We start from the raw sequence: 53515 nt of genomic DNA, 5'->3' as shown, positions 1-53515 counted from the left end.
TGGAAGGTATCACCAAATAGCCAGTGAGGGACAGCTTCAATGCTTCCAAGTTGTAGCAACTGGGAATAAATCTAGGACAATTATGTGTGCCAGCATTTGTGTGGACATAAATTTTCAGCTCGTTTAGGTGTTATGTGGTAAGAATATGCCCAGTTTTGCAGGGTACCGCCAAACCGTCTTCCAAAGTGGCTGCACCATTCCGTGCTCCCACCTGCAGGGGTGAAAGGCTTTTCCTGTGCTCTTTGCTATTTGTTTCTGGAGCTCTTATTTGGTGAGGTGTCTAGTAAGGTTTTTGGCCCATTTTTAAAATTTGTTTGTTTTTTCTGTTATTATTGAGTTTGAAGAATGTGTACCTTGGAAAAAGTCTTTCTTTGATATGGCTTTCGGATGATCACTTTTGTGGTCTGTCTTCTTTGACACCTTTAGAGGAGCAGAAGTTCCCATCACGGTGAAGTCCGCTTACAGCTCTCTTGCAGGTCCTGGCTCTGCTGTTGTAGCCAGCATCATCACCTGCCCCTGGTGCCCTAGGTTTCCTCCTGATGTCATCTGGGACTTTGGCAGCTCTGCATTTTACCCAGGTCTGTGACCCTTTTTGAACTGACTGTGGGGGTAGGGCCTGTGTCCAGGGTCCTTTCAGGGGACACTGCTTTTAACCACAGGGCAACCTCCCTGCTGCCTCAGAAATGGAGTAAAGCAGGTCCTTTCCTACAGGCTGACCTATGGCAGACAATATTTACAATCCTGAAAATCTCTTCATTTTGAATGAGTGCATCCATCCTGGAGGTTCTGCCCCAGGCCATGTAAGCCACAAGGGATGAACCTGTATTTCTGAGCCTCAGTTTCTACATCTGTCAGGTGGGTTCATCCATTCCTCCACTGGACAGTTGTATGGTGAGTGGGTGTGACATTCAGGCCACCATTCCACATAGTGGGGACAGAGCTATGAATGAGACTCTCAAAGACCCTGTCACCAAAACCTCAGCACTCCACGAAGCTGAGGCAGGAGGATCATCGGTTTGAGCTCAACCTGGGAAACTTGGTGACACAGCAAGACCCTGTCTCAAAAAAAAAAGAATGAAACTGAGAAGGGGTGGCAGTCCAGGGAGGAGGCCCTGGGCCCAATTCCTGGTAATTCAGTAAGTGCCAGCCCTTCATTGCTGTCACCACTGCCGTCCTCATCATTTCTGCTGTTGTTTTGTCACTGTTGTTATTCCAGGGAGAGGCGTGAGCAGGCTCCGTGAGCAGGCTCCGTGAGCAGGCTCCGGGAGATGTGTTTTTCAGGAGCAGAAGAAAGCATGACATTTCCTTGGGGCTTGCATGAGACAAGGACAAAGTCATTTTGAATCTCAGAGTCTGTAAATAATGTTCCTGCAACTAGGACAAAACACCCAACATTCATGACTTAAAGGACAGGTGTAAGTCAGCTCAAAGTTTCAGGGGTCTCAATCCATGGTTGTTATAGTCAGGGATAGTGCAGAATCAGGACATGGAGTTTATAATATTATTTTATAATGATCACCGGGAGTTAACACAAGAAAATGCAGGAAATCTATCTGCAACACCAAAGACATAGAATAGTCAAGGGCCTAAATCCCACAGCAATGTCCCACATGAGTCTAGATGAAGACCCAGAGCTCATGACAATGCCTCCCATGAGTCCAACTGGAGATCCAGAGCCCACAAGGGCTCACGACATTCTCTTTTGTGGATCCATGCTGGGAAGGCCTAGTGGATCCAGAAAGCAGCGGAAGCCTTCTAATCCATGCCGGTGGGGTGAAGGAGCTGTTCTGGTAGGTTGAGGATTCTATGCTGTAGCCAGGAGGCCACACTCATAACAAAGGTCAGGGCTGTCCTGAAAAGCTCCAAAGCCATCGTCAGCGACACGGTGGCCCCAAGCTCCTACAATGACAAACACAGTCGGGTACGTGCCAGGAATCCTGCGCGACAAGTTCATCCTGAAGACCAAGCCACACACATCTTCCCCTCTGGAGCCAGGCCCCCTGCACAGACAGGCACCTGGGGCACCTGGGGAGGGATTGACCCAGCCCCTGCCACCTGCTCATCACCAGCCCTCTTCATCCAGTCAGCTTGACTAATGGCTCAGATTAGCAGCCACAGAGGCCCTCGAAAAGTGGGATGCTTGCCTTTTGTTTCTGTTGCAGTGGGACTCCACTGCAGAATTTTAATTTAACAAGGGGCTTGAGCTGATTTAGGTTTATCCTGAGATTTCCTGGGTGTGTTACAATGAGAGTTTAATAAACTACACATGCAGAACTGTGTTGCTGAAGCTGGTGTGTGGCGGTGCCCACATTTTTCACCCTCTCAGTTGACGTAGCAAGGGTTTCATCTGACCCAGCATCTCGGTGCCTGTCCACAACACCCACAGCATAAACCAAGCGCTCTGCAAAGTAACACTGATGTGCTTTCAGCATGCATTTATTGAGGGTTTACTGTACACAAACCACGTTCAGATAGCTTGTGCAGCATTCACGAAGCATGTTCCAAGAAGCCTTTGCTCTACAAGGTGGTTTTTTAAAGGAGGAAATGTTTATTTAGCTCACAGTTTGTAGAATTTCAGCCCATAATTGACTGACTTCAAGACAGTGGAGTTCGTGGCCAAGGTGCAACAGCCTCTGGCAGCTGAAGACGCAGAAGCAATTAGAGAGAGAACAGAGAGAGAGAGAGACAGAGACAGAGACAGAAACAGAGAGACAGACAGAGACAGAGAGAGACAGACAGACAGAGACAGAGAGACAGAGAGAGAGAGAGAGAGAGAGAGAACACATGCTCAGAGCTCCACAAGGCACTCTAAAGAAACAAGAACCCTGTCAAAACGTGGTGGCAGAGGAAGCCACGCACCGACACCCTCTCCTTTAATGGCAGCTGTGTGCACACCCAGCCCAACATTTGTTTATCAATTAGAAACAAACAGCAAATAAAGGATGAACAGAGAAGGAAAGTGGGGTAGGTCTTTTGCAAATGGGAAGGAGTCCATGAGATCAAGGGCTCACGGAGGGAGGAAAGGAAAGGAAGGAGAATTCAGATAGTGTCTCAGGAAGGAACCAAACAACCACACACCACACCTTCCCTCCCCCCGGGCCCAGCCTTGGGTGAGGCTTCAGCCTTCTCTGTGGAGCTGATTCCCCCAAGTCCCTCCTGTAGGCCGAGCTGTCGGTGTGTCTTTTCATGACTGGCTATTTACTTGGCATAAGGCCCTCAGAGTTCGTCCAGGCCATAGCATCTCTCAGAATTCTTTCACTTTGACAAGCTGGATCCTGTTCCAAAAGCCCATCACACTTGGAAGCTCCCATCATTGGGATACTGGGTGGGGGGACTGTTGCTATGGATACGGGCACACACTATGCTTTAAGTGAGTGTCCTTCTGAGCCTCTAGTCCTCTCTTTGGTCCTCTGGCCCACTAGTGCTTCTTCCAGCAGTTTGTGAGCTTGCATTTCCTGTCAGTGTGTTCTGTCACACACGAGGCTACCAAACAAGGCCAGAACAGTTGCTTAGTCATTTCTTGTTTATTATTATTATTATTGTTTTGCTTAGTCATTTTTATACCACAGGCTCCATGAGGAAGATATCAGCCAATGCGCATTGACCTGACCCAGGCTAGGGGCTCAGGGCCGCCTTCATCCTCTGCTCTTCCCTTGGCTGCTCACAGTGGAAAGCTATCTCCCCCACCTTCTCGGGTCCACAGAGGCCAGGGAGGTCCCTGTCATCTAGAGCTCTGGCTTAAGCTCAAGTCCCTGCCTCTCCAATAGGGAGGGCAGCCACCCGGGGCCAGGAGCATCGGGAGCCCAGGGAGACCCGAGGCAGGAAGAGTGACCCACTTCAGGACCCGGAACAGCTCTCACCGAGCTGAGAGGAGGCTGCCCTTCCCCTCCTCAAGTCTCCTCCCACAGGAGCTGAATCCACCTGGGCACTGGAGTCCCCTCCAGGTGAGGGGGCAACAAGAAAAGACCTGAAGTCCTGAGCTTTCCACCACCAGGTGAGAAGGCCATTGGCTGTCCTGGGTGAGCACAGGGAACATCAGAAGGTAAAAAGCTCTTTGTGGAAGGCAGACTAGGCACAGACTGAGTGCTTAGAGACATTATCTGGGTTAACCTGCAAGAGCAGTAATTCATTCTCTCTCTCTCTCTCTCTCTCTCTCTCTCTCTCTCTGTCTCTCTCTCTCTCTCTCTCTCTCTCTCTCTCTCTCTCTCTCTCTCTCTCTGTCTCTCTCTCTTTCCCTCTCTCTCCTTCCTCCTGGTCTGGTCTCTTGATGGCTTCCTTAATGTCATGCAATTAGTAATAGAGAAATACCACCTTACTCATATCTGTCTGACCTCAAAACTTTTGCTTTTGACTCTATATTCTACCAGTCCAAAGAGGGTGATCCTGTGGTATTTGCTATTATCTAGCAAAATTCACAGCTGTACTGCTGGGTAGGTCAAGGGGCTTTCGGGGGCCTGAGCAGAGCTTTTCTACTGCCACCAGCCTGCAGCTGCAACCAGGTCCCCCCCCCCCGTGTGTCTGCTGTCCTGGAGTGAGGCCTGTTTGGGAAAGTGGCTGTGGGGTGGAGTGCAGTTAGAAACCGCACAAGACCTCTGCAAGCCACTAGTCTAGCTCTCTGTGAGAGCAGCCCTGGGCCTCATTCAGTATAAAAGGATTCAGACTCAGTTCTGGGCAACCCTTGGACCCAGCCCTTAATGACGGCTCCCGGTCATCCCACTTCATACAGCAGAGGGATTGCCCAAGTCAAGGTGCATGTGGTGGTCCCCACTACTGAAGGAGGATGCAACTGGGGTCAAGGAGCTGCCCAAGGCACAGGGTGAGAAGGCACCATGGCCCAAAACCTCCAGGGAGCAGTGACTGCTCTCTGTCATGACCACGACTCTCTCATCTAGCACGGCTACCGGCAGCTCAGAGACGCCAGGGCTCTAAGAATATTCCAGCTCCAAGCTTCAGATGCTGCTGTGCTCTTTGTGTGTGTGCTAAGAGGTCAGTTTTAAAGACAGATTTTCCAGGAGATCTCACTGAGTCTGAACACAGCAGTGGGGCAGGGGCAGGGACAGCAGAGAGCTCCTGGAGGAAGAGCATGGATAGGGAGAAAGATGCCCACCTGGAGGAAGGGAGTCGCAGCCACTGGCACCCAGCGAGGGAGAAGCAGCTGTGGGAGGAGAGCACAGAATCCTCTGGAAGACCTGGGCGGTGTCAGCGCAATTCTGCTGCCTACAGGCCTGGCTGAGGTGGCAGTGGGCTCCCAGAAAAGTGCCAAGGGTGGCACTAGACCAGGATGGTGTTTGCCCATGAGGTCTTCAACTGGGACAGACACCCCGCCCCTGCCAGGACTGAGCCTGTGGGAGCCCAGGGCAGAGCCACCAGCTCTGGGTCTTTGGGTCTGTTTTTGCACATGGCAGGGAGCATGGGCCTGTGCCCCTCCCTCTTCCTATACCTGTCCTGACTTTGGACAGTCGCCTCCACTCTCTGGACCACTGCCACTTTCCTGGGCCAGAAAGACGAGAGAGTGGTGACAAAGCCCCTGCGAAAACTGAGTGGAATTGGGTACAAACCCCACAGAAGGACAAAGGAGACACCTCAGCATGGTCTGCAGAGAACTCAACGTCCCCATGGCTCTGCACGGGCTGAGCCTCGATGTCACCCTCATCCTCATCCTCTTCTCTGCTTGTTCAAGAGTCCCAGGCCACAGAGCACAGGCTCCTGGTGCTTCCTGGTTCCGCCTCGTCCTGGGTTTGCTCCAGCTCCACGGTGCTGCTTCCATGGCCTTGCAGTTCTGCCCTCTGGGACTCCCAGCCCCACCCCAGGTCCTTGTTGTGAGCCATGTTCCTTCTGGGGTAGAATCCAGCAGCCCTGCACCACCTGGACTTCTAGGATTACGCAGAATTCGGCTTCAGTTTGAAAAACTCTGTTTCCCACAGTGGACCCCAGATCTGCTGGTGTGGATGCACCCCCACTGCTGCGTGGCACTGCACATCCTTCTCCTCAGAGTCAGTGAGACCAGGCGTGAGCACCCTCAGCTCAGGACAGACACGCAGCAGTGCTCAGGACATTGCAGAAAGGCCCAGAGTGTCTGGAGTTCATTAGATCAGTGTGAGACCCTGACTGTGCCTCCCTGCACCCAGAGAGCAAGTCCATTCCCCCCAGAGGCACTGCTACCTGCCCAGGCTTCTGTCCACAGTCCTCACATGGATCCACTGGTCTTTGTCAGAACGTGGTTATGGTACAGGGTGGTAATGGACTCCGGGATCAGAAGGCCAATGGGCCTGCTCCCTGGGCTTTATGACACCTCAGAGAGCAGAATGGACCACTGATGAGACCTGGCCCACTGCTGAGGGTGAACTACCTGGCTTCTGCTAAAAAGTGAAGGCCACCTCCAGGACAGTGGGCTTGCAGCAAGGCGATCTGTTGTGAAAGCAGTGAGGTGCTGGAAGCCATGATGCTCTGCTCCCGCGGGAGGAGGTTGGTGAGGTGAGCACCCAAGTGTGACTGGGTCGCTGTCCTTCCACATTTCAGAGACAAGAGAGACCTGCCTGAGACTACTGTTGACAAAGCACCTCATGACAGTCAGACAGGAGACATAAGGCCTCTTAAGAGAAAGGAAAGGGCAAGGGCAGGAGGGGATGGAGAGGGAGTGGGAGCTCAGCCCCAACCATTTTAGAAACGTAGGATGTCCATGGCCAGTGTGTCCAGGGGCCAGGGACCAGAATGTGCTGGCTGAGGTTTTACCTCCTCAGCCTGGAGCTGTTCAGGAGAGAAAGGCCAGGAGGGACAGGGACGCTGCCTTCCCTTGATGTGGCCATGGGGTATTGTACAAAGCTGTGATCATTCTGAGAGATGGGTGAAAGAATCTGTCTAGGAGAAAAGGAGTCAGGAGGGCTTTACCGGGGGAAGAAGGGAACCAAGACCCAAAAATCCATGCGCACAAGGACCTGACAGAAAATGGTACAGGTTTCCAGAGCCGTCAAAGACAAAGACACTGTCAAAGACAGTGCCCCCTCTGTGGACAGTGCTCTGTCCTCCACCTTTGTCCTGCACCATCTCTGCTCCAGTCCCTTTAGAAATGACCTGCATGCCCACTTCACACCCTCACTGCCCCTACTTCCTGCAGGAAGTCAGTTCTCTCTGGAACCTGCGTCTGTCAGCCTCAGATTCCCAGAGCCTCACACAGAGTGGGAGCCCAAGAAATGAATTCACACAGATGCAAAAATCCTCAATAAAATATTGGCAAATAGGATCCAGCAAATCATCAAGAAGATTATACACCATGACCAAGTGGGATTCATCCCAGGAATGCAAGGATGGTTCAACATATGCAAATCAATAAACGTAATCCACCATATCAATAAAGCCAAAAATAAGAATCACATGATCATTTCTATAGATGCAGAAAAAGCCTTCGATAAGGCCCAACATTTATTCATGATAAAAACTTTACAGAAAATTGGAATAAATTGTCTTTACTTCAATATAATAAAGGCCGTTTATGACAAACCAACAGCCTGCATCATACTAAATGGCCAAAAATTGAAAGCCTTTACTTTAAAATTGGGCACAAGACAAGGATGTCCTTTATCACCACTCCTATTTAATATACTACTGGAAGTACTAGCCAGAGCAATTAGGCAAGAAAGAGAAATAAAAGGGGTAAAGATAGGAAAAGAAGAAGTTAAATTATCATTGTTTGCAGATGACATGATACTCTACATAGAAGACCCCCTAAACTCCATTGAAAGACTCTTAGATACAATAAATAAATTCAGTAACGTGGCTGGATACAAAATCAATACTCAGAAATCAATAGCATTCCTATACAGGAACAACAAAATCACAGAGAGGGAAATAAGAGAAACTGGACTATTCACATTAGCAAGCAAAAAAATGAAATATTTAGGAATTACTCTTATGAAAGAAGTGAAAGACTTATACAGTGAAAATTATAATACACTGAAAAAGGAAATTTAAGATGATCTCAGAAAATGGAAAGACATCCCTTGCTCATGGGTAGGAAGAACAAACATTGTGAAGATGGCCATTCTCCCAAAACTGTCGTACAGATTCAATGCAATCCCAATAGAAATACCATCAACATACCTTATAGATCTAGAGAAATCACTCCTAAATTTCATCTGGAACCAGAAGAGACCTAGAATAGCAAAGGCAATTCTAAGCAGCAAAGACAAAGCAGGAGGCATCACAATCCCTGACTTGAAGTTATACTACAAAGCAACAGTAGTAAAATCAACATGGTATTGGAATCAAAACAGAACCGAAGATCAATGGAATAGATTAGAAGATACAACCACAACTACAAACACACTCAACCACCTTATCTTTGATAAAGGAGCCAAGCAGGTTCACTGGAAGAACGACAGTCTCTTTAATAAATGGTGCTGGAAAAACTGGCTCTCCATTTGCCGAAAACTAAAGCTAGACCCATGTCTATCACCATGTACTAAATTAAAATCTAAATGGGTCAAAGATCTGAATATTAAAACAGAAACACTAAATCTATTGGAAGACAAATTGGGTAGAAACCTTGAAGACATAGGAGTAGGTAGAGAATTCATGAACAGGACTCAAACCGCACAGGAAATACTTCACAGAATCAATAACTGGGACCACTTCTTATTAAAAAGTTTCTGCACGTCAAAAGAAATCTCCAGCATAGTGAAAAGAAAACCCACAAACTGGGAAAAGATTTTAGTGAACTCTCTCTCAGACAAGGGACTCTTGTCTAAAACATATAAAGAATTAAAAAAACTCAGACCTCCAAAATTCAAAGATCCAATCCAAAAATGGGCATCTGAGATGAATACGCAATTCTCAGATGAAGAAATGCAAATGGCAAATAAATACATGAAAAAATGCTCATCATCATTGGTCATTAGAGAAATGCAAATTAAAACCACACTGAGATACCATCTCACTCCTGAAAGAATGGCCAGGATCAAGAAAACCAACAACAACGAATGCTGGAGAGGCTGTGGGGAAAAAGGAACTCTCCTGCACTGTTGGTGGGAGTGTAGACTGGTACAGCCTTTGTGGAGGTCTCTCTGGAGATTTCTCAAAAAGTTGGGATTGGAAATCCCATTTATTCCAGCTATTCCACTTCTAGGCATATTCCCAGAAGAACTGAAAGCATCATACCACAGTGATATATGTGCACCTATGTTTATAGCAGCACAATTTGTAATCGCCAGATCTTGGAAACAACCCAAGTGTCCATCAACTGAGGAATGGATAAAAAAGTTGTGGTATTTCTATACAATGGAGTATTATTCAGCTATAAAGAAGGATCACATTGACATATTTATCAATAAATGGGCGCAGCTTGAGACCATACTCATAAGTGAAATAAATCAATCTCGCATGTGTGAATACCGAATAGTTTCCCTAATGTAAGTAATGATTCAAATATATAAAAATATGTGGTAATCATGATTCCCCATTATGTGGCCTTGAAGTCTTATAAAGTTTTCACTCATTAATTAGAAAGGCTTTATTCTGGGCTTCTTGATATGGAAATATTTGAAGCTGTAGTATATGAAGTTTTATCCAAATATTTCAAGGAAAAAGACAGACACTATGGTAACTACTATTAAGTCGGGTTATATGGTGGTGAAGTACTAGGTTGCTGAAACAGTCATGCTTTGACCTCTATTGTTATATTGTTATGTCCTGTTTTATCTCAATCTCTCCCTTATTCTTGAAAAAAATTATTTAGTTATTTCTTATGTTTGTTTTAATTAAGGGGAAAAATTTAAAAAAATTAGCAGGATATATAATAGTAACTTTTTTTGATTTCCTATTGACTTGTTTTGAAGTCCTGTAATACTCCCACGATCTTGTTTTGACTGATTATACTCTGTTCCATTCTGTATGATAGTATCAATTTGAGGGTATAGGCAACTACTTTGAAGGCAATAAGCTTCACCAAGATGCCCATTCTGGTTTGACTATTGTCTCGTTTGGAAGTCCTGTAATGTTTACAATGCCTAAGTTTTATTGGTCTTGTTCTCTACTGTTTTGTCCAACTTTATAATATCTAATGAGATAGACAATTCTTTTTAAGGAAACAAGAGACAACGTTGATAACCATTGTTGATAACCTTGTACTCTGTTCTACACCATGTGCTATGTCTATCCTTGGTTTTGACTGACAGCTTTGTTTTGCCATATTTGACTGTATTCTCTCCCCCCCAAAAAAGTAATAAGAACTAAGGAGTAATAAAATCCAAAATGTGTAAATTTTGTTGTAAAAAAGAGAGGGGAAAAAAAAGAGCTCTAACGGATATAATAGCAAGTGTGTTTAGGGGTGTTAAATAGCTGACTATATTAATGTTTTTGGTTGGATCATTGAACACAACTGTTTGCAGTCTCACTGTTTGAATGTCCACTTTGTATTCTTTGATACTGTGATTTGAGTAACTATTTTCAAGATGATAATATGTAATCTATTAACAGGTGATTTCTTACCGTTATGTTTTTTTTTTTTGTAGTTCTGTATTACGTGTACCCTTACACCGCTTTGTTTTGTTTTGCGTTTTTCTCTTTTTCCTCTTAAATAAAATAAAAAAAATAAAAGAAGTGTCATAGGTGAGTTCTGTGGATGACACCACAAGCTTCGAGGACTCTAGTTGGATCATTCGCCACCTTACACTGGACTTTAGGTGAGGGAGACTGCTGGTTTCTGCTGGGAGAGCGACTCTCTAGAGGGGTGGACTTAGCCCAGCACTGAAGTCAGGCTAAGCAAGACAGCTTCCTCCTGTGTGGTCTTGGGTAGAGGTCCAAGCCCCACACCTGCCATGGAACAGAACAAAGGACACAGCTGAGACCCCAGCATTGAACAGGCAGCTCAGGAGCTCACAAGGTCGGAGTGAATAGCCATCAGCCCTGGAGATTTCCTCTGTGAGCTCAGTGTCCTCCCCTCACCTCCCTCCCCTTCCAACCCTCCCCAATCCTTCCCTTTTTCCTCCTCTTCCCCCTCCTTGTCTTTCCTTTCTTTCTCCCTATCACCCTCCCTCCCTCTGTTTCTGTCTCTGTCTGTCTCTCCTCCATCCTCATTTGGCTACCAGAGTGCTACTAGCCCCATAGAATGAGTTTGGAAGTGTTCCTTCTACTTAGTTTTTGCAATCATTGTAGAAGGTGTAGTATTAATTAATTATCCTTTGAATGTTTCATAAAATTCTGTCATGATGCCACCTGGTTCTAGGCTTTGCTTTATTGGCATTTTAAAAAATTACTACTTCCATGTCTTTCTGTGTTTTTTGTTTTCAGGAATTTAATGTCCTCTTGGTTATCATACTTGCTGGCATATAGCTGCTCTTGGAAGTCCGTCCCGATCCTTTTCTTTTCTGACTTATCCATCATACTGTCTTGTGCACACTGTAGCCTACATTGGGATTTCCTTTCCTGGAAGCCCTGGACTGGGTGCTTCCTGTACTTATGGCTCCTGACTGGTCACTGTTCCTCTGGCTTTCAGACAAAAGTGCTGGGAAGTTGGAGCATGTGTACACACAGGTATTCGTGTGGGCACACACACAGGAGTATCTATGCATTTGTGCATATGTGCATGTATACACCCATATGTATACTCCCATGAATACTCATATGTGTACACAAAAATGAATGCAAACATGTACATTGCTCACACCCTTCCTACTACTTCTGGTCAGTACCGTGAGTATAACCTAGCTTTACTCCTTCAATGGGAATTCCTCTTACCTTGTCTTCAGTGTATTTAATTATTTTCTAAGGTTCAAAATGCACAGACACTAACTAAAGTATTTTAAAACCATATCACTCTGAAAAACTTATTAACTGATGCTCAGGGTCTGTTTTCAACTCTTTTTCTTTCACATTAACATATCTCAAAGTGTAAAAAATCTTAGAAGCTCAATTGTTCAAGTTTTGAAAAAAATCATCAACCCAGCCTCATTGAAATACTGGACATTTGTTTAATCCCAGAAGTCTCTAACCAGGACTTTTCTCTCAAGTTCTCCACTGCGGGCTATCAACGTTCTTATTTTTTCACCATAAATTATTAACTTTTTCTTCTGGAATTTCAGAGAAACAGAATCTAAAGCATATTCTCTTTGTAATCTTTGATTACTCTGACATCCATGAAATGCCCTCAGAGGGCTGTGATTATTGCTAGCTTGTCCCTTTTTATTTTTAGGCTCTTTAATTTCTCACGGGACTGTATTCCTCACCTGTTCATGAATACATGGGTAGTTTGTATTTTCGGTAGTTATTAATAATGCTGTGGCCATTTGGGGTATAATATTTTAGCTTTTTTCTCTTGAGCAAAAACCTTGGAGGAACAGTACTGGGTCAAAAAGCAAACATACATTTCCCATGCTAAGGAAAATGTATTTCAAATCATGTGAGCGGCTTCACGATCTCATCAGCACCATGACAGCTTTACAGATTCTCAGACACAGTTGCTGACATGCAGTGTTATGTGTTTTAACTTTAGGCATTCAGATGTCTCTGTCACGGTGTCACCTTATGGTTTTAATTTCCATCTAATTGACATCCAGCAGTTTTCATGTCCTCCTGGCCCAAACAAGTTTCAGTGTTTTGCCGGAGACCCAGGTCCCTCTCTTCTGCACAGCATTTAATACTAATTTATTGACTAAATTTGTCCATGATGAAATACACAAAACACAGGATTTGTGCTCCCGGTGGATTTCAGTGGCTGGAGGACACAGGTCTTTGCTGAGTAGCCCACATGTCTCTGGCTCCCAGATACTTCCCACCTCCCAGGTAGACACACGGACCCCTCTGAACCCCAGCTCCCTCTTCCCACAGCTGCCAGCGCAGGCAGTAACCTGGCTGTATTCCCTGTGAGTTTAATAGCCGAGGGTCCCTCATAGGTGGATCAGAGAGCAGCCCTTGTCAGTATGTGTGTGGCCATCTCCCCCACACTGTCCACTGTAAACCACACTGCTGGGAGCTCCTCACAGAGCTGTCTGTGTCTCTGCTGTCGGCAGCCAGCCCCACAGAGCTGTCTGTGTCTCTGCTGTCAGCAGCCAGGCCCAGGCCTGCACCCAGACCTCTCCCATGCCCCAGTACCAAAGCTCCCTCCTGAGGTTCTCGGCCCAGCAGTTTTGATGCCCACGACTGTTGAACTGAAGCCTGGAGCTACCTCTTGCTCCTCTACAGACCCCAGCCCAAAGGACGGGTCTCACACTGGGGATGCACTGGTCACCACGTGTACCCCACTGCACTGAGGGTGGGGGCTGGCAGCAGGTAAGCCTTCCTCCTCAGCCTTTCTACTGCTGTCTCTGCAGAGCAGCAGCAAGAGCTTCCTCTCCATCGCCTCTCAAACCCACAGGGACCAGGCAGAGTCTCTCAGGTCCAAGCTTCAGCTTGAGCTTGCTTATCTCCTGTGTCTCATGGTGTGGGCAGGCAGCCCATGCACTCAAAGGATGCACGCCTGGGAGAAGGCCTGGGAGGAGGAGCTGGCTTAGGACAAAAACAGCTCCTGCCGTGCTGGGCTGCAGGCTGGGCTTCCCTTCCTTGGCCTCTCCTGCTCCGAACAGGAGCTGAGTCCACCCAAATGCTATCCTCCCCTCCAGGCAAAGGCACAAGAAGAAAGGATCTGTGCCCTGTGTTCTCCCTCCATCAGCGGAGGACACCAGATGCTGCCCTTTTGTGGGTAAGAGCTCAGGACATCCACCCCCAGGCTTACCAGGTACTGTGTCTGCTGCAGGGACATTCACTAATGTCACCCCCAGAAAACCCGAGGAAGGCATAGTAGAGTTGTGCCTCCAAATTATGTATTGATAATGATTCCTAGTTCATTCAAGGAGCTTCCTGAATACCATGCCATTTGGAAGAGAACAATGTCCTGTCCGACATCACGACCATTGCTTTCTTTCAAATCTTTCTTATTTTTTCATTTATTTATTTACTTACTGATTTATTGGTCTTTTTTGAGACAGAGTTTTTCTATGCCTCACTTAGTAACCCAGGCTGGCCTTGACCTCATGGCAATCTTCCTGCCTCAGGCTCCCAAGTGCTGGGATGTCAGGACTGGGCTACCTCGCTGGGCTGGACTGTTGTTTTTAATCACGGTGTTCTGCACTTCCAGAGAGAGAGGCCATGGAGCAGCCGCTGTCACATGGGACCGATTTGCTCTAAGGGGAAACCAGTCTCTCGGAAGAGGAAAGGGGACTTAGTTGGCTTAACTGGCTTTCTGAGACCCACTGACACTTTGCCGAAGTCTCCAGACACAGGTTCTCTATGTGACTGTGTCGCCGGCTCCTGGCTCCCAGCGCCCTGTTTTCTTCACAGACAACCTCATTTAGCAAGCTGTGGGGCTGAGTGGAATTAAAGCCTTACAGTCTCTGAAATCCTTTTACTGACCGCAAGGGAAATTCTAGGCTTTGTGTAGGACAACTAAATTCTGTAAATCTCTGGAGCTCAAGCTTTGTCCTCACAAGGGTGCCCTCTCCTTCACCAGGAAGCTTTGGTCCTAGGTGGGGACGAGGAACCCAATGCAGAAGCAGGGGACCCTGAGCAGCCTGTCCCAGGCAAAGGCTGGAAAACATCACTTCCCAGCTCCCCCGTGGCATGGAGACTGGTTCCACTTCACCCCTTGGCTCCTTTCTACTGGGTGGCATGTGGAAGGCAGCTCATGGCTCATTCTGGAGATGAGTCAGCCTCTATGTAGTCTAGTTCTGGGGCTCAGGGCGTCCACCTGACACTTACTGGTCCTTCTGCAGACCATCCAGGGAATCTCAGTGCTCTGAGTCATCAGTGGAGCTCAGTAACCCTGAAAAGGGTTTGTGGTAAGGATTGAGTGGAGATGATCTGGGAGAAAGCAGATCACGGGCTGGAAGGGAAGCAAAGCCCATGTGTACTCAGGTGAGGAGTGTTCCATGGTCCCCACACCTAAGGGGGTGTCATGGGCTACTGCATAAACTCTGAGGGAAGCTCTACCTGAGGAGCCAGAAACTCACCAGATAAAGACTCTTGTTTCAGATTACTGCCAAGAGCCAAGACCAGTTTACTTTTTGATGAGTGTTATTAGCTCATGTGTGCAATGCACAGCAATCACAGGCATCGCGGGAGCTGGAGTTGCAGAGGACCCGTCTGAGTTCTTCCTGCATCCCCTCGTCTCACCTTTCCCCCTCCTCCCTCCACCTCCAGATATAATTTCTTGAGAAGCCCACACTCGCTCAGCGCTAACAACTTTCTCACCCATGAGGACTGGTGCCCAGCTGAGGCAGAGCCCTCTATAGGGACAAAAGGTGGGTGGGTCCACCTGCCCACTCCAGTGCTGACTGGAACTTTGAGAAAGGCCTCAAGTTTGGCCACCGGCTGTGTGGCCTGGACTAGTGGCACACTGGCAGCGTTAGGGTGAGTCTAACTGGACTTGGACCAGTCTGACTGTAGGGAGTCTGCACGGGGAGAGGTCTCTACCAGTTAGGGGTTGTCTTCAGAGGGGCACATTCTAATTAGTGCCCGGAAACAGGGGCTGCCAGCTCCGAGCCTCGGCTTCCCAGGGTGTACAAATAAAACAGTACACAGCAACTCGGAGTCCCAGGTCTCAACCAGCTCAAGGCCCCTCTGCCTCCTCACAACCCTGAGATCAAACATCTGATGGCTCCAGATCTGCTGTCTCAGGCCACATCTTCTTCACCCCTAGAAAAAAAGTCCTAACGTGAAATCAGGTGACTCCCTCAGGCTCCCCCTCACAGAAGACAGAGGGCCCAACTCCAAACCCTGTCTCTGCTGACAGCGATGCCCAGAGCAGGCTCCATCATCAGAAAATGTGGCAAAATGTCACATTCTTGTCACTTTTCCCAAGTCAACATTTAAACCACAAAGTTAAAACTGTACCAGAACTCAAGAGAAAAAGGCAGCAAGATACGGGCAGAGGATGGAGACTGTGACCCCAAGGGAGCCTCACCTGCCTCCCAGTTTGTGGTCATTGGCTCTGTGTCCCAGAAAGTGATTTACTGCTCTGAACCTAATTCTTCTGCAAGGCAGGAGTGACAATACTACCTTCTTGAGGTTTGGTATGAATTTAAACAACCAAACATGGAAAGTATTAGCACAGAGAAGAGCTCAATGCTTTGGATTCGTTACTAGGATGTCTACAGCGATTGCGGCTCACTTTGTATTTAAAATGCTTTCACATGTAATGGTGAGAAAGGAAGTGTTAGCATTAGTCAGAGTTCTGTTCTTGGTTCCCTCTGTACCATGACTTTGAAAGAGTCACTTTTCCTTCTGATCATCCATCACCTTAGTAAAACTTTAGCATATTTTAGTGGCCTTTGTGGGAAGTGAGGAGGCAAAAGAAAGAGAGAGCAGGTGGAGGGAAGAGACTTATTCCCTCTTTTCCCTCAGAAGAGTGAAGCCGGGGTCCTCCAGTCACCAGGGCTCTTAGTGTTATAGTTTGAAGGTGAAATGGTCACATCCTTGAGTTGGTCCGGCAGAGATGGAACAGTCTGAACTTTCCCCTCAGTGTGCGAAGTGTGATCAGCTGTTGAGAGACTGGAATGCTCGACTCATGGGGTGCAGTGGAAGAGCTAGGGTGTTGTCTGGAGGAGGGGTTGAAATGCAAGCACTGGGAAATGACAGAGCAGGCTCTATGGGACTTTGAGGGACAGAGTCCGCTTGGCAGACCACTAGGACTTCTGTTCCCTTCCTGAAGTGTTTTCCTGCCCCATGCTTGACTGCCTCTCCCAGCTCAGGCACCACAGCCTCTAGTGTCTTAGCATAGTGGCTGTCAACCCTCTGTCTCGCTGAGGGAGTGCAGGCCTGGTTTTCCGTGCCGAGGGTGCCCTGGATGATATTTGCCTGCTCTCCTCTCCCCAGGGCTCAGAGAAGGAAGAGCTCCTAGCTCCTCAGCCTGGAGAAGGAGGACATGGTGCCATGGAGTTGGTCCAGCACTGAAGCAGTCCAGAGGGCAGATTCCCCATCTTTGCACTTGGGGTTCTGTGAAATGCCCCATCTGATCTCCACATCTGCCCATTGGAATAGAGCAGGTAATAGATAGGTTTTCCAGCAGGTTCCTGATGCTGATCAGGCTCGAAAACTATGGAAGCTTTCACTATTAGATTCCATACCTTGCCTCACAACAGTAAATTTCTATGGGTGCTGCAGTTACCTGAAGTGAAATAATTAGGAATAATACACAATTGTGTGTAAATCTAATCAAGAAGATTGGGCACCAGCTGTGGCTTCCCAACAGTCTCCTAGAACAAAGTCAAGTAAGTTTTTGTGGGAATCCTCTTTTGATTGAGAGAAAAATTTTTCTTCTTGTCCTTCTTGAATATTACCATTCATGACTCACAATATACAGCAATTCTGTACAATAAAGCCACATTAAGAAAGAAGGAATATTTTTGAAGAGGAGAGACTACTCGTTTGTCCTACTCTGGATTTATAGACTACTCAATGAATTCAAAGAGTCATTAAAAAGAAAATAAAAATAAGAATAATCTAGAAGGAATACACTTCTGAAAAATTTAAATGAAAATAAATCTCTTACGTGAAATAGCAGCCTGATACTCACTGCTCTGCTTAGTTTATTGCACTATACGGGATGTAAAAGCTACACTCTTGCATTTGATTTGCTTAAATTCACTACACAGGGCCCAGACTGAGTAAGCACAGACATCGTATTTAGAGGTTGTCTTGAGAAGCTGCAGCTTCTCCTTGTCTTTCCTAACAGTCAGTGTCAAAGAGTTTGGGCTGATTCCACGTGAGCATCCTCCCAAATTTCCAGCACTACCCTTGTACATGAACCAGAGCATCACTGTTTTCTGTCTCTGTCCACAGATGGAGAGCTCCCTGGAGCCAGCCAACATGACCAGGGTCCAGCACTTCGTCCTCCTGGGCCTAGCCACCAGCCCGAGCACCAGGGACGCCCTCTTTGCCATCTTCCTGGCCCTCTACCTGCTCACCCTCCTGCAGAACACCCTCAACCTCTACCTCATCGTCAGCCACGCCGAACTCTGCAAGCCCATGTACATTTCCTGGGCAACCTCAGCGCCTGGAGCTGTGCTACGTGTCTGTGACCACACCCACCCTGCTCCTGGGGCTGTGGACAGGGCCCTACCACATTTCCTTCATGGCCTGCATGATCCAACTCTTCTTCTTTGTCTCCCTCATCTGACAGAGTGCACCCTCATGGTCTCCATGGCCTATGGCCATTACATGACCATCTGTCATCCACTGCACTACCCGCTGCTCATGCGGCCCCAGGTCTGCCTAGGCCTGGCTGTGTCCTTCTGGCTGGGTGGGCTGGTGGTCTTTGTGGCCAAGACCACATGCATTGCCAGCCTGTCCTACTGTGGCCCCAACACCCTCGATCAGTTCTTCTGTGATGTCTCCCCTCTGCTCAACCTGTCCTGCACCCATGTGGCCCTCACAGAGCTGGTGGACTTCATCTCCGCCATCATCATCTTCTGTGGGACGCTCCAGGTGGCCTTGGCCTTCTAAGCAGCCATAGCTGTGGCTATGCTTTGCATGCCCTCAGCCGCTGCCTGGCGCAAGGCCTTGTCCACCTGCGCCTCCCACCTGGTGGTGGTGGACATCTTCTACTCCATGGCTCTCTTCATCTACTGCCGGCCCAGCCACCTCGAGTCCATGGACCTCAACAAGGTGCTGTTGGTCATCTACATGGTGGCCATGCTTCTGTGCAACCCGGTCATCTACTGCCTGCGCAATAGGGAAGTCCATGCCTCCCTGTGGAAGACGTTGTGCTGGCCCTGAACCTGAGCCCCCAGTGCGACGCTGACCTTGCTGGACTCCAGCCTTTCCTGGCCACGTGCACTGTAAGGACCTTGGAAAAGCAAAGTCAAAACTAGGGGAATTTTTTTCATAGCTCCAAATATCATGCCAGCCAATAATTAAATCTAAACTACCAAGAAAGATGAATAAAGCCCATGAGAAAATTCCTGGTAACCCATGTGAACATATGTTTAACTTTATATACAAAGCAATAAATTTCCTAAATGACAGGTACATATTTATGGGGTGAGTCCATACAGCCCCACAAAATCAAATGTTTGCAATAAAAAATCAAGCAATCCAAATGTCTATCAATAATGATTGACCTGGGGCCAGGGATTCAGCTCAGTGGTGCAGCGCCTACTTGGCAAGCATGAGGACCTGAGTTTGATTCCTGGTACCCCCCAAGCAAGGCTGGATTTAAATATATTATATTTATTATAAGGTAAACCATAGGCTACTAAAAATGCATTTATATGTCTTGCCTTGGAAATATGACCAAGTTAAATATATATTTGTATTACATTTTACAATCCATAAAACACAGTGTGAAATTCTTCATTGTTTTGTTCATTGTATTCATCACGATCAAAAAGTAAAGGCTGTATAGCGACAAGGTGCACATGCTGGCGATCTGGCAGACACGTGTTCTGAAACAATGACCTTCCTGTTGCTAATTATGCCCACCGCCTGGCGAAGTCAATCTGCGTGTGGTAATACCTGAGGTCCACTCTCTCGTGAAATGCAAATACACTATATGTGATTTGGGAAACCAGGCAGTTTTTTCTTTTAAAAGTTTAAATCCTTATTAGTTCACGTCTGGAGGCCGTGATCATGACATGCTCTGAGGGGAGTAGCGCATGCGCAAAACGGTCCGTACATTGGGTCTCCAGAACCGTGCTTCTCCTCCCTGCCCGTGTGGAGCCTCTGGCCCGAGCATCCCTTCATTGTCCCCTCCACTCTGCGGTACACAGCCTGCTGCTCTTGGCTTCCTCAGATCTCACTCGGACTCTGCACATAGATGGGGTTATGCCTCGCTTGTTTCTCTCTCTCTGCTCAGCTTGAAGCCCCAGCCCTCACATTCACCCAGCCACACTGGCCCAGAAGGCAGAGCCACTTTCTGAAAACATCAAATAAAAATACTTTAAAATAGCTGGGCGTGACAGTGCACATCTGTAATCCCAGCACTCGGTGGCTGAGGCAGGAGGATCCTCACAGATTCGAGGGCAGCCTGGGCTACATAGCGAGCTCCAGGGCAGCCTGAACTACACAATGAGACCCTGTCTCAAAAAAATTACTTGAGGCATACAAGCATGAAAACACAGTTATTTTGATTCTGAGTTCTACGTGTAACTTAGTCTTTCCTGATGTTTCTGGAGCATTATTTCCTTTCATTCAATAAAATGTTCAAATATGGGAAATATTGTACTTAACAAACTGGTTTCTGAGTTCTTCCTAAGAAAAGCTGATCAGTTACACAAGGTTTCATGACAATTTTAGAATACCACTAATCATTTTAACCCTTAAAAGAAAGGGTCTGGTTTGGGTGTGGCCAGCATCTCTTAACCCAGCATTTTGAGGGCCTGAGGCAGGAAGATGGCAAGTTCCAACCCAGCCTGGCAACTTAGCAACTCAGTGAGATTCTGGCGCCAATAAAAAGTGGGGAGCTGAGTATGTAGTTTAGTGCAAAGGCCCTGGGTTCAACCCCAGGGCTACAAAAAGGAGGAAGACTGATTTTATGTCTTGTCAGTTTATACACACAGTGTCACCCAGGGTACAGCACACCCAAGGGAGAGGGCTGGAAGGCCAGGCAAGGAGTTTGGGTTTCAGCTAAAAAACAGTGAAGAGCTTTAAAACTTTGTCTTCTGAATGCAGCACCAGGATATTTCCATACGCCTTATTTTTTCAGTTGTTATGAAAATAATCTTAAGTAAACGTCAGAAGCCTCAGATCAATGCTTCCTTTGGGCAGTAACTTATATTACATTTTATTGAGTTTGAACATACATAAAACTTCATTATCATACACTTCATTTTCATAAACTTCATTATCATAGATTATTATACACCTTATTACCATTGACTTGATTTTCATAGACCTCATTATCATGTACCTCATTTTCATAGACCTCATTATCATGGACCTCATTATCATAGACCTCATTATATGAACTTCATTGTCATAGACTTCATTATCAATGACTTCATTTTCATATGGCTAATTACCATGGACTTCATTTTCATTGACTTCATTTTATAGACCTCATTATTATGGACTTTGTTATCATAGACTTCATTATCAATGACTTCATTATCATTGATTTCATCTTCATAGACCTCATTATCATGGGCCTCATTATCATAGGACTTATTATCATAGATCTCATTATCATGGACTTCATTATCATAGACTTCATTATTATTGACTTCATTTTCATAGAGCTCATTATCATGGACTTTGTTATCATAGACTCTGTTATCATAGCCATTTTCATAGACTTCATTATCATAACCGTTTTAGGCATTAATGACACCTGTACTTTTGTGAGTGGTCACTACCATCCATCTGCAGATATTTTCGTCCTGCAAAACTCAAAGCTCTTTTCTTCCTGCCTCTCCTGAGACAAACACTATTCCACTTCCTGTCTCTGTGGTCTGAGGACCCTAAGTGTGACACTTTATGTCCTTTATTTTTTTCCCAGGGGAAAATGCAAAAGCAGCCCCCCACTACCATAAATCATGCAGCTGAGTTTTTCATATTTAGGGAAATCGTAGGGGTCAACACATCTGCAGAGCAATGGATAATCCTCACCCTGGGGAAACCACCTTGGTGATCATGTTATCTCCCCTCCCACATAAGTATTTTATGTCCTTTGGTGATGACTAATTTCACCCACAGGACATCTTCATGCCTTCTCCACACTAAGCCGAGTCAGGCCAAGTTCTCTTCCCAGGGACACCCGTCTTGCTGCGCCTTCTGGTCACCTGCTGCCAGGAACACAGGTGTGCAGACCCTGTTTCCATCTCTTCACTCAGGGCGAAGGCTTCCAGCACCCCTTGGTGTTGGGCTCCAGAGTGTGTCTCAGAGCAGTGAGTGTGTGTTTCCTGTATGTCCCTCGAATGCTCCATGCAGAGGTGCTGACTGCACCTGCCCCTCCCTTACTTCAACCCCGGGCTGCAGGCATGGGGCTGACGTCTGTGACACCCAGTGGTGTAGCCAGGTGGCAGACTTGCCTCTGCCTCCGCAGGCAGCAGTAAGAAGCATCTTCTCCATGCCCTCTCCAAGTCCACAGAAGCCACAGAGCATCTCTCAGGGCCAGAGCCTTGGTTATGTTGACACCACCGCTGGCTTCTCTCCTCAGAGGCAGTCAGCTCAGTGACCAGACGTTCCAGTTCCAGGAAGAGGCACAGTGGCTGCACGCAGCGGATGTGTGCTTGATCCAGGGCCAGGAGCAGCTCCCACTAGGGAGGACTGAAGGTTGTGCTGTTCCTGAGTGTCCCCTCCTCTGGACAGAGCTGAACCCCCAGGCACTGGCACCTGCTCCAGGTGAGAGGTCAGCAGGGAAAGAAGTGCCCACCACCCTTCCTCAGTCAGGTGAGGAGACCAAATGCTGCTGTTTGGGGGTAGAAATGAGGAACAAAGCAAAGAGAAAATGTTTTTCAGAGCACACAATTTAAAAAAGGGGGGCTGGGGATTTAGCTTAGTGGCATAAGTGCCTACCTTGCAAGCACGTGGTCATGAGTTTGATCCCTGGTACCAGTAAAAAAATAAAATAAAATAAAGAACACACAGTGCTTGTTAGGGATTCACTCTAAATACTAAGAGTCACTAAGTGATATCTACAGATGGAAGTCCAGGAATGACAGGTAGCTATGGACTCCGCTACAGATGTTAAAGCTATCAGTGTTATAGCTAAATCAATAGAGATACAGATCAGGGGTGCCTTGGTTCATAAACTTAATTTGCTCTGCAGTTTTGGAAAAGACAGCAATGTTTGTGCTTGTGTGGGAAAGACGGCCATGGTCATGTTTGTCATCTGATGCAGAGTTTGAAAACAAAAACAATTTGCCCAATCATTTGAAAACAAAAGAGTTATAGTCAAGATACCATTGTTTAGACAGATTTAGAAGCAGATGATATAGATACAGATAGACATAGCTATAGGTAGACATAGATGTAGTTGATATAGATATAGACAGATATACAGACAGATAGACATAGACATAGATGTAGATAATACAGAAATAGAGATGATACAGATACTAATACAGGTGAAGTAGCATTCAAGTGACCGCTTGAAAGGATCTCACTAAGTTGCTAAGTTGCCCACACTGGGCTGAAGCTTGTGACCCTCCTGTCTCTGCTTCCCAGAATGCTGGGATTACAGGAGTTTACCACCACACCCAGATCCTCTCTTCTAGGATTAAAATGATGGACAATGTTCTAGAAATTTCTCTTGTGCTTTCAAGAACAACTCTTTACGTCTCTAAGAGGTCTCGCATGTGAAAGCAACTATTATGAAATTCATTTTAAGTGAAAACAATTCCACCTGCACAGGAGGCCATAGGGGCCTGATGCAGATTCAGTGACTTTCCTGGGGTCTTGAGGGTTTTCCAGCACCTGAGACAATGGCCCAGGTTCCGGCAGACCCACAGAGGCACAGCTCTTGGGTCCTTGCTTAGATGTACCAAGCCTTTACTGGAAAAGCGTTGGTGCAATGGAGTAAAATTAGACCACAGAGACTTCTAGCAGAATGCGATGGCCTCCCTTCCAATGCCGGCTCCACCAGCAGTTTCCAGAGCAGCCCAAGAGCGCTGGGTTTGAGGGCTGAGTGCAGAAAGCACTGCGAAGGCTGAGCCCAGGCTGAGGGGAGCGCGTTCAGCACCGCGGGGCAGGGGTTCAGGTAGCGAAGGCAAAAAGTGCGTTCATTGCGCAGGGACCCAGTCCGCTGTGAACTCTCAACAGATGCCTCTGAGCATACAGATGGCACCAGCGAGCAGCCTGAATGGGTGGTGATATCTCTATGGCGCGCCTCTGGCAGTGGGCGCTCCAAGATGCGCTGACGCGAAGGGAGCTGCATCTGGAGTGGTGATGGCTACCGAACCCAGGCCAGGCCAGGGACCCAGGGACCCTTGCACCCAGGAGGTGCTTACTGCCCCCACTCCGGGCTGGCAGGCCCAGAACGCGGCGCCCAGGGCTCCGGATGTGGGTGGGACACGTGCACCAAGGACTGCATTGGGCCACATCTTCCCTGCCTGCTGCAGGAGCCCAGGGGCAAAGGCTGCCCAGCGCCTCCTGCTCTGGCTTCTCCAGAAACTGATTCTCTGCAGTTAGAAAAGAGACAGAAGCAAGTACTTGATGCTTGACGCTCCCAGGGTTCCTCTTATGCAGCACGAGAGGACCCATCTCAAAACCCCTGGCACCGAGCTCATTCTGTGCGGAGCAGCACTGTGTTTAGAAAAACTAGCAAAAAAACTGTGGTCTCACTAACTTGTTGAAGTCAATTTTTAAACAACTGAAGTGGGGGCCCTGGTAAAAATAAAAAGGTTTGCCTTGTGGGGAGAGGATACAGAATTTTCATTCCTTGAGAGCCCAAATTTATCCAAGTCCTTGTGGTCCTAGCTCTGTCCTGGGGCCAGCTGCTTATTTCTCACACTTGAGTAATTATGTGTAGCACTGGGAAAGTAAAGGTATCCTCACAAAGGTACCGAGAAGCTCCAAAGAATTAAAATTTGGAAAGAGGAGCAAAATATTTCGTATCAAGGAATAGGTTAATTCATAGTAGTTTTTAGTACCATGGTAATTATAACTAAGGAATAGGTTAGTGCATAGTAGTTAGTATTACTACCATGGTAATTGCCACCTGGTACTTACACACTACCATTTATAATGCTGATTAGAAGAGAGCTGGATAAAGGGACTGGAATTAGTGTGTTTTAATCCATTTCCTTTCATAACCATACGATTTTGGCCAAGACAGTTTTACATTTTGACCTACAATTGTCTTCCTACTGAAATAGAGAAGGATAGCATTTCAGTGTCCTGGAAAAAGCTTGGGATGGGGGTTGGGGAGACAGATGGAGGGAAAGGAGGAGGGGGAGGGGAAAAAGGGGGAGGGAGATGGTGAGGGAGAGAGAACCTTTTTACAGACGAATAACTGAAGTGAGATCTACTTGAGCTCCTAGCTCTTGGCCCTATCAGATGGCTGAATTTTCACATCAGCCCGCCATTGGTTCAGTTGACAATGACCAGGTGAATTCATGCATGCTGTTTCTTTCTGGGAGGCCTTGTGTTGTGCATAATAGTGGTCATCTTGTGGAAGAACCTGGGAAACTTAGCCCGAGAGAAATGATTGGAGTCATTGCCAGAGATCCATCAATAACATCTGCCCTGGAGATGTGGTCCTGCTTGAACCCATTAACAGAAGTGCTTGCCTGTCTGGGAAAATGAAGTAAGTGTCCTCCGTGTTGGTGGAGGGAAGCTCCTGGGAAGACAGATGGCCCCAGCCACTGTTCCCTGGCTGGATGCATCCTCTTCATCTTTCCCGGGGTGGACAGGGCCTCTCAGCTCACCATTTTGGCTTATGGAGCCTTTCACTCCCTAGCTCAAGGCCCTTGATGGATTCTACCACAGCTCTGAGCACTTCTGAAACTGCCTTACTTTTTAAAGTTGGGCCTGTTCTCATTGCCTCCCTTTGTGGCCGGGAGTCAGGTCCCCAAGTCAGCAGGCCCTGCCTTGCTCATTCCCATGCCTCTGTGCCTCACACCCTGAGTGAGCACAGGGCGTGGTGCTCCTTGCTGAGAGCACGCGAGCTGGGTGAGCAGGCATCATCTCCCCACGTCCCATGGCTCAGCCTTGGAAGGGTGTCCTGGACTTGGAGTGATGTCATATGACAGAATTATCCTAGCACTGACACCTGACACATCTGGGCTCCCCTGTTCTTTCCATTTTTTGGCTGTGTAGTGTTGGGTAAATGAATTTACAGGACTGAGCCCCACCCTAGCCACACAGAATGCAACAAAGAAAATTAACCAGGAGGTGAGGCAGTGTTCTGAGACACAGAGAGGACTCGGCAAACTATGGAAATATTTGTTTTTAGGGGATGTGCTCCATTTCACACCAGCGGTTTCTTCTGTGAGCCTCAGCTTCCTCCGTGTAATAAGGACAATCTCAGCGAAGTACGTACAATGATACAGACTCAGTGCAGTGAATGGGATTCCCATCCTCCCACGGGACAGCATGCCGATGTTTGTGGGAATCCTCTGACTAAAGGGAGTCTTTTCCTACTGTCTTTCTTCATGTTACCACTGGAAGGACAGGTGCAATAGAACTCTAGGAAATCAGGATGAAAAACTGGAACATTTCCAAAACAGGAGAGTGCACAGTGTTTCTCTAGATTTTATAGAATATTCTTACTCATGTGTTGCTCATGAAAAGGAAAAACCAACCTTCAAATGCACTTTTTAAAAACTGACATAAGTGTAATCCTTATTTCTTATTCAGAACATCATGGCTTCATCAATTATAGAAAAATCAGGGAAAGCAAATGTTATTCATCCAGTTTTCAGCCAGCCAAATTTTTTGAGCAAGATCATGAATCCAGCAAGAGCATCAAGAGGGCATGTGCAGAGTTTGTCCCACAAATCTATAATCTTGCTCTGTAACTAAAAAAATGCCAAGAAAACATCATCTTTGTAAAGACAGGTCTGCACACACTGAGAACTTCCTCCCAATTTGCCAAACTGCTTCGCATGTCCAGGATCCACAATGTTCACTAATTTTCTGTGTCTGTCAACAGATGGAGCCAACCAACGTGACCAGGGTCCAGCACTTTGTCCTCCTGGGCCTGTCCACCAGCCCAAGCACCAGGGACACCCTCTTTGCCGTCTTCCTGGCCCTCTACCTGCTCACCCTCCTGCAGAACACCCTCATCATCTACCTCATCATCAGCCATGCTGAGCTCCACAAGCCCATGTACTTCTTCCTGGGCAACCTCAGCGGCCTGGAGCTGTGCTATGTGTCTGTGACCATGCCCACCTTGCTCCTGGGGCTGTGGACAGGGACCTACCACATTTCCTTCATGGCCTGCATGATCCAACTCTTCTTTTTTATAACCCTTGTTGGAACAGAGTGCATCCTTCTGGCCTCCATGGCCTATGACCGCTACGTGGCCATCTGCCATCCACTGCACTACCCACTGCTCATGCCGCCCCAGGTCTTCCTAGGCTTGGCTGTGTCCTCCTGGCTAGGTGGACTGCTGGTCTCTGTGGTTAAGACCACATGCATCGCCAGCCTGTCCTACTGTGGCCCCAATGTCCTCAACCACTTCTTCTGTGACGTCTCCCCTCTGCTCAACCTGTCCTGCACCCATGTAGCCCTCACGGAGCTGGTGGACTTCATCTCTGCCATCATCATCCTCTGGGGTTGCTTCCTCATGACCATGGCCTCCTACATGGCCATCAGCAGGGCTGTGCTCCGCATGCCTTCAGCCACTGCCCGCCACAAGGCCTTGTCCACCTGTGCCTCTCACCTGGTGGTAGTGGGCATCTTCTACTCTGCCACTATCTTCATCTATGCCCGCCCCAGCCGTATGGAGGCCATGGACCTCAACAAGGTGCTGTCGGTCATCTACACAGCAGTGACGCCCATGTGCAACCCGGTCATCTACTGCCTGCGCAACCGGGAGGTGCAGACAGCCTTCAGAAGAACCCTGCGGTGGTCCACAGGCTGACCAGTGTTGGAGGATGTGTTCTGAGGTGGCCTAAAGTTAGCAACACTATATTTATATTTTTAAAATCCACACACCACAGACTTCATCCATGAAGCACATACGATGCAGTGAGTTTTCATTTTACTTACAAACTCACGCACTGGCACTGCTATTTAATTCTTGAAAGTTTTCATTGCTTTTAAGACAAAAAGTTTTCTCAGTTTCCATCCCTACCACACCCGGAACCAGGCATCCACCTGTCTATTTTCCTTCTCTGTAGACTTTGCTGTTCTGGACATTTCATGGAAATAGAAAAACGTAACATGTGGTCTAACTTGACTCACTCTTTTCTTGTGGTTTGCTTTGAAGCTCATGCATTTCTAGCATGCATCTTTATTCTGACCGACTAATATTCCATGTATGGCAAGACCACATTTGATTTGTTCATTCATCAATTGATGGACATATGAGTTGTTTCCACTGTGGGGCTACTATGGATTATTTTTTTTTTAATTTTATTTAAGGAGAGAAAAGAAAAAGGGTACAAGTTATACAGAATTTCAGAAAAAATAAACAGTAGGAAATCACTAGTTAATTGCATATTGTCATCTTAGAAATAGTTGTTGAAGTAACAAAATTAAAGCATATAGAGGGGACTTTCAAACAGTATGACTGCAAACAGTTTTGTTCAATAATTCAACAAAACTCAGTAATATGGTTTTCTATCTTATACCCTTAAATATATGTGCAGTTATATCTTTTAGAGAACTTTCTTTTCCTTTCTTTTGTACAATGACAATTACACATTTTGGGTTTTATTACTCCCTAAGTTCTTATTACTTTTTTTGAAGAAAGTAAAACCAAATGTAACATACCAGGACAGAGTCAGTCAAATCAAAAGGATGGACATAATACATAATGTAAAAACAAAATACAAGGTGATCAACAATGGTTACCATAATGCCTCGTTATCTTAAAAAGAATTGCCTATATCATCAGTTATAACAAAATTGAACAAAACAGTAAAGAATAAGACCAATAAAACCAGAACACTGGAGACATTAGAGGACTTCAAAAGAAGATAATAGTCAACCAGAATGGGCGTCACAATGGATCTTATTGTCTTCATAGTTGTTGCCTAGACTTTCAAACTTGGTACTATCTAGCATAACAGAATAGAGGAAAATCAGTCAAAACAAGATGGTGAGAGCAATAAAGAATTTTAAATCAAATTAATAGGAAATCAAAGTGGGTTACTATAATATATCCTGCTATTTTTTATTTATTTTTCCCTTAATTAAAAGGATAAAAATGAAAAAGTAGATAATAAAAAGGAGATTGAAAAAAAGAAGGCACAATAACAAAGCAGTGAAGCTCAAAACATAGCCATTTAAGCAAAATAGTGTTTCACCACAAGATAATCTCGACATAAAAGTAGTTACCATAGTGTCTCTTCCATTAAAATCTTTGGGTATAACTTCGTATACTGTAGCATCAAACATATCAAGACAATGTAAAACCATTCAAGAGAATGACAGTATTACAGGGTATTTAAAATCAACTAACAGAAAATGAACAATGGTTTCTGTATAATCTCCTTGTCTATAAAAGTTTTTGTTTACATTATCACATATAATAAAATTCAGTAAGATACAACACGTTAAAACCGATGGAGACAGAAGAACAAAAGCTTGATGGGACTTCAAAACAAGAGGATACTAAATCAGCACTACCTATTATGATGTCCCGTTTTCTCCAAAATAGCTGTTCCTACCATCCAACCTTCTCTGCCTCATTTCTGCTGAGCTTTTTTTTCTGTCACTAGTTGTCAGTTTGTCCTCTTCATTTCACTTTCTGCTCCATTCATTGTGGCCGCTCTGCCACTGTTTCTGGAATCTTGGTATTTTTCATTTTTAGAATATCCTGCAGTAATCTCTGTAGAGTTGAATTGGTGGTTGCAAATTCCCCTAGTTCCTCTTTATCCTGGAAGCACCTTGTTTTTCCATCAACTTCTAGGGACAGTTGTGCAAGATATATCAATCTTGGCTGGAGGTTATTATCTTTCAAAGCTTGAATTATTTCCCCCCAAGCTCTTTGTGATTTGATGGTTTGTGTGGAGAAGTCTACTGTAATTCTGATGGGTGTTCCCTTGTAAGTGATCTGTTTCTTGTCTCTGATGGCTTTTAATATTCTGTTCTTATATTGGATTTCCGGAATTTTGATTATTATATGCCTGGGTGTAGCTCTGTTTGGGTTGTAGGTGGCTGGGGTCCTGTATGCCTCATACATCTGAGTATCTTTACCTTTTCCTAAATTAGGGAAATTCTCCTGGATTATTTCTGTGAATAGCTTTTGTAGTTCATTTGTTTGAGTCCCTACTTCTTCTTTTATGTTCTTAATTCTTAAGTTATAGATCCTCTTGTCATCTTCTAGTGTTTGTATTATTGCTGTTTGTCTTCTTGTTATTTTTAAGAAGTTTTTCATTTCATGCTCCCACTTTACAAATCTGTCCTCCAGTTCTGATAATCTATCCTTAGTATCTTTCAAGCTGTTATGCGAGCTTTCAATAGAGTTTTTAGTTTCCTGGTAATCTCTGTGAACCTGCTTCATGCATTCTATGTTTTCTCTATATACTCCATCAAACAATTCTCCCCTTTTTTTCTGTTCTTCCATTCCACCATCTGTTTTTTCCTGGGCAGTGCTTAGCATTTCTCTAACTATTCTATTTATTTCTTGCTTTATTTCATTAAATACTTCATTTTTGAACTCGTCTATGAGGCTCCAGAGATACCGTTTTATATCTATAGGTGCTGTGTCTGATATTGCATGTTTTCTGTCTTCATTCTCTTTTGCTTTTACCTTTCCTGGATCAGTGTTCTCAGGATTGGGGACTGAGGACCCTTTCTTGTTGCTCCCTTTTCCCATACTTTTTGTTCCTTCCATACAAGCGTATGTAGGAGGCTCAGTTTTTTTTTTTTTTTCTCTTTGTCTGTGGCAGTTTGTTTGAATCCGCTGGCTAAGTGTTTCCACCCACTGCAGTGTACTAGGGAGACACAGACCTGGGCAGCCTCTGCTGGGCCTGTCCCTCCAGATCAACCTAGTGAAGACTTCACTGCTAGGGTGTACCACCAGGTGCAGGGACCTGATTTGGGCTAGCCTACAGGATCTTAGTCTGCGGCGTCACCAGGCCAAGCGCTCCCCACCACTCCCACTTGAGAGGGGAATATGCGACTAAAGTCACTGCAGGGCTGTGTTCCGGCTAATCTTCCCATTCCCAGAATGTCCTCTGTTGGAGCCTCCTAGTCTATGAAAGGGTCCCCATTTCACTCACTGTAGGTCGAGCCAGTCCCGCTCTCAACGCCGTTTGGTTCGCCGATTCCAGCTCTCAGAGCTTTTGCGCGTCTCTCTCACTGCTGTGTGGATTGGGCTACTATGGATTAATTTTATTGGGAATGTTTGTGTCCAGTGTTTGAGTGGACATCTTCCTACTTTTCTTGAGTCTATGCCCAGTTGTTTATGTTATACCTTTCCAAAGTGATCAATATCATAGTTCTGAGATGTGCTTTTGAGTTATTTAGGATGTATGTGTGAAGATAGATGAGGGTAAGTTATACACACATAATTTTAGGTGACAATATGCAAATGACTAGTGAAATAAAAACCCTCACTGGTGCTACTCAGAAATTCTAATGAGAATGGTTATGTCATCACTATATCATTGGGAAAGTGACTTCTACATGAAAGCCAAGGAAGCACTGGGAAAGAGGGTATTGCTTTCATATGTTGCTGGTGGGGCAAAAACTTTAGCTCCATCTTGGCGAGCAACTTCAAGGTATCTGTTAAAATTAGAATGTGTTTACATGTGCCCCATAACCTCCATTTCTGAAATATCTCAAAGGAAAAGTAAAACCTGTGCAAAAGTCAAATGAAACATTTGTTCTACAACTGTTTTCAGTGGCACAAGCTGGAAAAAATGTAAGCATTGACTGATACTATGATGATTAATAAATTATAGTACCCTATATTATGAAATATTTGAGAGTAACTTTTAAAGGAGTGTTTACATCTTTGTTTTTGTCATGGAGGTGTGATATAAATGCCAGAGTAAACTTAAAAGTAAATTTTCAATTGAAATGACATTTGCTTTTACAAAGAGGAAATGACATGTTTTTATAAAAAGGAAAGAAAGGCTTTGCAAATACTATTAAAATATTTTTGGAAAGAAAAACGTCTTATATCTCTAGAAATGTTGGCATAGGCTTCAGAACACACACTCAGAACTGAGATGAGAGCACTCCTTGTAAATGTCAATAGCTATAAAAGCTATCAGCTCAGTGTGGGAGGCTGTTTTTGGCACTACCCATGAAAATCCAGAAGAGGCACAGACATTGTGAGCATGCCATGATTAGTAATTTTTGCAAAGAACCTAATTTAAGATACTTACAACTATTTAGGTGTAAAAATTTTCACATTTTGTACCTTAATGAAAAACCATTACAATAAATCTCCAATTTAACATAGATACCCAATGAAATCCGGTGACGTCCTGTGAAAGTATTTTTTCATTTACAACAGGAAAAATGGCAACTACCTACTGTGAAAGAGGAATATTTGCTAAAACATAGTGTGGAATCTAGTTCCAACTTTTTTAATTTTTAAAATTAAGATTATTGGTACAATTTAGATATAAAGATAATATTCATTGGAATATGGAATTTGTAAGTGTATACAACATATTTTCATTCTTTTTTCCCCAATCTCCTCTATCCCTTTAACCCCTTTTCCCCTCCATATTGACAAAGCTTTGTTTCCATTTTATCCTTTTTTATCACATTTTTCCTTTTCTTCTTTCCTCTCCCCCTTCTCCTACCCTAGTTCCTCTTTCCTTTTGAACAATTTCTTCCTCTTCACAATATATTCTATACATTTTGGTTCATATTTGCAATGTCTCACACCAGGTAGACAAAACAATATTTACACATACATGTCTGATTTATTTCACTTAAAAATATGGTCTCAAGGTGCATCTATTTACCTATAAATGTCTCCAGTTTATCCTTCTTTATAGCACAGTAGTATCCCATTATATATATTTTTTAAAACCCACATCTTTTTAACCCATTTCTTGATTGATGGGCATGCAGGTTGCTTCCAAGATTCAACTATTATAAACTGTGCTGCTATAAACATGGGCACACATATATCACTGTGGTATGATGTTTTTAATTCTTCTGGGACGATACCCAAAAGAGAAATACCTGGATCAAATGGGAGCTCTAGTCCTAGTTTTCTGAGGAATCGCCACTCTGATTTCCAAAGTGGTTGCAGCAGCCTACACTCCCACCAAGGAGAAGGGTTCCTTTTTCCTTGGAGCCCCACCAGCATTTGTTGATTGGTTGATTTGTTGATTTGTTGATTGCTTCATGACAGCCATTCTTATTGAGTGAAATAGAATCTTAGCACTGTTTTAATTTGCATTTCTCCAATGACCAATGATGCTGAATATTTTTTTTCATATATTTATTTGCCATTTGTATTTCTTCCTCTGAGAAGTGTGTATTCATCTCATCTCAGATGTTTTAGGATTGGATCTTTAAAGGTGGGGGAGCTCTGATCTTTTTCAGTTCTTTATATGTTCTAGATATTACTCCTTTGTCTTAAGAATAGCTAGTATGGGTTGTCTTTCCACTCTGTGGGTGATTTATTTTGTTCAAAAGCATTTAATAGGATGAGATCTCAATTGTTGATTCTTTGCTTTATCTACTGTGTGATCAGGGTTCTGTTGATAAAATCCTTGCCTACAGCCATGCCTTCAAGAGTTCTGCCTCTTCTCTCTTCAAGTAGATTTAGTGTTTCTCTTAGAGGAAATGACCCCACTATCCGGTATACTTCAGTTTCTTAGTTGGCCAGGTAATAGTTACTGTCCTGGTTCCAGTAGCTTCGGTCTCTTAGAAACGACTAATCACTGTGATGCACATGCTATAAACCAATCCCCAGCCATTGACGAGCCATTTCTGCCTCTGTTCTTCCTGCATGCTTGTTCTGTATAAACCCTAGACCACCAGAGATCAGGGCCAGATATTCTGGGAATGCACTGTCCACATAAATAAATCTTCCTCCAAATCCTAGATGTCATTTTGGTCATTTCTGCTTGCTGTTGCATTTAATATTTAGATCTTTTATCCTTTTTTATTTTAGCTCAGTGCATGGTGGTAGGCACATAATCTTCAGCATTTTCCTAATATAAGCATTTATTGCTATAAGTTTCCCTCGTAGGACTGTTTCCACTGTGTCCCCTATGTTCTGCTATGTTGTAGTGTCATCATCATTTATGTAAAAACTAATTTCATCTATAACCTATTTATTGTTTAGGAAAGTGTTATTTAATTTCCATATGTTTTTGAAGTTCTTGTGGTTTCTTTTGCTATTGATTTCCAACTTCATCACACTATGCTCTGACCATACGCATGGGATAATTTCAATTCCTTTGCATTTACTTAAGTATGTTGTATGAAATAGTATTTGGTCTATTTTGGAGGTAAGGTCTCACCATATAGTTCAAGATGGCCTTGAACTCACAGTGAACCTCCTGCCTCAGCCTCCTCAATTCTGGGATTACAGATTTGCACCACCATGGCCAGCCTATGTGGTCTATTTTGGAGAACCTCCCATGTGCAGTTGAGAAGAACGTACATTCTTTTTTATTTTAAAGAGATTAAAAGAAAACAAAATAATACAAATGATATGCTTTCAAAACACGCTGATAGATTACAATAGTCACTACATTGCATATTATTTTCAAAATTTGCCCAGATTACAATATAAACAATCAGTTTCTTCCCATGAACTAATAGAATCAGTTCAATTATCTTAGCTATCTTGTGCATATATGTACATATGCATATATGTATATATGCATAATGTATATATGTATATATATGCATATATATGTGTGTCTTCTTTTCTCTTTCTCCCATCCCAGTTGTTTTTTTTCCTTTGAGTACTTTCACTCTTTCATAATATCCATTGTACCATTTGAAACTTATTCACTCTTTCAGTTTGTTCCACAAAGGAGACAATACAATGTTTACACATGTGAGTCTGCTTTATTTCACTTAAGAGTATGGCCTCTAGTTGCATCCATTTACCTATGCGAGCCTTGAGTTTATCCTTCTTTATAGCTAAGCATTACACCATTGTATAAAGATAACACATCTTTTTTATCCATTTCTCAGTCTATGGGCATTTGGGTTGTTTCTAATATTTAATTATTACAAATTGTGCTGATATAATCATAGGTGCACATATATCACTGTAGTGTGATGTTTTTAATTCCTCTTGGAAAATACTCAGAAGAGGAATAGTTGGGTCAATAGGACCTTTAATTCTAGTGTTTTGAGGAATCCCCACACTGATTTCCACAGTGGTTGCACCAGTCTACACTCCTACCACCAATGGAAAAGGGTTCCTTTTTCTCCACAGCCCTGACGGTATTAGTTATTGTTTGACTTCTTGATGATAGTTATTCTTTCTGGAGTAAAGTGAAATATCAGTGTTGTTTTAATTTGCATTTCTCAAATGACCAAAGATGTAGAATGTTTTTTCATATATTTATTTGCCATTTGTATTTCTTCAACTGAGAACTGTGTATTCATCTCAGATGCCCACTTTTGGATTGGATCTTTGGATTTTGGTGGTCTTTTTAAAAATTCTTTATATGTTCTAGAGAGAAGTCTTTTGCCTGAGGGACAATTGGCTAAGATTTTTTTCCCAATTCATGGATTTTCTGTTCACTCTGTTGGTGATTTCATTTGACATGCAAAAACTGTTTAATAAGATGAGATCTCAGTTATTGATTTTGTGAAGTATTTCCCATGCTGTTTTTCTTCATGAACTCTGCCTTACACCTATGTCTTCAAAATTTCTCCCTTCTTTGCCTTCCAGTAGATTTAGTGTATTGGTTTTAATATTTAGAACTTAGATATGTTTTTACTTACTTAGTGTATGGTGGTAGATATGGGTCTAGTTTTCATCTTCAGCAGTTGGAAAACCAGTTTTCCCAGCACAGAAAGGCCATCTTCCTTCGAGTGAATGTTTCACCCCTTTGTCAAAGATAAGGTGACTGAGTGTGTTTGTAGCTGTGGCCTGAATCTTCTAATCTAGTCCACGATTTTCAGGTCTGTTTTTTGTAGTGCCATACTGATTTTATCACAGTAACTTTGTAGTATAATTTTAAATCAGGAATTGTGATGCCTCCTGCCTTGTCTTTGTTTCCCAAGATTGTCTTTGCTATTCTAGGTCTCTTCTGGTTCCAGATGAATTTTAGGAGTGATTTCTCTAGATTTGTGAGGTATGCTAATAGTTTTTGATTGGGACTGTATTAAATCTGTATAATATTTTGGGAATATGGCCATTATCACAATGTTTATTCTTCCTATTCATTAACAAGGGATATCTTTTTTCCATTTTCTGAGATCCTCTTTGATTTCATTTTTCAGAGTACCGTCATTTTCATTGCATTGATCCTTTACTTTCTTGGTTAGATTGAATAATAAGTATTTCATTTTGGGGAGGGTAATTTTTGTGAAGGATGTGGTTTCCCTAATTTCTCTCTCAGTGCTTTGTTGTTTGTGTAAAAGAATGCTATTGATTTTTGAGTGTTGACTTTGTATCCAACTATGCTATTGAATTTCATTATTACATCTAGGACTTTCAGTAAAGTTTTGGGGCTCTTCTGTGTGAAGTATATCACCTGCAAATAATGATAATTTAACTTCTTCTTTTCCTATCCTTACTCCTTTTATTTCTCTCTCTTGTCTAAATGCTCTGGCTAAAATTTCCAGGACTATGCTGAGTACAAGTGGAGACAGTGGACATCCTTGTCTTGTTCCTGATTTTAGAGTGAAAGCTTTCAGTTTTTGTCCATCTGGTATGATGTGGGCTATTGTTTTGTCATTAATGCCTTTTATCAGATTGAAGTAGATACCATCTATTCCAATTTTCTCTAGGGTTTTCAAAATGAGTGTTGGACTTTATTGAAAGATTTTCTGCATCTATTGAGATGATCATGTGATTTATGCCTTTGGCTCTGTTGATATGGTGGATTACATTTATTGATTTGCATATGTTGAACCATCCCTGAATTCCTGGGGTGAATTCTTGGCCATGGTGTATAATCTTGATGACTTGCTGCACTCTGCTTGCTAGCATTTTATTAAGGATTTTGCATCCCTGTTCACTAGGGAGACTGGCCTGTAGTTCTCTTTTTTTGGTTGTGTCTTTCTCTGGTTTTGGCATCGGAGTAATACTTGCTTTCAGGAACATGCTATAGAGTCTTACTTCCATTTCTACTTCATTAAAGAGTTTGAGGACTGTTGGCATTAAATCTTCCCTAAATTTTTTGTAGAATTCAGCTGTAAATTCATCAAGATGTGGCTTTTCTTTGTTGGTAAGTTTTTAATTGCATTTTCAGTTTCATTAAATGATACTGGATTTTCAGAATTTTTATAATTTCTTGATCTAGCTTTGATAATTCATATGTTTCTAGGAATCTGTCCTTTTCTTTTGTGTTACTGAACATATGAGAGTAAAGGTTTTCAAAGTAGGTATTGGTGATCTTCAGTATTACTTCAGGATCTGCAGTGATTTCACCATTTTCATTCTTTATTACACAAATTTGAGTTTTTCTTTCCTTTTCTTGATAAAGAAAGGGTTTATCAATTTTATTTATTCTTTGAAAGAATAAACTTTCATTCATTAATTCTTTGTATTGTTTTCTTGTTCTCAATTGTGTTAATTTCTGCTCTGATCTTTATAATTTCCTCCCTTGTTTGGACTTTGGGCTTGACTCACTTTTCTCCTTCTAGAAGTTTGAAGTGTAGTATTAGATTGTTTATTTGTGCTACCTCTGTTTACCTGATATGAGAATTCACTGAAATAAGTTTCCCTGAGGACAGCTTTCATTGCATCCTATAAGTTCTGGTAACTTGTATTTGTATTTTTGATTGCTGGTAGATATCATTTCATTTCCACTTTAATTTCCTCTATGACCCATTGGTCATTCAATAGGGTATTATTTAATTTCCACGTGTTTATGGAGTTTTTGAATTTTCCATTGTCATTAACTTCCAATTTCGGGTTTTTTTTTTTTTTTTTTTTTTTTTTTTTGTCTTTTTAAGACAGGGTCTCCCCATGCAGTTCTGGCTGGCCTTGAGCTCACTTTGTAGCCCAGGCTGGTCTCAAACTTGCAACAATCCTCGTGCCTCAGCCTCCAAAGTGCTAGGATTACAGACACCATCACATCTTGCTGTCTTTCTTCATTTTAAAATAAAAAAATAAAGTGTTCTTTGTGATAAGTGAGTCATTTCTTGGAAATTCCTTTCAATTTCCATTTTTCCTGCAGTGTGGCTATGTATTCCATGTATTGAATTACATAGGAGGAGAACAGGTAAGCTGAACACTGAGCTTATGGAAGAAGAGCATTTTCATGCAGCAGAAGAATAAAGGCAGAAACTTTGAATGCTTGCTCATCAAGGTTATTATGGTGATTAATGCCATGAAAGATTTAGGTCAGATGATAAGGGGTTTCAGGAACAATATCCGACACTCATAAATTAAAAGTGAAAAGAAGAAACTTTATTTTGGCTAACAGTGTGTAGAGGGGACATCTGGATATAAGCCGTAATAGCTGGGATTATAGCCATGCACAGCCAGGCCTGGAACATTCTTCGATACTTTTGCTGGGGATGTAAAACAATGCAAACTTTTAGATAGTGATTATGTTATATAGTCTAAAATTTTAAATGTATATTAACCCATTTGACTTTTCTCAATATGTCTATAGATACATTTCTATAAATGACCAAGGTAACTGTGCCAGGTTATCTACTGCATCAGTGTTTGTAAGAGCAGAAAACTGCACTAACATTCACTAGCAATGGACATGCTAAATACTTTATGGTCTGTTATTTTTGGGGACCCACCTTCAGGCTGTCCCTCTTTCGGATTCTATGCTTCCTCCACAACAACTGGAGGACCACGAGTTCAAGTCCAGCCTGGGGAACTAAGCAACTTAGCAAGGCCCTGCCTCAAAATGCTTAAAATTAGAAAAAGATTGGTGGTGTACCTCAGCATGAGGGCCCTGGGTTCAACCCCCAGCACCAGTGGATAAATGAATGAATGAATATGACATGATTCCACTCTAAGTAAGTTCATCATGCAGCATTGAGAAAGAAAACAGCCAAGGTCATACAGCTCTTGAAGGGCAGATCTGGAACTCAAATTCCTCCAAATCACCAGGGCACTTATGCAACTTGGTGTGGACTCCAGATGTTTATTCTAATCACGGGGCATCTGCTAGGGACTAGGCCCCTTTCCTTGACAAGAGATCACTCTCCCAGAGAGGGAACGGGGCCATCTGGGTGTCTGGAAAGAGAACGAGTGAAGGAAAGCTTCCCTGAGGAGGTGAATTAAATTCACTGGGAGAAGGGTCATATCATTAACACTCGGCTGATGGATCACCATAGGTGTTGATGTGACAAGAGAGTGTACAGTGTGTGTGTGTGCACAGGCATGCACGTGTGTACATCAGGCACTGAAGTGCATATATGCATGCTAACATGTTGGGGGCACAGCTGTCTGTGCCTTTGGCATTTAGGACAAGGTCACTGCCCCTCTCATGACTATGGCAGGTCCATGAGCCATGTGCACAGCTCAGGGAGCTGATGCAAGGAGTGACTTGACCTTCACTGGAGGTAAGAGTTTCCTGGTGTCTCCAGGAAGCCACCACAGCTACTCTTCCGGTCCCAGATCCTACGTGCCCCTTAAACTCTCCCTGAACATGTGCTGAGTATATAAATAAACATGCTGGGCAGTTCCTTTCTCCCATCAGGGTACAGAGCTCCACCTGACTCCAGCTTTTGTACATTGACTCCTGCCTTCTCCACCTCCACTGTCCTCCCTCAAGTTTCATGAGATGTGCCAAATGCAGCTCTAACATGTGATAATGCTGATTCCCTCGGAAGACAGGGCATGAAGGAGAAGTATTGGAAAGGTTGTGGTCATATCATTAACTTAAAAGTACTCTGTATTGGTCACTGATTGAGCAGTTGATGGCATTTCTCTTTCAGAGGAAAAAATACTGAAGTTATGGGCATCTGGTTTTTTATTTGATGAAAGGAAAAAGCCCTAAATTTGTTAATTAAATTTGACAACCCAAATTTTTACCTTGTGCTCCAAAATGGAGAAAGTGTTCATTGAGTGAGGAATCTCAGCATGAAGGGAAAAAATATGTTGTATCCATATAATACTTAATGACAAATTCTAACTTGGGGAGTTAAGTACTTTGCAAGCAGTGGGGAGATGATGATAATGATGATGATGATGATAGTGTGTATTTTTAACACTGCAGCACTGGGTACCGTGGATAAAGCCTTTGCAGTGAGCTGCATCCCTAACTCTTATTTTAAGACAGTCTCCCCAAGTCACTAAGCTGTCCAGTCTGGGCTCCAACTTGCAGTCTTCCTGCTTCAGCCTCCCAGTGCTGGGACCACAGATATGCACCACCATGCCTTCTGTTTTATTTTAATATGGCAGAATTCTCATGGACCTGTTTTTTTCTTGTCTTACATCAAGCAGAGATGACCCTGGAACACTTCCAAAAGGCTGAACTCATAATCCTTCCAAGTCTTTCCAAATCACCAGGTCCTCTCTCCCTCACACATTGACACATTACTTGTAACATTCCACAAGGTGTTGCATCTGCTTCATGCTCAGTGTCCTTCATCACTCTGGGAGTAACGGTGGCAGGAAGTAAACCCCACACAGCTTTCTGAGGGCCCTATTCATTGCAAGTTTTAGGAATTGCAAAATGCATGACAGCTGGTTTGGAACCAGCATTACCTTTGCACCAGCTTCCCAAGCCCCATTTCACTTTCTTGAAAATTTTGCACTTGAATCTTTTCTCTAATTCCACGGAGATTAGGACCGCTCTCAGAGGTCACCATCTTGGATTTAAGCCGACTCTTTCACTCTTTGCTGGGCGGCAGAACTATCTTGGCCACAGAGAACACAGAGGGGGAGATGAGGACAGACTGCTGAGAACTCTTTGTTCAAGGTTAACGGCAACTTCTTCCAGCATGTCTGCATGGGAAGAAGTCCATTAATTATTCAAGTCATTGGACTTTTTACCTGAGTGCAGAGGAAGACACTCTATCTTTCTGGTTCCCAGAACCTTCACAAAAGACAAGCAACAACTGTCTCACCTGAGAGGTAAGAAAGTAAGATCACTTAATTTGGGGGAAGAAAAAAAGAATTCAAAAAAGGTCTTTCCCCTAGAAGATGCCTGTGGGTGCTAGACTTGGCCTGGGTCTATAGACCTCACTGGAATGGGTCCTTGTGACAACTCTTAAGTCAGGGTCTTCTTCAAACTGAAGATGAAGATGTGATACTTCCAAGATCCAGGATCACAAACCAGTTGCAGACAAAGCTGGTATAGAAGCAAGTATGCCAGATGTAATAATTCTCTTCTCAATCTGATGATGGTACACTTGAACTGAGAGTCACAAAATCAACTAACTGGTCAATACTAGCATTAAAACTGACAGATTGGAATTTGAAAAAAATAGTGAAGTGATTCACATGAAGGGAAGTGTTATATTAAACCTGCTTTATATATGTAATTGGTATGTGTTCATGATTGTGACTCACAGTAGAAAATATATTTATTTTGAGCTGTGGGAAAAAAATCTTTGAGGGTCACTGTGGAATAATATGCCATATTTACATCAGCTTGTAGTAGTACACAAGCAATAAATGAAAAATTATGGTTATATCATGCCTTAATTCCAGAAAATAAGTGCTTTTTAAAGTAACAAATACTTCAGGATTAGAGAGGTTAAGAATCTTACAGTCACACAGTTAGCAAACTGCTGTCAAAAACTTCTGGAGAGGCAGAAACCACACGGATCACACATCATGTGTTGGAATCCGGATACAACTAAGGTGTAACAAGTGTTTGTATAATTGGCTTAAAATCTCTCAATTATTCCCAAATAGACTGATGAATTTTAAAGTACACAATGTTCTTTAATGTATCAATCAGTGGTACTCTAGGACATCTGACATTAAGAAACACAAAATAATACAAATAAGCGATTATGGAGAAGGAAAATCAGTCAAAGGGTTAGAAATAGGAGAAAGGACCAAGGACAAAGCAGATCAGAGAGGGAAGTCAATCCTATCAAGGGAAGTCCCATAGCAGGAAACTGACAGGAAACTCAGTACAGGGACAGTGCTGCCATGGTAAAGACCAGGTCTGTGGCAGGTCATGATGACCAGTGAGATGATTTCGGTCAGAACCAAGCAAAAGCACCCAACCAGCAAAGAAGCTGGCCTGAAAAGAACTCATGGATTTTTTTATTCCATTCTTTTACTTTTACTTTTTACATATAGGGATTAATTTTTATGGAAAGTGTTTGACCCCCACTGTGCCCTTCTGAAAATGAGGAATTGTGCCTTCATATTTCTAAAAAAGTATGTTAGAAACTTTCAGTTTGACCTCGATATAAGTGGAAACATGGTTTGCCTTATGTAAACTTTTTGTTCTGTTTCTGAAATTGATCACTGATTATGTCAGAGGTGATTTGTTCACCTACAAAATCTTCTCTATTATATAAACGGATCAAAATGTACATATTAATTTCACTGCTGGACTCTTGGAATATTCACAGGTGTTTTTCTTTTATGACAGTAAAATAATGCTGCCATTATTACTCTGGACAAATGCTTGAAGGTGGAACTTCTGCCCATCACACTTTAAAATATACTGGATAATACCTTATTTCTGAAGTGAACACTCAATTGAAACTCCAAAAAACATTGTATAAAAATTGTTTAATATACTGTTTACAGAATATATATGACAATTGTATGGATATGAAGTGATTTTAATTTTTTGTTCCTATTTACATGCTTTATTATTCTTTGGTGAAGTACACATTTATGCCTTCCCTTCACTTTTCTGCTGAAAAAAATCATTTCCCACATTGATCAAATTGTTTATATAATTCTACATGGGGACTTGCCACTTACAGGCACTGCAAATTACTTTCCAAGTTTGTGACTCTGACTGATAAGAATTTTTAAACAGTTGTATAAGGCTTAAATAATATGCTCCTTTAGTTTTCTATATACCCAAGGTATGATTTTTTTATTTTAGAAATGTTTCACTCATTTATAGTTTTAGTTCACTGGAAATTGACTTTTTGGTTATGTGGTGAGATGTAGGTTTCCATTTTTTTTTTATGTTTCAGCGTGGACAATTATCCAAGAACAGTTTATCAAAAAGTCCACCTTCTCCCGCACTGATCTGCAATGCACGTTATGCCGTAAGTCAAGTCTGACAACATGTGTTTCTGGATTTTTTTATTCCATTCCAGTAAAAGTAAACTTTTACTGTTTACATATAGGGATTAATTTTTATGGAAGGTGTTTAACCCAGAGACTCAAACACCTGAGAATCACACAGAACGCACTCGTGTGGTAGTGCAGCTCCAGGGCAGCAGATTTTGCTCAATACATGAGACGAAACCTGATTTCCTCCCCTTCCTCCTACTGCTGTATCCTTGACCCATTTGCTTTCTTTTCCTTGAAGAGGCCAGGTTCCTTGTTGACTCAGGTTTTATCTTTTGACACTTTCCTGATCCAACTGCAATGTTCTTCCTCCAGCTCATCCTTTATGTACCAAGAACAAGCCACAACAAGCACTGTCTGACTCCCTATTCTACAATTACCTTCTGCAGAAGTGGCCAATCACACTCCTTATTTTGCTTTTTCTTTAGCATGCATCCTTTGAAATGTTCTTGTATTTCTCCATTTATTTTCTTATATCCCCATCTAGAATACAAATTTCAAAATGTCACTGTTTGATTTCTGGAACCTGGTTCCTAGTGTTTATCAAATAAGCACTTGCTACTGAATACATCTGGTAAACCACAGGCAAGCCCAAACACTACTCTGTTTCAAGTTGCATCCCCACCGCTAATGGCAAAGGATCCTAATTCTATGGCCCCATCTCTTTGAACAATTTATTTACTGCTTGTAGGCTTCATTACAGACCTGTATAAACACTGCTAATCTGTGTAGGGTGTGAAAAGAAATTCTACGTGTTTAGAAAACCCAACACATAAAAGTTCAGTATATGTATTCATGGTCCCTTCAATAAAAACTATTGTCTTTTGCCTTTACAAATATTCAATGAGAAAATCTCTTACTGGTTGTATTAGAAAATTCACATCTGGCACTTTTTTCTAACACTGGCAAATTTCCTTTAGTAGAAAGAGAACTATAGAGTCTTCCTTTATTTAAAATAGTGTACCTGGTCTCCAGGATCTTGGTAAATTTTTGAAAAATAAACAAATCCAACCCAGAAAACAAAGCCACTTAAAGTAAACGGTGGCAATCATCCAATCATGCTTTATAAGGCACCGACTGAGCTACTGTCCTGTTTAATATTCGTAAGGACTAAGAATTTCCTGGTGATGGATTCACCTCCATTTCATAGACACAGTAAAAACTCATGAAGGTGGAATGTCTTGCATAAAATGCAGCTGGGGTAAGCAGAGGTCATGCTTCTGCATCCCGTTTTACGTTTTCCTCCTGCAAATCGTCACAGTCCTTGCTGACAGTAGTGGCCCAGAGCGAACTTACACTCGCCTCGATGGTACCCAATCAAATGCACTCTTTTTTTTAAATCCTCAGATGTCCTGTGCACCACGTTCTCTGCAACTTCCTTCTTCACTTAGATGGAGTGTTCTCTGGAATGTGCCAACCGATCCAGCAACCAGGATTTTATCCTCCTGGGTTTGTCGCCTAGCCCAAGCATCAGGAACACCCTCTTTGCCGTCTTCCTGGCCCTCTATCTGCTGATCCTCCTGGAGAACACACTCATCATCTACCTCACCTGCAGCCGCCACGAGCTCCACAAGCCCATGTACTTCTTTCTGGGCAACCTCAGCGCCCTGGAGCTGTGCTACGTGTCGGTGACCATGCCCACATTGCTTATGGGGCTGAGGTTGGGCGCCTGCCGTGTGTCCTTCCCCGCCTGCATGGGGCAGCGCTTTCTATTTCTGGCCCTCATGTGTACCAAGTGTGCCTTGCTGGTCTCCATGGCCTATGATCGCTACGTGGCGGTCTGCTGTCCGCTGCACTACCCGGTGCGCATGCGGCCCCCGGTGTGCCGCAGCCTGGCCGCGGGCGCCTGGCTGGGCGGACTGGGGGTCTCGGCGGCCCGGACTGCGTGCGTCACCCGCCTCGCCCGTTGCGCGCCCAGTGTCCTCGACCACTTCTTCTGCGCCGCCAGGGCACTGCGAGGTGGGGCCTGCGAGCCCGTGGCTAACCTGGCCGACGTCCTGGTAGCCAGCGCAGTGGAGGGCGGGTCGTTGCTCGCAGCCCTGGCCGCCTACGCCGCCATCGCGGACGCGTTGCTCCGCCTGCCCTCGGCCTCCGCGACGTGCAGGGCCCTGGCCGCCTGCGCCTCCCACCTGGTGGTTATGGGCGTCTTCTACACCGCCATGCTCACCGTGGACGCCTGCGCGGGCCGCGGTCGCCACGCCGAGCTGGACAAGGCGCTGTCGCTCCTCTACACGGTACTCACGCCCGCCTGTAGCCCAGTGGTCTACTGTCTGCGCAACCGCGAAGTGCACGACGCGCTGCGCAGGTCGCTCTGCCGCCTTGCGCGCTCTCGCGAGAACTGACGGCCTCGTGGGAATGTATGGACTGGCCACCATGACAACTGACTCCTCGCGGGAACTGATGGACTCACCAGAATTGACCTCCCGACCGTTAAAGACAGCACGCAAGAAAGGCTTTGTGGAAATTGATGCCTCATGAATAATCTTGATTTTCAAATATTGTTGATTTGTTGGAGACCAGAGGACACGAAATAATACATTATTATGCCAAGAACCAGGCCACATAACTGGGGTGGCGTCTCCAGGCCGTGGTGACCTGGCTTTAGGGACAGAACAGTAAGGATACCCTTGCTTCCGGGTGGGGGACCTCCGGACCCCAGCGTTCCTGAGGCTAGATAACATCAGAAGAATGCAGGCATACTGATACGAGGATGGAGTTGTTTTCCATGTTTTTGTTCCCCATTTACAACAGTTGCTGTGGATAAAAAAAAAAAAAGTGGATCAGCCCTGAGGTTGGTGTGCCTGTAACACAAGAGGCTGTTTCCTCTTGGTCTCCTAGTGCCTTGAATGTTGTCTTTTGTCTTCTCTCCGCCATTCCGGCCCCCCCCCCCCGGTATCCAGAGATCTGATCACCCTCATACTAATACAAAACCCATGAATGACTTTCAACAGCCAACACAAACTTCCAGATTACACCTGTGGCATTGTGAACAGGCTGTTTAAAAACCAATATGGAAAATAAGGCTATTCCAAAAAATAAACAAAGAAAAATGGTCATACATTAGCATATTACTCATGAACAAACATAACTAGCTGATAACCTGTATAAAGATGGACAATGAAATCTCTATTAATATAGGAAGTGAAAATGATAATAGAAAACTAACTTACCCTCTGCATATATATGTATAGACATAGATGATTAACATATATGCATGTACAAGTTTGTATACACATATGTGTAATATGTATAGATAAGGAGCAAGCCCAGTGATCTGTGAGTGTCCTTCCTCCTCCCGGGCACCAGGCCTCCAGTGTGTGAAGAGCGCCCTTGCCTTAGTCTGGCATCGTGCTCTAGAAACGCTTATGTCCCCTTAATGAGCAGTTTGGGTCAGTGCTCATCACCATGGTTCTTCTTATTGTCAGCCTCCTTCCTGAGGCCTGGGCCAGGGTTGATGGAGGAGGAGGAAGAGGTGAAGCTGGTGGGGTAAAAGGGGTGGGGGCTTGGTGATGGTGTGTCTGTGTGCTTCAGTGTGTGAAGGTAATGGTGTCATTTCACTCTCATGTCACATTTCTAATCATAGACCTTAGAACCGTTCTGAGCACCTGCATTGCTGTATGAGGTTCAATGGCTGTATGACTTAACCACAAGGAGGGACAGACACTAACGTGTCTTGGTCTCAATTCCTGCCGTAGTGAGACCTGAGAGTAGCACATGCACAGGGCTTCGCATACAGTCTGCAATTTAAAGTCCTGCAGGAGCAGTAGATATCACTGCAGCCATAAATCACTGGACATGTTTCTTGAATGGTACAAAATAAATCATTGAATCAGCAAACATATCCATTCTGAGTTCTGTTATCACTTTTGATTACACAGACTCTAAAACTACTTTAAAACAGACTTTAAAACTACTTTAAAGATAACAACATGCAATGTATTAACTATTGTGATTCTGATATTTTGTTGTGATATTTTTACTTTTTTCCATAAAATCCATTTTTAAAATAAATGTATTTTGGTTTTTAAGTTTATTGATACAATTTAAATATATATCATGATCACATTCATCATAAGGAGTTGGTACCTGTATATGATAAATATCTTAACTCCCTGATCTTCTCCCCTCCCTTCAACCCATATTCCCCTCTTTATTTACAAGTTTTGCTTACATCCTATTCTACTTTTTCATTTTTCTTTCTTTTTCTTTTATTCCTTTCCCACTTTTCTCTTCCCAGTTCCTACTTCCTTTTAAATAATTTCTTCCCATTTCACAATATCTATTGTATATTTTGGTCCTTATTTACTCTCCCAGTTTCTCATACCAGGAAGACAATGTGATATTTACACCTGTCCAATTTATTTCACTTAAGAGCATGGTCTCAAGGTGCATTCAAGGTGTATCTCAAGTTTATCCTTCTTTATGGCAGAGTAGTATGCCATTGTATTTAAAAAACATCTTTTTATCCATTCCTTGATTAATGGGCATTTGGATTGTTTTCAAGATTTAGCTATTAGAAACTGTGCTGCTATAAACATGGATGTACATATAATTCTGTGGTATGATGTTTTTAATTCTTCCAAGAAAGGGGATAGCTGGGTTAAATGGGACTCTAAGCTTAGTTTTCAAAGAAATCTCTACAGTAGTTACACTAGTATACACTCCTGCCAACAGTGGAGAAGGGCTCTCTTTTCCCCACAGCCCCATCAGCATTTGTTATTGATTGATGTCTTGATTATAGTGATTCTTTTTGGAATGAGGTGGAATCTCCGTGTTTTAATTTGCATTTCTTGAATGATCAGTGATTTCATATATTTATTTGCTCCTTGTGTTTCTTCCTCTGAGAAATGTGTATTCATCTCAGATACTCATTTTTATATTGTAAAATCAAACATTTTAACTCTTGTACACAATGAAATATTAAGCCTAGAATACGTAAACCCTCTTTTTAATAAACTTTCTTAAAATACAAAACATTATGTGTAATACAAATATCTTAAAGCAAAGAAAGGACTCATTAAGCAAAAATTTAAAAGAACAGACTAAGTTTTTAAAAATCATACAATCCAGAATTAAATCTAATTTTCTTTGTCAAGAGCAGAAGGTAATTTTTAATTTACACACCTTGTGCATCAAAGGGAGAATAAAACCTAGTCACTTAAAAACTGGTGTGAAAGGCTTTCAACAGAAACCATTATTAGTTCCGTCACAAACTTCCATACCCATAGTACAATTGTCCCCGGGCATTTTCATCCCTTAATCTTTCTGCACTTGTAGCATCACTTAGGAAATGAAGGGGATGATGACTTGCTCCCCTGTTTTCTTTACTGGAATGTTCTGAGAATAAATGTAATACAATCGAAACCTAAACCAAAAAAAAAAAATCCAAAACAAAAACTCCTAACTTGTTACCTTGTAGTCCTTTACTCAAAGCATATTTCATGGCTTCCCCATTTAATGTTCTTACACCTCTCAATTCAAGGGCTGTCCTGAGTGTCAATCAAAGCATTTTGTGTTGAAAGAAAACACTTTATTCTGCATAGTCTGAAATATACTTACTTATGTGTAAATAATCACAAACATGTATTTATTCATCATTTTCTATTCTTATTACTCAACATATATATTAAGAATTAAGGCAAATAAAGTTGAGTTATTTCTCTTTTCTCACAAACTGAAGCTTTGTGCTCTCAGTGGGGTATATTTCCTTGTGCTTAAAAAAGATGACTGAAAGTATTTAGGAAAAATAGAATATAAAACACACTTTCAAGTGAGGAAGTTATATTTAAGAAGTATCACTTTGGAAGAAAGGAAAGTTGTTATGTTGGTTAGAATGACCTAGATCATCTTTCTTCTTTGAAAGTTGTGGGAAATCACAGGGTTGGGGGACAGCTGTGTGGCTGCTGAGAGGCAGAGTCCTCTCGTTGGGCCTGGGTTGCTGGCACTGCTGTGTCCACTTGGTAAGCAGGTCCGCTGAGTGCAGCAGAGAGAGGCCCCAGGAAGCACAGGCTTTTGATTCTGCCAGCTAAGGACACCTTACTTCTTCCCTACTCCAGGACACCACAGGAAGTATACTGGAACCACTTGGGCGCTGAATTTTGTTCCCTTTCAAAACCGTAAGTTTTAAATGTTCACTGCTAATTTCAGGAGATATCTATATTCAGTAGTTTGAGTGTCTGGACTGAGAGAGTGACATATTTCATACAGATTTCTCTTGGGAACAATGAAATCAATCTGGAAGTGGGTAATGGTGATGATTGTACAACTTGCAAGCATACAAAAAAGCACTGAACATTGGTCAGCTGGTCAGCCTGTGGACCACCGCAGGGTTCTTCTGAAGGGTGCCTGGACCTCCCGGTTGCGCAGGCAATAGATGACAGGGTTGCACATGGGTGTCACCACTGTGTAGATGACTTATAGCACCTTGTTAAGGTCCATGGCCTCCATGCGGCTGGGTCGGGCATAGATAAAGATAGTGGCTGAGTAGAAGATGCCCACCACCACCAGGTGGGAGGCGCAGGTGGAGAAGGCCTTGTGGCGGGCAGCGACTGAAGGCATGTGGAGCAGTGTTCTACCGATGGCCATGTAGGAGGCCACAGCCACAATAAGAGAGCCCCAGAGGATGACGATGGCGGAGATAAAGTCCACCAGCTCCGTGAGGGCCACATGGGTGCAGGACAGATTGAGCAGAGGGGAAACATCACAGAAGAAGTGGTTGAGGATATTGGGGCCACAATAAGACAGGCTGGCAATGCATGCTGTTTTGATCACTGAAACCACCAGCCCACCCAGCCAGGAGGACATGGCCAGGCCCAGGCAGACCTGGGGCCGCATGAGCAGCAGGTAGTGCAGTGGACGGCAGATGGCCACATAGCGGTCATAGGCCATGGAGGCCAGGAGGGCGCACTCCATGCAGATGAGGGAGATGAAGAAGAAGAGTTGGGTCATGCAGGATGTGAAGGGGACATGGAAAGGTGCAGTCCACAGCCCCAGGAGCAGGGTGGGCATGGTCACAGATACGTAGCACAGCTCCAGGCCGCTGAGGTTGCCCAGGAAGAAGTACATGGGCTTGCGGAGTTCGGCGTGGCTGACGATGAGGTAGATGATGAGGGTGTTCTCCAGTAGGGTGAGCAGGTAGAGGGCCAGGAAGACGGCAAAGAGGGCATCCCTGGTGCTTGGGCTGGTAGATAGGCCCAGGAGGACGAAGTGCTGGACGCTGGTCACGTTGGCTGGCTCGAGGAAGTTCTCCATCAAAGAACCAAAGATACCTGCAAAATAGTTTTTGAATCTCTCTATCCATCTTTTCCCACCCTAGACCGAAACCATTTTCCCATTTAAATGAAATAATTTCATATCAGCCTGTCTGCTTCTGAACTTCTCCTATACAATCCTCCAGATAGCAGTTAGTAGGATCTTTAAGTCTATAGATCACATGGGATCATGCCTCTGCACAAATCTCCAATAGCCCCTAGTGTAGATAACAAGTGCCTTATTTGGACCTCCAGCCCCGAGTGGCCTGGTCCCTGCCCCTGCCTCGGGTTTCACTCATCACATGTACACTTCCCACCCTCTGCAGCCCCACACTCTTCCATATTCTCAAATGTTCCAAGGTCTTTCCAGCCTCAGAAAATCCTGTGTGAGTTCCCTTCTATATGGAACACTGTCTCCTCATTCTTGCTTTGTTCATTTCTAGGGATTCTTGACCTCCTTGTCAAGAATTTCAGTGCCTGGCCCTCAGATCCCTCTGTCTTATTCTCTATGTCTGTACCCCTATTTCTGTATGTTCTTTCAAGAGGATTTTCTTTCATTTAAATTACTTGCATGTTGTTCCATTGTTCAATGTCTTTCTAACTGAGCTGTAAGTTCCCTGAGGATAAAAAGCCTGAATCATTAAGGATTCTATGCCCCAGGCTTCACAAAGAAGAGTTCCTCTTGCTACACTAATAGTATTCAGCAGAAGTGTGCTATGTATGGTGAAACAAAGCTGAATTTTCAGAAATTTCTCCTCTCAGGAGGCACCAATAAAATGTTATAGGGTATCGGCCTGATGAACTGGGTCTCCTTCAAAGTGACCTTGCTCTTCAACTCATGGGTGTCGAATTTAAGGAACACAATGTGAAAAAACAGTGAATTTGAGTTCAAAAATTCTTTGTTGTCTGCTTATTTCAGTCTCTAGCATGTTGTTGGATTTGTGCAAGCCTCAATTTTATCCTCCATAAAATGGGAAGGATGAACTGGCTTCCATCAGATTATGTGAAGATTGCATCAGAAAATGAAAATAAACACTCTGTACAACTGCTACTACGTTCGATATAATTGGATCTCTTCCCTTTTAGGTGTCCTTCAAATAGCTACAAACAACTTCAGTAATTCTCCTAGACATCTTGGTGTGGAATAGAATTTTTTTTCTCTTTTATTTAGATGTGAGTCACATATTGATTTCTTGATATTTAATGTGAAATCGACTACCACTAAAGAAAGAATTAACTAAGGTCATTTTTCCAGAAAATTGCTCTTTTCAGTAGCTTTATTGAGTGACTGTGTCAAGTTTTACTTGCCAGGCTCATCTTGATGGAAGTCCGATGTTTCTTCCTCATCACCTGATCCTATCCATGGTGTCATGTAAGTCTCCTGTGCACGTCTTTCTGCACACTTGAAATCATAGCCACAGAGCCCATTCTAGAAGCACCACAATTAAACATGTATGCTCATTTGAACTTTTGAAAGAGTCAGATTTACACTCCCAGAAGTTGTCTGTCGGCTGTTAGCAGTACATAGCAACGCCAACTTCCCTATACCACTCCTCGTAGTGTGTACTATTGACTTTCTGATCTTTGCAAACTTGATGAGCAGTAAGGATATATATTGGTAGTGTTCAGTGTGTACTGTTTTACTATTATACATAGTGTCTTCATATGCTTAAAATTGATTTTTAATTCCTTTTACCAAACTGCTTGTCTTTGTGCCTTGCCCACTTTGTACCCTAGCTTGAATCATTTTATTAATATTTTAGTATAAATGCTTTAAATATAAAGAATTGGGATTTCAGAGGCTAAGCTATCTGCTGAAGACCTCGCAATGTGGAAATGCTGAAGTAGTAACATGGCCCAGGGTATGCCCGACCATGGTAACAGGGGCCTCTGTTTCCAGAGAATGTGGGGGTTCCCCAACATTGCCAGACTGACTGGGATGTCACAACTGGAAGAAAGAATGTGTGGGTTGTTAATTAATTGGGGGCAACCTCAAGTTTTATTCATGAGATGTCAGACTGCTGATGTTGGAAGTGTCTTGGTAAGGATCTAGTCCAATTGGCTGAGATTATAAGGGTAGAAAATGAGCTACAAGACAAAATCTTTTCTCACCAAAATCCTCCACAGCCTTTATCTTCCATTACTTTGTGAGTTTCTCTCTCCTCCGTGTTTAAAATCATCTCTGGCTTTGGACTCCCATGAAATTTAACTCTCCCAGTATCCCATGTGCAACCTGATTAAGCCAGATCATTCAACCTCTGTAATTCACTATATCTTCATATACATGAGGGGATTATCATGATTTATCTGATAGAGCTTTCATGAGGTCCATAAGCATAAATGGAGGTTCTGGGAGAGGAGGTTCCTTGCCCAGGTCACAAAATAATTGTTGGTAATGTTAACACCATCTTGCACTTGTTAACCTTGGATCTTTTGGTTGTTAAATTATTAAAGGGCTCAATTACCATATCAAATTACCATAAATTATTAAAGGGCTCAATTACCATATCAAAAAGTAGAAATGTGCTACCTATGTGGGGTGACCTTCAGTGGCAGATAGATAAAATTTGGAATGATACTGACAAACCAAATATGATTGCTATTTCTCTTTTCATCACAGTTATTACATCTAGGAAAAAGTCTCAACTTGGTACTAATGTGCTTTGGTTTCTCACTGACTCTTTCTAAACTTTCCTTCTAACAAATAGGAGGCAACCCATTCATTTCAGCGGTTTGGATTTGAGAGCTAAACCTAGGGCACTTTGCCATCATTTTATTCTATCAAATTTTGTTTCTTTGGTCACCTTGTACTTGTGGAAATTGTACTGACTTTCTTCTTCTCTAGAAAGGAATATAACTTCCCTTTAATATAATTTTAGTCATAAAAATAAGTTGTTTAAAGAAAAATGGTACGTAAACACGCAGCCCACACTGCTTGGAGGTATCACGGGAATTTGGGAAATGACCACTGAGTCTCTGGAGCTTAGGAGATACTGTGCATCTCAATCTTGCACCCCAAATGTGTGGTAAATAGATACCCTGCACTGCTGATGGGGCAGCAGAGAGTTCCCCATTGCACCCACTCTCCACCAAGGATGCACATGCAGCAGTAGATGGAGTTTTCTCAAGTCCTGGAACAAACAATTTGCTTTGGCTTGATAATAGTCCTTGCCCAGAGAGTCACCCTATCTCTTCTGCAAAGTCTCCTTACCACCCAGAGCTACACCTGTCCAAAATGAAGACCATGGTGATGCTCATTCTGTCTATGCCTGTCTTTTCCCTTCAACAGGTGTTTTTTTAAAGAGTAAAACAGACACATTACTGAACCCTGACTATGCCACGTCTCCCTAAGAGTCCTTTTAGAAAAATGTTTAACCTCTATGAG

At 43.5% G+C, this 53515-nt stretch overlaps 3 protein-coding genes, 1 non-coding gene and 1 pseudogene across 4 annotated transcripts; 3 read left to right on the top strand and 2 right to left on the bottom strand.

Moving 5' to 3' along the window:
* Positions 1-17790: 17790 nt before the first annotated feature.
* LOC100717043 (olfactory receptor 6Z7-like) lies at positions 17791-18741 on the top strand (annotated as a pseudogene).
* A 2716-nt stretch (positions 18742-21457) lies between these two features.
* Positions 21458-21621, bottom strand: LOC111757578 (U1 spliceosomal RNA). The gene has a single exon (XR_002791892.1). It is a non-coding gene; the product is annotated as a U1 spliceosomal RNA (small nuclear RNA).
* A 2229-nt stretch (positions 21622-23850) lies between these two features.
* LOC100716775 (olfactory receptor 6Z7-like) lies at positions 23851-27490 on the top strand. Its single transcript, XM_063254044.1, has 2 exons — positions 23851-23964; positions 26519-27490. The coding sequence occupies exons 1-2, from the start codon at positions 23851-23853 to the stop codon at positions 27488-27490; spliced, it is 1086 nt and encodes a 361-aa protein (XP_063110114.1).
* Positions 27491-44110: 16620 nt separating this feature from the next.
* On the top strand, positions 44111-45610 carry LOC100716499 (olfactory receptor 6Z7-like). The gene has a single exon (XM_063252354.1). It carries the CDS (start codon positions 44272-44274, stop codon positions 45220-45222), a length of 951 nt encoding a protein of 316 aa, XP_063108424.1. The 5' UTR covers positions 44111-44271; the 3' UTR covers positions 45223-45610.
* A 3684-nt stretch (positions 45611-49294) lies between these two features.
* Positions 49295-50131, bottom strand: LOC100716214 (olfactory receptor 6Z7-like). Its single transcript, XM_013155419.1, has one exon. The coding sequence runs from the start codon at positions 50129-50131 to the stop codon at positions 49295-49297; it is 837 nt and encodes a 278-aa protein (XP_013010873.1).
* Between the last annotated feature and the right edge of the window lie 3384 nt (positions 50132-53515).

This window comes from Cavia porcellus, unplaced genomic scaffold (genome assembly GCF_034190915.1).
Source record: "Cavia porcellus strain 051 isolate PalLab524CR breed Dunkin Hartley unplaced genomic scaffold, mCavPor4.1 scaffold_7, whole genome shotgun sequence".
Classification (NCBI taxonomy): domain Eukaryota; kingdom Metazoa; phylum Chordata; class Mammalia; order Rodentia; family Caviidae; genus Cavia; species Cavia porcellus.
This window is presented reverse-complemented; position numbering and strand designations above follow the sequence as displayed.

Excerpts from the sequence above, each read along its gene's own strand:
- LOC100716214 (XM_013155419.1), bottom strand. The coding sequence starts at position 50,131 with ATGGAGAACTTCCTCGAGCCAGCCAACGTGACCAGCGTCCAGCACTTC.
- LOC100716775 (XM_063254044.1), top strand. The coding sequence starts at position 23,851 with ATGGCTACCGAACCCAGGCCAGGCCAGGGACCCAGGGACCCTTGCACC. Across the intron at positions 23,965-26,518 it reads CGGCGCCCAGGGCTCCGGAT|GATCCACAATGTTCACTAAT; the intron begins GTGGGTGGGACA and ends TCGCATGTCCAG.
- LOC100716499 (XM_063252354.1), top strand. The coding sequence starts at position 44,272 with ATGGAGTGTTCTCTGGAATGTGCCAACCGATCCAGCAACCAGGATTTT.